Below are 60,948 nucleotides of genomic sequence, written 5' to 3'. Positions count from 1 at the left end.
GGCCACCATCTTCCCCTGACCTCAACCCTATAGAGAACCTTTGGAGGATCATCAAACAAAAGATCTATGAGGGTGGGAGGCAGTTCACATCAAAACAGCAGCTGTGGGAGGCTATTCTGACTTCATGTAAAGAAATACAAGCAGAAACTCTCCATAAACTCACAAGTTCAATGGATGCAAGAATTGTGAAGGTGATATCAATGAAGGGCTCCTATGTTAACATGTAACTTGGCCTGTTAGGATGTTTTGGAGTTAAATCGCTTTTTTGTTCAGTGAATGTGACCTCCTAATGCTGCAAATTCCACAAATGAGCATTTTCAGTTCTTTAAAACATATCAAATGTTTAGAAATACTACTGTGCCTAATAATTTGGAACAGTGCATTTTGAGTTTTTATTCATTTTGGAGATTATACTGTTATCATTGGAGGTTTCTTCAATAAAATTTGATGTATACTCTAACGGGTGATGACTTTTATTAGACTGACTGTCATTTGCACCAACCATTTAGGAAAATCCGAGAAAAATGTCATTTGCATAATAATTTGGAACATAGTGTATAAAATAAATCCACTGGAAAATCCACATTGAAACCCGCTTGTTTTCATTGTGAATGTTTGTGTGAATTTTACATTCTGCATAATAATAAAGTCCGCTTAGAAAGTCTGCAGCATTTCTGCAACAAATTGTGCTTGCTGTGGATTTGCAAATAAAAACAAGAACTCCTATCTGTAGACAGATGAGGAACTATGCTGACATAAATTGTGCAATTTGAAAAAATTAAGTTCAACTAATGGTCAAAGGAAACCAACCCATCAAACATATGAGGCCTGAATACCAAATCACCCCAAAAATCAAAGTTTAATATGTGAAATCACAGCCGGATCCAACTCATGATGTGACTCAGTAGTGTACAGGTCCTTCTCAAAAAATTAGCATATAGTGTTAAATTTCATTATTTACCATAATGTAATGATTACAATTAAACTTTCATATATTATAGATTCATTATCCACCAACTGAAATTTGTCAGGTCTTTTATTGTTTTAATACTGATGATTTTGGCATACAACTCCTGATAACCCAAAAAACCTGTCTCAATAAATTAGCATATTTCACCCGTCCAATCAAATAAAAGTGTTTTTTAATAACAAACAAAAAAACCATCAAATAATAATGTTCAGTTATGCACTCAATACTTGGTCGGGAATCCTTTGGCAGAAATGACTGCTTCAATGCGGCGTGGCATGGAGGCAATCAGCCTGTGACACTGCTGAGATGTTATGGAGGCCCAGGATGCTTCAATAGCGGCCTTAAGCTCATCCAGAGTGTTGGGTCTTGCGTCTCTCAACTTTCTCTTCACAATATCCCACAGATTCTCTATGGGGTTCAGGTCAGGAGAGTTGGCAGGCCAATTGAGCACAGTAATACCATGGTCAGTAAACCATTTACCAGTGGTTTTGGCACTGTGAGCGGGTGCCAGGTCGTGCTGAAAAATGAAATCTTCATCTCCATAAAGCATTTCAGCCGATGGAAGCATGAAGTGCTCCAAAATCTCCTGATAGCTAGCTGCATTGACCCTGCCCTTGATGAAACACAGTGGACCAACACCAGCAGCTGACATGGCACCCTACACCATCACTGACTGTGGGTACTTGACACTGGACTTCAGGCATTTTGGCATTTCCTTCTCCCCAGTCTTCCTCCAGACTCTGGCACCTTGATTTCCGAATGACATGCAAAATTTGCTTTCATCAGAAAAAAGTACTTGGGACCACTTAGCAACAGTCCAGTGCTGCTTCTCTGTAGCCCAGGTCAGGCGCTTCTGCCGCTGTTTATGGTTCAAAAGTGGCTTTACCTGGGGAATGCGGCACCTGTAGCCCATTTCCTGCACACCAGACTCAGTCCACTGCTTCCTCAGGTTCCCCAAGGTCTGGAATCGGTCCTTCTCCACAATCTTCCTCAGGGTCCGGTCACCTCTTCTCGTTGTACAGCGTTTTCTGCCACATTGTTTCCTTCCAACAGACTTACCATTGAGGTGCCTTGATACAGCACTCTGGGAACAGCCTATTTGTTGAGAAATTTCTTTCTGGGTCTTACCCTCTTGCTTGAGGGTGTCAATGATGGCCTTCTTGACATCTGTCAGGTCACTAGTCTTACCCATGATGGGGGTTTTGAGTAATGAACCAGGCAGGGAGTTTTTAAAAGCCTCAGGTATCTTTTGCATGTGTTTAGAGTTAATTAGTTGATTCAGAAGATTAGGGTAATAGGTCGTTTAGAGAACCTTTTCTTGATATGCTAATTTATTGAGACAGGTTTTTTGGGTTATCAGGAGTTGTAGGCCAAAATCATCAGTATTAAAACAATAAAAGACCTGACAAATTTCAGTTGGTGGATAATGAATCTATAATATATGAAAGTTTAATTGTAATCATTACATTATGGTAAATAATGAAATTTAACACTATATGCTAATTTTTTGAGAAGGACCTGTATATGGCGCCCATGTGCCTATATGCACACCGAACAAGGTCTGAGCATGTTCCTGATGAGATGTAGGATAGTGTCCTGTGAGATCTTCTAGATCTGGATCAGGACATCGATGAGCTCCTGGAGAATCTCTGGTGCTTCTTGGTGGCATAGGATGCACTGGTACATAATTGGATCCAGGACTGTGGTACGTGAGAGCCAGTCAGTGGCATCAATGCCTTCTTTATCCAGGTACAGCCTGTACTCTGGCCACATCAGCCTGGTCATCGTCCTACACCAGAAGGAACCCAGGAACACTGCACCAGTGAAGGTCTGCCAATGGCTGAGGATTTCATCCTGTTACCTAACAGCAGTCATGGTGTTATTAGCTGTCATGTGAGCTTGTCCGACCCTTCTTGGACTTGCTTCCCTAGACCATTAATGCCTATTGCTAAACCAGTCATATACTTAAGGATGTTGAAAGGAACATGTCGCTCACAATGAAGTCTCCAGACCCTCACCTGTCATATGTGCTCAGTGAACCTTCTCTCACCTGTGGACCTCCACATTCTGGTGTTAGGCGATATATACCACTCATGCTGCACAGTGCTGGGCTGTGGGCAAATAATAATAATTTTTATTTATATAGCGCCAACATATTCCGCAGCACTTTACAATAAAGCGGGGACATGTACAAACAATAAATTCGGTACGAGTTAAGACAATTTAGACAGTGACATTAGGAGTGAGGTCCCTGCTCGCAAGCTTACAATCTACAAGGAAATGGGGGGGGGACACAATAGGTGAAAAGTGCTCGTTATTTCAGGTCTGGCAATTATAATAAATAGGGATTTTCATATAAAGCTGCATGCTCCGGTCATCAGCCCGTGTGTTTAACTGCAATAGTCAAGTATCAAGTGCAGTTATCATGTGCATGGAGGGTGTGGAGACAGATGGATAGTAGGGTGCAGATTCAGAGTAATATTTGGAAGGAGGGAACAGGGCAAAGTTAGTTTACTGAGTAGTTGGTGTGGTAGGCTTGTTTGAAGAGATGGGTTTTCAAAGCGCGCTTGAATAGGTCGGGGCTAGGTATCCGTCTGATCGTCTGGGGAAGTGCATTCCAGAGAGCTGGGGCAGCACGAGAGAAGTCTTGGAGACGGAGGTGTGAGGTTCGGATTACAGGGGATGTTAGTCTTAGGTCATTTGTAGAACGGAGGGCACGTGTAGGGCGATAGACAGAGATGAGAGAGGAGATATAAGACGGTGCAGAACTGTGGAGTGCTTTGTGGGTGAGAGAGATGAGTTTATACTGGACCCTGTAGCGAATGGGTAGCCAGTGTAATGACTGGCACAAGATGGAGGCATCGGTGAAGCGACTGGACAGAAATATGACTCTGGCTGCAGCATTCAAGAGCAAAGGTCCCACTACATGAACTCAAGCCCTCATGACATCTTGGAGTCTTTTTCTGACAGTTTGTTCGGGAATCTGCACACCAGATTCCCGTTGGCGGTGATTTTGTAGGGCTCTGGCAGTGCTCCTCCAGGCTTCTACCTGACTGATGCACTTCTAGAGCCCGGACTGGCTCTCCTCGTGGGACGGCTGTCCCGCTCTGCTCCATACGCTCAAAACTGTGTTGAGAGACCCCATAAACACACTAGCATCATCAGGTCTCATAGATTTATGGAAAAAGCTCCCATCACCAGCTCACTAGTGGCCAGTTTTTGCTCTTATATTATTAGTACTACCTTATGGTGTTACCAAGGGGTTAGTGCTCTCCGGAGTCAGTGCCTTCAGGCTGCTCTGCAGGATTTCCCTTGTAGAGAGCATCAAAATTAGCACAAAAAAACGACCAAATCTCTACAGACAAGTGAAAAGGAAGTAAAAGACATATAATTCAGGGGGGAAGAGAGAACAATGGCCCGCGGACAGCGCCTCACACTGGACGTGGTTACAGAGCAACATCTAGCAGAGCTGACTACAAGCATGGGTGCACAGGTGTAGTCCCAGGGCCACACCTCCAGCGAGGCATGGTGGAAGAGTTCAGCTCTGAAGCCGGCATTCTTCGGAAAGCAGCTCTGTGCTATAAGGGCAGTGACGCGTGGCCAGAACGACATGGCAATACTGTACTGCACTGGTGAGGACAGACCACGAGTGCGCGCAGCTCTGCAGCCTGACACAGTGCTGGGGTCATCCAGGCTGCAGCATGTCACCGAGTGACTGACGGGTAACCACAGGGGGCGCCGCCGCTCTCAGCTCCGCTCCCCACACAGCAGCTGCAGCAACTCCCGCGAGAACTGAGCGGCCGCTTCCATACAAGGACATATGTCAGCCAATGTCTCATGACGTCATCCCGCCTGGAATGCGTTCCACCCTTCACCAAGGACTGTACCAAGTGCGGTACCGGCCACACTCCTCATTCTCTTATTATTTAGCCCAGAGTTTCTATACATTACGAGCAGCCATTTATAGGTCAGTGTAAATAATAACAGTTTGAAGAAGCCTGAAGATTGTGTAAGCTAAGCACTTAGTCTGAGTGTCCCCCCCCCCTGTTTTTAGTGGTGCGGTCCATCCGCTCCCTGTAGCGAATGCGGAAGTGAGTGGCGGAGGCGGAGTTGTGTGCGGGTGTTGGTCGGAGGGTGAGGTGATTCTGTCTGTGTGAGTGGCTCCCGCTTGTCTCCGGTCTTCTCTGCTTAGTGTGCGGTAAGTGGGTAACACTGGGGTCGGTGTGCGGAGCGGCAGCCGCCATGTCCGGGCTCAGCGGCGTCCTCACACACAGAGCCGGGCACCGCTGCACTGGGCACGGGGGTAGCAGCGTTGTGCTCGGCCCTCGCCCCCTGGAGGCCGGTGTCAGGCACAGCAAGTCACTGCTGCTGTCAGTCATCTCCCGCTCTGTCACACCTGCAACTGCATGTCTGCCCTGCTGGGAGTTGTGGTTCTCCCATCTGACAGCCCCGAGCAATGTGTGTGTATTGTGCTCGCCCTGTACAGGGCCTGGTGGTGTCCTACATGAGGGGAGGACATATGATGCAGATATTCTGGCCCATTGTATCTGGTGACCCGGAGTCTGACCCCACTGATCGGTCTGATACTGATGACCTGTCTGATGGACACTCGCCTCATCAGGGATCATACTGTCATCGTCTGGGCAGGAGTCTCCGGTATTCCTGAGCATGTGGGTCACTCTGGACCACTGTGACGGCCGATATGTGATAGTTTGTGCCTGTGTAACAATCTTGTTATCCAATTGTCCAGCCAGGAGCGGCCGCAGAGACCCCAGAGCTAGAACAGTATGTGGACCCTTTGTAGTCCAATAACTCATGTCCCCCTTATCCTTGGCAGCACCAATATTCTGCCCCCGAGTGTTGGACCACTGATGTGTATGGTCGTCTATAGTGGTAATCTCTCCGCAGCCCGTCATCCTGCAGGCAGTCTTGTGTCCGTCGGATTGATACGATGTTGCCACATAACTGTGCTGCTGAGATGTTACATAAAGGCATGTTCTCCAGGAAGCCTCAGATCTTTCTTCAGTCTTTTGTGAGAGTAGATTCTTTATCTAGAGGGTGCACCCATGTTGGAGCCGCTTCCTTCCTCTTTGTTTTCCTGTTTCTGACCGATAATGTCTGAGATATTGATGACGCGTCCTATAAAGAGATGGGAAATGTTGGGGTCTGAGTTAGGACTTCAGTAAAGCCTCATTCAGAAGTGCCACAATGTGTTGCCATATGTCACGGCTTCTTTGCATATAATCTTACATTTTCCATTTAATACATCTCATATTACTGAAATTGTTCTAATGGTCTTGGAAGTTTTTTGGGGGGCTACTAATGTCTATTATGGTGACTTTTATTAACATTACAGAGTCTGACAGAGACCTATCAACATGTTTAGATAATGAGGAATTCTCAAAAGCCAACTAAATGAATGCAGATGTTCCCGCTGGAGAGGGTTGCACAATCCTTGTCCCAGTCTATGGCTGCGTATATTACTGCTACACCCCGCTGATGTCCTGGAGACTTGGTGGCCATTACTAGTCCTGCCGTGTGGTGACATCTGTCAGGGGGTGTCTGTGGGACACTCCATACTACGGGTTGGATTCATACAGACATGTCTTCTCTTCATTCTTTTGTTATGGTTGGATGCTGCATTACCAGTTGGAGAGATAGTTAAGAATCTGTGGCGTCCTGTTCCTTCCTGCCCTGAGAAACAGCAGCTGGGAAATCCTCCCGATGCTGCATGTGTGTGAACATGTGCTTTAACAGTTTCTCCAGAAATAATTTACAAATTTTGCAGAGTGAAGAGTTTTATTATTAATACTGTGTAAACCCTATTCAGCCATGCCTGGATCAATCGTCACTTTTTTTTCTTTTTTTCTCTATAGGGTTGAAACTCCTGAGTTGACTAGGGTGGCAGTTATAGCAGCTGATTGTGGTCCATAAACGAGAAATGATTAATCAGCAGTTGTTTATATAGATTTAGGCCATGTGCACACGTTCAGGATTTTTAGCTTTTTTTCGCGTTTTTTCGCTATAAAAACGTGATAAAAACGCAAAAAAAACGCTAACATATGCCTCCTACTATTTACAGTGTATTCCGCATTTTTTGTGCAAATGTTGCGATTTTTTTTCCGCAAAAAAATCGCATCGCGGAAAAAAAAGCAATATGTTCATTAAAAATGCGGAATTGCGGGGATTCCCCACACCTAGGAGTCCATTGATCTGCTTACTTCCCGCACGGGGCTGTGCACACCATGCGGGAAGTAAGCAGATTATGTGCGGTTGGTACCCAGGGTGGAGGAGAGGAGACTCTCCTCCACGCACTGGGCACCATATAATTGGCCAAAAATAAAAGAATTAAAATAAAAAATAGTCATATACTCACCTTCGATGTCCCCCGCAGTGTTCCCGCCTCACCGCTGCATGCTGCCGCTTCGGTTCTCATAGCTGGTGTATGGTGAAGGACCTGTGATGACGTCACTGTCTTGTGATTGGTCGTGACCGCTCACGTGACCGCGACGTCATGGAAGGTCCTGCGCGCACACACCAGCTATGGGAAGATGAACGGACGCCGCTGAGGAGATCGTCTGGGTGAGTATAAGCATTTTTTTATTTTTTTTTATTTTTAAACATTCTATCTTTTACTATTGATGCTGCATAGGCTGCATCTATAGTAAAAAGTTGGTCACACTTGTCAAACAGTATGTTTGACAAGTGTGACCAACCTGTCAGTCAGTTTTCCAAGCGATGCTACAGATCGCTTGGAAAACTTTAGCATTCTGCAAGCTAATTACGCTTGCAGAATGCTAAAAAAAAAAACACGGAAAAAAACGCAAAAAAAAATGCGGATTTCTTTCAGAAAATTTCCGGTTTTCTTCAGGAAATTTCTGCAATAAATCCGGACGTGTGCACATACCCTTAGGCAGGTTGACCGCTCATCTATGTGCACCGAATGATCGTTAAAGGGATTGCAGTTCTAGGATGTTTTAAGGGAAGCATAGAGTCTAGATCCCGTGAAGTAATTATCCCCTCTACTCCTCCTTGGTCAGGCCTCATCTGGAATACTGTGTCCAGTTCTAGGCACAACATTTTAAAAAAGACGTTTAAAAACTGGAGCAAGTTCAGAGAAGAGCTACCATGATAGTGAGCGGACTGCAAACTATGACCTACAAGGAACGGTTAAAGGATATGGGAATGTTTAGCTTGCAAAAATAGCAGGCTCAGTGGAGACTTAATAGCTGTCTACAAATATCTGAAGGGATGTAACAGTGTAGAGGGATCATCCTTAGGGCTGTCCCACACGTCCAGATAATTCCGGTACCGGAATAAATCGGTACCGGAGTTATCCGTGTCCGTGTGCCTGGGAACTCACGTAGGCCATACGTGCGGCACACGTGTGCTGCCCGTATGGCGAGTGGGTACCACACGGAGCGTGTGGTACCCACGCGTGTGGTACCCTGCATCGTGCTGAAGTGCGATTCATATGTTCCCTGCAGCAGCGTTTGCTGCAGAGAAAATATGAATAATAGTGTTTAAAGTAAAGATCTATGTGTCCGCCGCCCCCCCACCCCCTGTGCGCCCCCCCGCTGTTCAGAAAATACTTACCCGCCTCCCTCGCTGCTTCCTGGTCTGGCCGCGGCTTCTAGTGTATGCGGTCACGTGGGGCCGATCATTTACAGTCATGAATGTGGCTCCACCTCCCATAGGGGCGGAGCCGACTATTCATGATTGTAAATGAGCGGCCCCACGTGACCGCATACAGTAGGAGGCGCGGGGCAGAGAGGAAGGAGTGACAGCCAACGTGGGAGCGGGTGAGTATTTTCTGAACAGCGGGGGGGCGCACAGGGGGCGGGAGGGCGGCGGACACATAGATCTTTATTTTAAACACTATTATTCATATTTTCTCTGGAGCAAACGCTGCTGCAGGGAACATATGAATCGCGGCTTCAGCACCATGTGGGGGGGACAGCGCTTAATGTAGCGCTGTCTCCTGCACGCACACGGACCCCAGACGGAGACCGTCCGTGTGAGGTGCGTGTTTTACACGGACCCATTGACTTTAATGGGTCCGTGTAATACGTGCACTCCCACGAACACTGACATGTCTCCGTGTTTGGCACACGGAGACACGGTCCGCAAAAAATCAATGACATCTGAACAGATGCATTGATTTTTATGGGTCTACGTGTGTCAGTGTCTCCGGTACGTGAGGAAACTGTCACCTCACGTACCGGAGCCACTGACTTGTGAAACCGGCCTTAGTCTCATTTCCCCATGGAAACACAAGAAGCAATGGAATGAAACTGAAAGGGGGAAGATACAGATTAGATATTAGAAACATCTTTTTGACAGTTAAGGAGATCAATGAGTGGAGCAGGCTGCCACGAGAGGTGGTGAGTTCTTCTCCTTCAGTGGAAGTCTTCAAACAGAGGCTGTACTTGAAAAAACAGCCGCACTCAAGATATGGATTTTCAAATGCATAATATAGGTGAAATTTATTGAAAACACCATAGTGATAATAAAGTGTCGAGGTAAGGATCCGACCCCGTGATGGGTCTTTATCAAACCTCACTGAAAAAAACCATAAACATACAATATATTAGAACCCAAAAAACAGGGAGGATAGTTATACAGAAAATATAAATAATGTGCTAAAAATTATATCAGTGATAGAGTGGGCTTTTAACCCCCGGAGCTTTTTTCGTTTTTCACTCCCCTTCTTTCCAGAGCCATAACTTTTTTTATTTTTCTGTTAGTATGGCCATGTGGCCATACTCACATGGGCTCTGTAAGTGGTTAAGGAGTAAGGCCTCTTTCACATTTCCGTCTGTACGGGGCCATCGCAAATCGTCGGCCCGACGTACCGACGAATGTTGTGCAAATAGTGCACAACGTGGGCAGCGGATGCAGTTTTCAGACGCATCCGCTGCCCATTATGAGTTCCGGGGAGAAGGGGAGTTCTGGCCGCGCATGCGTGGTCAGAAATGGCGGTTCCGACGGACGAAAAAAACGTTAAATTTAACGTTTTTTTTTCATCACGACGGACCTCAAAAACACGACGCATCCGTTGCACGACGGATGCAACGTGTAGCCATACGTCGCAATACGTCGCTAATGCAAGTCTATGGAGAAAAAACGCATCCTGCGGGCAACTTTGCAGGATGCGTTTTTTCTCCAAAACGATGCATTGCGACGGTGGCTAAACGACGGAAGTGTGAAAGAGGCCTTAACTACAAAGTTGACTGTTGTTACAAGCACTTTGCAATATTACCCATTCTTGAACTTGAGACCACCCCTTTAATATGATCACTCTGTGCTCAAAGAATATCGTTGTTTTTGGCAGCACATCCTACTTACACAGAGCAATGTACTGCTGAGTGATTAAGGTTAAATTAATTTCTTCTTATGAAAGAGCACTTTGCTCTTTTCATTAATTTGTAGCAGTAAACCAAACCTCCGTCTCCTCAATTTCTCTAACCAAACAGCACTGGTCACTACTGAGCATGTACATAAAGTGCAGCACAGATGTATCTCAACCAAAAGCCAAGACCCTTAGATTAGGAATATTTCAGAACTTTCCCAAATTCTTACGAAAATATGTACAACACATACGGCATTGAACTACTGTACCCAATTTATTATACACTGCTCAAAAAGTAAAGGGAACACTTAGGGTATGTGCACACGTTCAGGTTTTTTCGCTTTTTTTCAAGTTTTTTGCGATAAAAACGCTATAAAAACAAATTAAAAATGCATACATTATGCATCCTATCATTTAAAATGCATTCTGCATGTTTTGTGCACATGATGCGTTTTTTTCCGCGAAAAAAACACATCACGGTAAAAAAAAGCAGCATGTTCATTAATTTTGCAGATTTTCTGCGTTTTTCCCACTATTCTATGCATTCGGAAAAAACGCATGAAAAACGCGAAAAAAACGCATGCGGGTTTCTGGCAGAAATGTCCGGTTTTTGTCAGGAAAATTTCTGCAAGAAATCCTGACGTGTGCACATACCCTGAAACAACAGAATATAACATCAAGTAAATCAAACTTCTGTGAATCAAACTGTCAATTTAAGAAGCAACACTGTTTGACAATCAATTTCACATGCTGTTGTGCCAATGGAATAGACAACAGATGGAAATTATTGTCAATTATCAAGACACACTAAATAAAAGAGTGGTTCTGCAGGTGGGGACCACAGACCACATCTCGGTACCAATGCATCATGGCTGATGTTTTGGTCACTTTGGAATGTTGGTTGCGCTTTCACACTCGTGGTAGCATGAAACGGACTCTACAACCCACACGAGTGGCTCAGGTAGTGTAGCTCATCCAGGATGGCACATCAATGCGAGCTGTGGCAAGGTGGTTTGCTGTGTCTGTCAGCGTAGTGTCCAGAGGCTGGAGGCGCTACCAGGAGACAGGCCAGTACACCAGGAGACATGGAGGGGGGCTCTAGGAGGGCAACAACCCAGCAGCAGGACCGCTACCTCAGCCTTTGTGCAAGGAGGAACAGGAGGAGCACTGCCAGAGCCCTGCAAAATGACCTTCAGCATGTCTGCACAAACCGTTAGAAACAGACTCCATGAGGATGGTCTGAGTGCCTGACGTCCACAGATGGGGGTTGTGCTCACAGCCCAACATCGTGCAGGACGATTGGCATTTGCCACAGAACCTTAGGATTGGCAAATTTGCCACTGGCGCCCTGTGCTCTTCACAGATGAAAGCAGGTTCACACTGAGCACGCGTGACAGACGTGACAGTCTGGAGACGCTGTGGAGAGCAATCTGCTGCCTGCAACATCCTTCAGCTTGACCGGTTTGGCAGTGGGTCAGTAATGGTGTGGGGTGGCATTTCTTTGGAGGGCCGCACACAGCCCTCCATGTGCTCGCCAGAGGTAACCTGACTGCCATTAGGTACCGAGATGAGATCCTCAGACACCTTGTGAGACCATATGCTGGTGCGGTTGGCCCTGGGTTCCTCCTAATGCATGACAATGCCAGACCTCATGTGGCTGGAGTGTGTCAGCAGTTCCTGCAAGATGAAGGCATTGAAGCTATGGACTGGCCCGCCCGTTCCCCAGACCTGAATCCGATTGAACACATCTGGGACATCAGATGGGACATCAGACTGTCCAGGAGTTGGTGGATGCTTTAGTCCAGGTCTGTTAGGAGATTAGAAGATCCCTCAGGAGACTATCTGCCGCCTCGTCAGGAGCATGCCCAGGTGTTGTAGGGAGGTCATACAGGCACGTGGAGGCCGCACACACTACTGAGCATCATTTCCTTGTCTTGAGGCATTTCCACTGAAGTTGGATCAGCCTGTAACTTCATTTTCCACTTTGATTTTGAGTATCATTCCAACTCCAGACCTCCATTGGATATTAGTTGTGATTTACGTTGATCATATTTAGGTTTTACTGTTCTCAACACATTCCACTATGTAATGAATAAAGATTTACAACTGGAATATTTCATTCAGTGATATATAGGATGTGGGATTTTAGTGTTCCCTTAATTTTTTTGAGCAGTGTATATTTTAGGAATTGAAATCGGCCCATTTTACACTCACTCCGACTCCACAGCCCTGATTGGTGAACGGTCGACTAATCCCGACTATCGGGAGACCAGCTTGTCTTGGAGTACTTGTGCCCAATTATTAGCAAAGGTAAATGCTTCTTTACACAGTTACACCTTAAGGTACCTTCACACGAAGCGACGCTGCAGCGATAGCGACAACGATGCCGATCGCTGCAGCGTCGCTGTTTGATCGCTGGGGAGCTGTCACACAAACCGCTCTCCAGCGACCAACGATGCCGAGGTCCCCGGGTAACCAGGGTAAACATCGGGTTGCTAAGCGCAGGGCCGCGCTTAGTAACCCGATGTTTACCCTGGTTACCAGCGTAAAAGTAAAAAAAACAAACAGTACATGCTCACCTGCGCGTCCCACAGCGTCTGCTTCCTGACACTGACTGAGCTCCGGCCCTAACAGCACAGCGGTGACGTCACCGCTGTGCTTTCACTTTCACTTTAGGGCCGGCGCTCAGTAAGTGTCAGGAAGCAGACGCTGGGGGACGCGCAGGTGAGCATGTACTGTTTGTTTTTTTTACTTTTACGCTGGTAACCAGGGTAAACATCGGGTTGCTAAGCGCGGCCCTGCGCTTGGTAACCCGATGTTTACCCTGGTTACCAGTGTAAAACATTGCTGGTATCGTTGCTTTTGCTTTTAAACACAACGATACACAGCGATCGGACGACCAAATAAAGTTCTGGACTTTATTCAGCGACCAGCGACATCACAGCAGGATCCTGATCGCTGCTGCGTGTCAAACTAAACGATATCGCTAGCCAGGACGCTGCAACGTCACGGATCGCTAGCGATGTCGTTTCGTGTGAAGGTACCTTTACACTGCAGTAATGTGTACCTGCAGGATTGCACTGAGCAATCACAGAAGATCAAAGACTGATGAGATTAGGATATTGCATTAGGTTTAATAGGACGGATACATGGATGTATTAAAACAATTTGTGTGTGAACGGTTCCAATAACCTGATCAGTGTGCCGTCATGACTAAAAATGGCCAGCACATGGATTAGAAAATAGCTATGATGAAAGATTTGTGTATGATGAAAACCTAGGGAAATAACTGACGATGCTGACAGCTGCTGTTACTTTACAAAAGAGGAAAGAATTGAGGCCCAGCAAAGAGAGAATTGCAGTTATCAAGATGTTACAGCACAAAGTCCAGCATGGCTTCTAGCACCAGGAAATAAAGTGACAGAAGGGACTACCAATAAGGCTATGTGCACACGTAGGTTCGGGTACCTGCGGGTTCTCCCGCAGCGGATTTGATAAATCTGCAGGGCAAAACCGCTGCGGTTATCCCTGCAGATTTATCACGTTTTGTCTTGCGGTTTCCGCTGTGGGCTTTGGTTTTACTATTGATGCTGCATATGCAGCATCAATAGTAATGTAAAAAAAATGGTTATACTCACCCCCTCTGACGTCCCGATCTCCTCGGCGCTGCACGAGGCGGTCCGTTTCCAAAGAGGCTGTGCGAGAAGGACCTTCGTGACGTCACGGTCATGTGACCGCGGCGTCATCACGGTCATGTGACCGCGACGTCACCGCAGGTCCTGCTCGCACAGCAAACCTGAGACCGGACGGCCGCGTGCAGCGCTGAGAGGTGAGTATAGCATTATTTTTTATTTTAATTCTTTTTTTTTTTTTTTTTACCACAAATATGGTTACCAGGGCCTGGAGGAGAGTTTCCTCTCCTCCACCCCGGGTAGCAACCGCACATTATCCGCTTACTTCCCGCATCGTGGGCACAGCCCCATGCGGGAAGTAAGCGGATCAATGCATTTCTATGTGTGCAGAATCGCTGCGATTCTGCACAAAGAAGTGACATGCTGCGGGTTGTAAACCGCTGCGTTTCTGCGTGGTTTTTCCCGCAGCATGTGCACAGCGGTTTGCGGTTTCCATAGGGTTTACATGTAAATGTAAACGCTATGGAAACTGTTGCGGACCCGCAGCATCAAAATCGCCGCAGATCCGCAGGAAAACACGCAAAGTGTGAACATGGCCTAAGAGATATCGAGATGTGGGGACGGATGTAGTGACCAGAACAGACACTAGAGGGAGTCCTAGAGTACCAATGCCTGTTATCCGCATTTATTGTTGGAGCTTCTTTCCTAAAACTTTCTATGTATGCAGATACAGTGAGACGTTCCAGTCATAGAGTCCTCATTCTCCGCTCTGCATGATATATTTATGTAGGAGAACCTGAATTGGGGTATGTGCAGACAATCAGTACACGCTGCGTACCTGTGTAGCGTCCAACCCGCAGCGGACAGATGTTACAGCACAGTGGATGGGATTTCAAGAAATCCCATGTCCACTATGCATCCAGAAACGCTTGCAGCTTCCCTGCGGAGACAGACATGTGGTGCTTCTCTCCAGACCGCAGCATGCCAAGTTCTCTTGTGGAGATGCACGGTTCAGTGAACACATGCGGATTCACCTGCGTTCAATAGAAGACTGTGCTTTGCACATAGTGAACTTGTGCTGCGTCCAATGCGCTGCCAGTGCTGGATCGTCGGCATATGCCATTGGGCTTCCTACTAGATAAAGGATACGTTACCTGTATAAAAAAGGAATTAAACTTGTTTTGGTAATATACCATCTGGAAGAAAGCATTACACCTGCAGGAACTTTTCGCACCCTATGCTAAAGCCATAATCCTCAATGTGGCGTTGTTCCTCCTGTGCAGCTATAAGTGTCCATTCTTCCGGGAAGGCTTTCTATAAGACTTGAGTGCCTGTGGGGAGTTTTGTCCAATCATCCAGAGAGGATTTATCGGGTCTGACAGGGATGTTTCAGGAGAGGGCCGGCCTCAGGATTCCGTGCAGTCAGTGACGTACACACCAAACTCTCCCAACCATTCCTTTATGGGCCGTGCTTTGTGCAATGGGGCACAGTAATGTTTGTATGTAAAAAAGACCCTCCCAAAACTGTTCTTAGGAACTACAATACTCCAAAATGTGATGTTCTGAAGCATTAAAGCTCCACTCCAGCTGTTTTTCATTCTTTATTTTACTACTGGAGTGGTGCTACATATCCAAGTTCCCGGGCCTTAGTATTCTACTTACCAGCGGTCGTTTTCTGTTATCGGCACCACGCCAGTCGTCTCTTGCAGGTTGTGACCTGAAAAACAACCTCCTATCGTTAACTTTTCAGTTGTCACAATACTGTCAGGCAAGTAATGTGCTCCTGGCATTCACCAAACCCAGGCTCAACCATCAGACTGTCAGAGAAATGTGCTTAGTCACTCCACAGAACTTTCTACTGCTCCGGTGACTGTGTGCCTTACACCACTCCATCTGACGCTTGGCATTGTGCTTGGTGATGTAAGGCTTGTATGTAGCTGACTATAACCTATGCCATGAAGCTCCCGCTGCTGTTTTGGGCTGATGCTAAGGTCAGATGAGGTTTAGACTCTGCAGTTATGGAGTCAGCAGAGCGTTGGTGAATTTTATGTAGCTCAATAGCTCTATGTGGCTTACTTACTTGCTGTGGTTCTTGAACACTTTCACTTTTCAATAATGCCGTTCACAGTGAATCGTGGAGTATTTAGGAGGGAGGAAATTCCATGACATCACTGTTTACAATGGTGGCTTCCTATTACAGGACCGTGCTTCAATTCAGAGAGCTCTTTAGAACAACATTCTCTTACAAGTGTTTGTAAAGGCCACCTGCTTGGCAAGTATAAAAATGCTCAAGGGGTAAAATGTCAGAAGCTGGGTGTGTTTTTACGTTGTAAACTTCCTGTACTGAGATTTGATTGATATGAGTTAAATTGGTTCTTAATGAGCTCCAATCAAAGCTAGTGATGGTCCAGGGGGTTCACAAGGGCAATTCAGACAATCATATGCTGCCCCTTCTGTCATTAATGGTGGCAGCACATATCCAGCTACACAAGCGGATTGTAATGTGGTCATGAGACACCCAGCATGCTTGTCTGCTGATCGCTGGGCAGTGATTGGGAACAAGTGTCTCCATGTAAAGGAGCCTTAATTAGACAAGAGGTGGAGACGTGCTGCCTGCCAGAGGATTCACCCAGATCCCACAGTGATATCATACAGTATATCAAGCTGGCCTGTATTTGGGGGTTGTGTTACATGGCAGGTATGTGACCTTTATGAGCTGGATGACGGTGGCACCACAAAGCCTATTAGAGGGTATCTGCCGTCAGTGCCGGGCATTGTCCTGCGGAGATAAGTCAGGTAACGCCGACTCTATATTAGGGGCGCTGGTATCAGTAATTCTAGTGTAGATGTGTGTATTGAGATTATTTTTATGTTTGTCCAGTTCACTTGTAGGGGCTCCTAAGGATTTGAGTTGTTTTTGTATTGCTGTTGTGGCAGTATTACTATGATAGGTTAGTCATTAGGCTCATACAGTTTGGTAGTTTTGATTCAAAGGAGGTGTAACGCCCTCCCTTATAGACATATATAAAAGTAGGGCACAGAATTGTGCAGTCAGCCATTATATTATTCTCCATGGTAATTTACCACACTTCCTACCCATTGTGGAGATCTCCTCCTGTTGTCAGGGACTGGAAGCTATTTATTACTTTGGGATTTCAAATTTACCAGCCTAAATATTTGTGCCGCCATGTTTCTGTACTGTGCATTATATCACGCTGCTGCTGTGTAGGTAAGTAGGTCTGGGCTGGGGGTCCGTATCTGGGTGTATACACATTCCTCAGCTTGTTTGCAGCCTAGATCACTGTACATGGGCGACATCCTATCCACATCTTGGATAAGGAGCAGATAACGCTCCGAGTATAAAGCGTCCCTTTATATGACTGATGTTAACGGCAGCAGTAGGACCCCACCTCCTATTACGGCTCTGTCTGGGGTCCGATACATGTCAGTTTTTAGACCTGAAGAAAATGCAGCATACATAACTTTTTCTTCTTCTCTACAAAATTACCATGTAATGAAACCAGCTGGAGCCCATAATAATCTGCTTCCTTTAGCATCAGTTACTGTTTTGGGTCCGAATTCCATTTCTCTTTTCCTAAATTGGATCAGACACGTTATACTGCAACCTGCAAATGTAGAGTTGTCATTCACTGACCGCAATGTGTTTTGGAAATTGTATATTATGATTGTGGACCTGATATCTGTGTGGTGATGGCGGTGGGGGTTGTTGTATTGTGGGGACTGTGCTTTGATAATTTCCAAATAGACGTGTTGAAAATATGAGGACTATGCACCCACTGCTGACATGAAATCTTGAATTTAACAACTGGCATCACCCTGGTATTCCTGTCTAATTGTCAGACTGCATATTATACTCTTATTTTACCTTTGTTGGACCAGGCAGTGAGAACTCACGACACCATAGGTGAACTCAGTCTGGTGTTTTTAATTTGCTAGGCCCCTTACCACCTTGGTCCTGAGAAGTGTCCAAGCTTCTTCGTAACCTTCTGACAAGATGTTCCTTGTTGTCCTTCCTCAGTAGCAGTTCTGTAGTATTATTCCTCCTCTTTTTCCCTTTAGACTAACACCACCGCCAAGATGTCAAGCAAAAGGGCAAAGACAAAAACCACCAAGAAGCGCCCCCAGCGCGCAACATCCAATGTATTTGCTATGTTTGACCAGTCCCAAATCCAAGAATTTAAAGAAGCCTTCAATATGATTGATCAGAATCGGGATGGCTTTATTGATAAGGAAGATCTGCACGATATGCTTGCTTCCCTTGGTAAGTAATATCCCTCAGCATATAGCTCCACTTCTCCCATCCAATGAGGGAAGGATGGGATGGAGGAAGTTCGGAATTACATTTCCCAATAAATTAAAGGTTATTTTTGTTACAGGTAAGTTAGTATTAAGACCTTCAGCACCTGTAACCATCAGTGGTGCCTACATTCTGGTGATAGTCTGTGCATTGCAGACCTAGCAAATACTTGACAATTAAAGGCTGCATTCACAAATTGCAGCTGCACGGCGAAAAATACTGCAGCTTTCCTACAATTTTGGAAAAATTCTCTAAATTCTGTTTTTTACTGAAATGGTGTAACTGATGGTCCAGGGAGTAGTCGGTACCATTTTTTTTTTTTCTTTTTTTTTTTAAGGTTGTACCTGATTTATTTTAGTGTTTAACCTGCTATGTTACAGGAAAATGCATTCTCAAATTGCAATTTTGTTAAAAAATTAACTATTGTGCTTCTGCCGCTTATCACTTTGCCAGGACTTGCAAGCAACCTAGTGGTCAGCGGTAAGTGCGGAAGACAAATCAGAGGATTACCTATTCTGTTCTCTTCCTCCACCCGGTCCCTATTCTATATTTTCATTATGTTTAATGTATCCTGGGTGATGTCAGGTGCAGGCATTAGAAAGGCGAATGAGCGGAACGCTAGCCAATGAGCCCCTCTAGTACCGTAATTTTCAGGAGAAGGCGCCAATTGGTACCCGTTGGCCGATCTGTGGAGAGCACAGGCCACACGTCAGGGACTACTTGCCCCAAGCTGATTCATCTGACTGACTGCAGATTTGATTTTGCTAGCCATTCAGATAACCCTGAAGGCAAGAGTCATGTGGAATTTATTATTGCATTTGAGTTAATTCAATTTGCTTCTAAAATAGTCCTCTTGAATTCATTTTAGGTTTGGGCAGGGGAAGGAAGGCGCTCGGGAAGGAAATTCTTATCTGCACCAATATATATTTTTACTTTTTTAGTTTGATGCAAAATATAAATGTAAAGCAATCCAGCCAAGAGGTGGCACAGTAACGCGAAAAGTGTTTGGCAAGGTGAATTTATCACCCAGCAAGCGACACTGGGGAATTTGGTGCAATTTCTACCGGTCTGCTTTAGTTTCACGCTGTCTAAATTTAGGACAAGTTTAAAGGAAACCTGCCAAGTCCCCCATGCCCTCCAAACCACCAGCATTTGTCTATTCCTTCACAGGCACCCTGCCTAACAAGCCTTTATAGAGTTTGACACATTAACAGATGTATTTTTTACAGTTCCATGTGGGCGTGATTACATTATTTGCAACACCCAGCGTCCTCGCCAGCTGTCTGTAAATCTTGCGCATGTGCGTGACTTTTTTTCCCATGGGACATGGTGACATTTTGTACACCCGGCAGTGCGCCTCTGAAGCCCGGTGTATGGAATGGTGTAATAAGCTGTGGGCACGCACGTGCGCGAGATTAGCAGAGAGCTGGCCAATAAGGGTTTTGATGATATACTGAATAGGGTGACTAGTCTAAGGAAACACACGCCCCATCGACTCGTCAAAAAGTTACTGTAATTTGCATATTAACAACCTACTGTAAAAAGTTTTTTTAAATCTCAATGTGTCAGACACTATAAAGGGCTATTTAGGCAGGGTGTTTATAAAGGAATAGAGAAATGCTGGGGATTTTAAGGGATGGGGGACCTGTCTGGGTCCCTTTAGTAAATCTGCCCCGCTGTTTGCACTGCAGTAAATAGACCCGGTTTGTCCAGCTTTCAGTTTTTCTTATCTCGGATGTTGTAAAGAGCTTGAGAAATCTGGTAAACAAGGGTTGCGCACAATAAGTGCAAGGAGATTGTAGCATCTAGGTGAGCTTAGTACGGGCTGTAAATCTGAATTAACATACATAGTTTAGGATGAACAGCCTTCTGAGAAGAAAAAAAACCTCTGGAAATTGACAACATACAATGATTTCTATTTTAAGGTAAGAATCCAACAGATGAATATTTGGAAGCCATGATGAACGAGGCACCTGGACCCATTAACTTCACCATGTTTCTTACCATGTTTGGGGAGAAGCTGAATGGCACAGATCCAGAAGATGTGATCAGAAACGCATTTGCCTGCTTTGATGAAGAAGGGAACGGTATGTAACTGGTTCAATGGCATCAGGTTGTGTAAGACACTAAAAAAACAAGCTTGTTGAGCAGACTGAAGTTGGACAGTTCCCCGTCCTAGAGACAGACTGTGGTTCTGGGCGGCCTGTGGGCAGGTCTCTTCTTGGTTTCTCTGGCCTAGAGCAGGAAGAGATGACTCTGCCTACAGTCCCGCCTCAGAGCATGAGCATCTCATTAACTAAAAACTTATAACACTGATTACACCAGAACCACAAGACGGATTTCCTCACCCCGGTATCATTTTAATCATTTTACCTGCCAAGCTTGACAATGCCTGTAGTTTACTTAGCAAAATCCTACTAACAGGTTCACTTTAAACTAGAGTTATGTCACACAAAATAGTTAACTGTTCATTTCCCACATATCTACTTTACATCTGCATTATTTTTTAAACATTTTTTTGTTAGGAAGATAGTTAAGTTTATCAGCAATTTCTAATTTTTCCAACCAGATTTACAAAACCAATTTTTTTAGGGGTCACATCACATTTGAAGTGACATTGAGGGGCCTATATGACAGAAAATACCCAAAGGTGACACCATTCTAAAATCTGTACCCCTCAGTGCTCAAAACCACATTCAAGAAGTTTATTAACCCTTCAGGTGCTTCACAGGAATTAAATCAATATGGAAGGATAAAACGGAAAATTTATTTTTTCCCCCACAAAAATGTTACTTTACAACAAATTTTGTTTTTTCAATGGTAACACCAGAAAATGGACCCTAAAATTTGTTGTGCAATTTCTCCTGAATATGCCGATACCCCATTTGTGGTGGAAATCTACTGTTTGGGTGCACGGCAGGGCTCGGAGGCATAGGAGTGCAATTTGACTTTTGATCGCAAAATTGGCTGGAATAGATAGTGGACGCCATGTTGCGTTTGCAGAGCTGCTGATGTGCCTAAATAGTGGAAATCCACACAATCGGCCCATTTTGGGAACTGTACCTCTCAAGGAATTTATCTAGAGGTTTGGTGAGAATCTTGATTCACAGAATTTTATTACGTTGCGCTGTAAAAATAACTTTTCCTACAAAAATATTGCTTTAGCCCCCAAGGATAATGAGAAAATTGACCATACAATTTGTTGCTTAATTACTCCTGACTACACAAATACCCCATATGTACCCCAAACTGTTTGGGCGCGCGATTTGGAAGGGAAGAGATGCAATTTTTGCCGAAATAAGTTGAGGACGCAATGTCACATTTGAAGAGCCTTTGACATTCCAAAACGTCAGAAACCCCCCAAAAGTAACCCCATTTTGGAAGTACACCTCTCTATGAATTAATCTAGGGGTGTAGTGAGCATTTTAACTCTCAGGGCTCGGTAAATGGAATTTTCCACTAAAATGTTACTTTGCTCCAAGTTTGTAATTTCCAAAAGGGGTGGTGGTAGAAAATGAAGAGTATAATTACTCAGTTTCTCCTGAGTATGCCAATACCTCATAAGTGATCAAAAATTTAGTTTTTGAGGCACAGTGCAAAGCTCAGAAGGGAAGGAGCGCCATATTGTAGTGCAGATTTTCCTGTTGTGGTTTGAGGGTGCCATGTCATATTGGCAGAGACCCTGAGGTGCCAGAACAGCAGAACCCTCCCCTCCCACCATAAGTGACACTATTTTACAAACTACACACCTCATTTAATTCACCTAAGGGTGCAGTGATCATATTGACATTACAGGTGTCGCCATTAAGCTGTGAAAAAAAATAATTACATTTTTATAACACAAAAAACTATTTAAACCCAGATTTTACATTTTCATAATGAGAAATGGGTAAAAATGACACCAAAATTTGTCACATTTCTTGTGAACATGGAAATACCGCACTGAGGCTGTACAGTACTGCTTAGCCATATGGCAAGACTCTTGAAGGATGGATGGAGAACTATTTAACTTTTGGAGAACATATTTTCATAGAATAGTTTGCAGACTCCATATACAGAGCCCCCAAGTGCCAGAAGAGCAAAATCTCCCCTCAAGTGACCCCATTTTGGAAATTCCACCCCTGCGGAAATTTATCTACAGGTGTCATGATGATTTTAACTCCATGAGTGCTTTCCAAAAACAAGCAGCATGTTACTCATTTATATCATTTTTTAATATTTTGCTGCTTTTACACAATTAACTTTTAAGCTATGTGCACACGTTGCGGATTAGCCTTAGGAATTTCTGTTGTGGATTGTGCCTCTCCTGGCAGAAAACGCAGCTGCGGATTTTGTGCGGATCCGCAGCGATTTTTGTGCATTTTTGCTGCGTTTTCTTTTTGCGGATTTACTGCGTTTTTACCCCTGTGGATTTCTATAATGGAATGGGTACAAAAACGCTGCAGATTCGCAAAAAAGTGACATGCTACTTCTTTTAAACCGCAGCGGATTTTCCGCAAAGTGTTTACAGCTTTTTTTTTTTCTCATTGATTTACATTGTAAATCCGCAGAGAATCCGCAACGTGCGCACATAGCCTAATAGAAAAAAGAATTATTTTTGCATAGCTATATTGTGAGAGATACAGCTTATATATTTCTCCGCTGTATGGCAGCTTGTTTTTTGTGGGACAATATGGCATTTTCAACTATACCATTTTTATTTACGTTTTGTGTTTTTGATCGCATTTTATTCCACTTTTTGTTCAGCAATAAGAGAAAGCATCGTTTTTTTGCCACATTTTTTATTTTTTACTGTGTTCACTGAAGGGGTTAACTAGTGCATCCATTTTATACAGGGCTATGGAATCGGTAAGCCAAACCTCCGACTCATCATACATGCCTCACTACTGAGCATGTACAGAAAGTGCAACACAGATTCATCTCAACTAAAAGCCCAGATCCTCATATCAGGAACAGAACAGACATTTATAGCACATGTCAGAACTTTACCAAATTATGAAAAAATATTCAGCATTGAACTACTGTATCCAAATGATTTTGGAGTCAGTCTGTCCATTTTAAACTGACTCCACCAAAATGGAGACCGACTTCCAACTTCAATTCCACAGCCCTGGTTTTAAAGATCGGGTATTTCCAGACGCAGTGATACCATATATGTGTTCTTTTTTTTTTGTTTGTTTGTTTATCTTTGTTTTTTGGTATATATGTGAATTTATTGGGGCAATATATTTTACATTTTTTATTTATTTAATTTGTGATGTATTGTTCTTTTTAATAAGTTTAACATTTTTTTACATAGTTTCTGTATGTCAACTTTTATTTTTCTGATCGCTGGTATAAAGCAAGGCATGAGAATTTTCAGTTTACACTGACACAAGGCCTCTTAGACCTCAGCCAGTAGCAGGGTGTAATCGGCCACCGTTGCTGGCAAACCTATAGGTCATCACTTGACCTCTGGCTGCCATGATAACCCTCTGCTCACTGTGATCAAGTCACAAGGGGGCGCTGGGGGGATGACAGAAGGAGCCCACTTCCTCTCAAACTTCTAAATGCCGTGGATACTATGTGGCATCTAGACGATAATATGGGGTCAACATCAGGTTCTGAGTGAAACGTCAGCGCTACCCAAAGCCCAGCAAGCACCAACATTTATTTACCATCTGTGATTGTGAGGGGGTTTATCTAGAGAGATGCAGTTCTTGCTGCGTGGCACGGTGGCTCATGACCCTGTACAGTGCAAACGTCTTAGGCTACTTTCACACTAGCGTCGTGCACTGCACGTCGCTATGCGTCGTTTTGTAGAAAAAACGCATCCTGCAAAAGTGCTTGCAGGATGCGTTTTTTTCTCCGTAGACTAGCATGTGCGACGCATTGCCACACGTCGCAACCGTCGTGCGACGGTTGCGTTGTGTTGCGTCGGACCGTCGCCACCAAAAAACGTTGCATGTAACGCTTTTTGGTGCGTCGTGTCCAGCATTTCCGACCGCGCATGCGCGGCCGGAACTCCGCCCCCGCCTCCCCGCACCTCACAATGGGGCAGCGGATGCGTTGAATAACAGCATCCGCTGCCCCCGTTGTGCGGCGCATTCACTGCTAGCGTCGGTGCGTCGCAACGACGCAATTCGTCGTGCGTCGTACGACGCTAGTGTAAAAGTAGCCTTACTCTTTTATATGGGAGCTTTGCTCAGTAGTCGATGGGCTTGATACAGGCCTCTGCAACTCTATCGTCCAGCGTGCACTTGCACCTTAAAGGGAATCATCAGGTTTTTGCTCTGTAATCTGAAGACGTAGGGGTTAAAACACAGATTTCATCTATGCCTCTTATCAAGCTCCAGGTTCTTTTTGCTTACAATGATTGTTTTATCACCAGGAGCTTATCATTGCTGTGACTAGCTGGTCCTGTGAGCCCTGGTCCCTCACACCCCCCTCTTGTTATAGGCAGCTCACTATGTACATTGTATATACAGAGTCTGAGGTGGGTGGGATTAGCTTCCTCAGCTCTGCTGCATTGCTTAATCTATAGGCTCTGACTGTGAGAACTGCTGCACGCAGTAATCTACATGATAGATCGTTGGATTCGGCTTCTTTTTGCCTACATCAGGCTGCTCTCAGACGACGTAGCATAAACCTGTTGACAGATTCCCTTTAACACACCCAATGTGAAATGACCTGAAGAATATGCCTGGGGAAGACCATAAATTCCATTCTTTACACCCTTCCGACATCCGTTGTACACTACATGTACAGCGCATGTTAAGTGTGAGTGTATGAAGTGGTCTCCGAAGCTGAGCATGCAAAAACTGACCGATGCCAGGTGTATTATATAACCATTATCTGTCCGAAGCTGTAAAAATGTGGTGATGACCTGTCCGAAGCTGTAAAAATGTGGCGATGACCTTCATGGCAGCTGTGGACGTACAGAAATGGCTGCCACATTGGTACTACTGTGAAGCGTTGTTGCATCATAGACAACCATGGTTTTAGATCTATACCGCAGTACAATATATGTAGATCAAGAGCTCAGATGATCGCAGGCTCAAGTTCCCTAAAAAAAAAAAAAAACCCTCCTATGGGTATGTCGATGGAAAAATAAAAGTTATGACTCTTGGAAGAAAGGGAGGAAAACTGGCTGCGGTAGAAAGGGGTTAAAGCGAACCTGTCAGCAGTTTTGGCCTCTATAAGATGCGGCCACTGCCTTTCAGGGCTTATCTACAGCGTTCTTTGTTGCTGCAGATAAGCCCCCTGTCCCACCTGAAAGATAGGAAAAATAAGTTTTATTATACTCACCTGGGGGGGCGGTCCAGTCTGATGGGTGCCGCAGGTCCGGGGCCTCCTATCTTCTTGCGATGCTGTCCTCCTGCTTGCTTCATCGCTCCCCGCCATCGCGCTCATGCACAGGCGTACTTATGTGCCCTGTTGAGGGCAGAGCAAAGTACTGCAGGGTGCTGGGAAAGGTCAGAGAGACCCATCTCCTGCGCTTTGCAGTACTTTGCTCTGCCCTCAACAGGGCACATAAGTACGCCTGTGCATGAGCGCGATGGCGGGGAGCGATGAAGCAAGCAGGAGGATGGGAGGCGCCGGACCTGTAACACCCATCAGACAAAAACTGCTGACAGGTTCGCTTTAAAGAGACCTTGCAACAAATTTGTGCTGGTTTTTATATCTAATGTGGCCATGTTACCGACAGCTGTTGTATAGAGTTGCTCTCTGCAAGCTGTCTCATTAGTTGGTGTACTGGCACCTCTGCATGACAAGGCAGGAGGAGGCCGGATGGTGCTGCTGCACAGTGTCACTGATCAGTCACAGCCTGCAGTGCGGCATGAGGCCATGCAATGTGTGTAGCAATGATTGGATTTGCCAAAAAGAAAAATCTAATCTATAAACTTCCAAACTGAGCACTAGATTGTATGTTGCATACAAAGTAACAATTCTATTCAGCTGGGCTTACACATAGATTTCTGACCGATCTTAGTGTCAGGAATGAACAGGCAGTAATTACCCTGTGTGACAGGCCTTTAGCTTACAATCAACGTTTTTTGCCGACGACGTGTCGCCAAATTTCGACGCATACGTCGTAAAACGTACACGACGTATGCCAATCCGTCGCAATACGTCGCCAATACAAGTCTATGGGGAAAAAACGCATCCAGCAAAAACTTTTGCTGGATGCGTTTTTTCTGAAAAAAGACGAATTGAGACGTAATGCAGTTAACGCTAGTGTGAAAGTAGCCTTATACACACAGGGTTCAGGCCAATCCTACAGATACTAGAATACTTTACAGTTACACACACTTCTCATTTGGAAACCATTCTCATTTTCCCTTCTTCTGATCAGCCTAACATAAAGTCTCTTGTCTTCCCTATAAGGTGTTGTTTACACATTGCATTTTTTTAGCAGTTTTTTTCTGCATGTTTTTCAAAGGAAAAACAAAATTGCTGCAAAATTACACACAACACAAATTCTCCAACATCAAAAACTCACCAAAAGCTCATCAAGACATTTCAAGTAACAGATCTTGGGATAATTTTAAATTCCGAATTTGGATGTTAAAAAAAAAAAAAAAAAAAGTCTTGTCCCTGTGCTGAGATAATCTTATAAATGTGCCCCTACTGTGTAATGGCTGTGTCTGACCATGAAGAGATGCTCCAGTTCATAGTCCGCACATACCACACCACCGGGGCAAGAGAGAAAGCAGAAGTCTCTCCTTACGGATGAAACGGCACAGGCTTGCAGCTCCTGCTTTCTGAGAGAACACAGTTGCCTGCCTAAAGTAACAGAAGAGAGGGTTTCTACTTCATCTCCAGCCCACTGAGCTCCTCATAAATCAAGTCAGTGGTGTAGGAGCTCCAGGGGACCCTGCTGAACTTGTGCCACTGACTTGATTTATGAAGAACCATCAGGGCTGATGATGTGGTAGAAACACTTTTGTGATAAAATGGACAGAGAAATATGTTACCTCAAAGTAGCAGGTGCGAGCCCGTGTTGTATCATCTGTATACTCACTTATCACAAGGTAGCCGGGAATTGTGGTATGTGCTGACTATGACCTGGAGCAGCTCTGCAAAGTCGGACACCACAAATAACAAAACATAGCAGGAGCACATTTTATAGGATTCTCAGCACAGGAGCTTTTTTTTTTTTAACACGTGCAATTGTGGAAGTTATTATTTCAAGATCTATTGATTAAAATGAACTCTGTTCTTGGGACAATCACTTTAATTTTCCCTGTACCTTGACTGGGCATCAGCAAATGCTAATGAGGTTGAAAGTTAAGTGCTGTATCTTCATACCAGGACTATGGATGTTTAATACATCCGCTGGTTATCAGTACCACACTTATCCCTTTATTTTAAATTAAATCTCCGCAAACCTGGGTGGATTATAACCTCTTGGAATTGAGATTTGGGCTGTTTTTTTCCATGTTGAAAGTTATATTCACTTGTGAAATTTGGTGCAAAAGTTTCTATAATTGTTTTATCTATCAGAATGGGCTGAGCAAAAAATTGCCTGTTTGTGTGCCGAAGCAACCCGATGTCTTGGATGGATGGAATAATTCTGATTATAGAGAAGTCTTATACTTTGTTTCATGTTTGTCTGCAGGTCATATACAAGAAGAATATCTGAGAGAGCTGCTGACCACGATGGGAGACCGATTCACAGATGAGGAGGTGGACGAGCTGTTCAGAGAAGCACCGATTGACAAGAAGGGCAATTTTAATTACATTGAGTTTACACGCATCCTGAAACATGGCGCTAAGGACAAGGATGACTAAATCTTGGCCTTCATCTCCACTTTTCTCTAGCTTTCTGCCCTGAGTTCCTTCTGGTAGATCTGTGCATGCATGTAGCTCTGTAAACCTTCTTTGTGTATTTATGGATTTATTCCAAGCCAGTATGGCGTACGCACATCTATAAGCAAACTGGAAACAGGAGATGTAACTGTAACATTTTACTAGGAATTATAAAGAATTGCTGCACAGCAGACCAAAAGATTATGTTTTTGACTCGAGCTGGATTTTTTGCAATTTTGTAATAAAAAAAAATTTAAAAATAAAATAAAATGGAAAGAACTGTCACATTTTATCTTGGTGTGGTTTGGCAGACTGGAAACAAATATTGCTCAAAGTGGCTATGGTTCAAGTGAAAATGTCACTGTGCCTCTTCACTTCCAATATGCTAAAACCATACGCCTTGTTTCTCCTGCTAAAGGTCACGCCATCCTCTCTGGCAGCTGCCTGCACTGCATTGTTCCTTCATCTTCTGGATATTCTATTTCTGAGACTCTGTTACACTAAGTATTGAGGAAGATGTACAGGGGTGCTCCTTTAGGTGTTAGCAAGGAGCATACACCATCAGCATGTATAAAAGGGCCAACAAATACTTATTTTCAGATCCGTTTCAATATTCCAAAATTTTTATAAAATAAAAGTGTTTTTATCAGATTTTGTTTGAGTTGTAATGTCTGTGACTACTACTAACCAATGCAACTAAGAAACGAGTAAAACTAGATAACTGTAAAAAAAATATATATATCTATGGATAAAAACCATCAGACTAAGGCCTCATCCCGATTTTCTCGAACGAGTACTATCACAGTTGTCATGGACCGGACTTGTACCTGTGATAGTCTATAGGGCCATTCACATGTGTGATTTTTGGCAGCGCGGTCTGCAGAAAATCACAGAGAAATGTAAGATTTTTTTATCCGCAGGTCAGATCATAATCTGCAATGCAAGTTGATGTAAAAATGGAAATGGTGTGATGTTCAGACTTAGGAGAATATGGAGAAACATTTTTTTTTTCCCTCCCCTGCCATGTAAGAGAAAAACGGAACAAATGGACCACTCTGTTCAAACTGATCAAGTTCTGATAAAAAAAAGTCAATTTTTTTCGTACTCTGAAAAATTGGTTATCTCAATGAGGCCGAATTCACACATCCGCGTGCTGTTTTCTTGGACAGCACATGGATCCATAGATCATTGATCCTTACATTCATACATCACAAATCCACGTATTCGAGTTCTTGAGGCTTAGAAGATGTCCAATTTTCATCCTTTGTTGTGGCTCAAACTTTGCCATTAAGCGTGGATCCATATAAAATGGATGACTCATAGAAAGCAGACTTTGTACTTCAGTTTTTTATTCATGTTCCATAACTGATCCACTGCTAGAAGTCAATGAATAAGTAAAAGTTCAGAAAGTCTATCTCCTTCAGTTTTTAGAAATGGTTGAGAAAAAAAACAGGCAATATTGTAAGATATGAGAGAAAAATGGATTGTTTTACACAGATGTTAAAAGGGACACTGCGTGAATGTATCCTAACTCCTGAATTTTAGGTACAGTCAAATAATTGAGAAATCGTGTCCAGATCCATTCATTCCAGCATATATGAAATGTACATGTACAGAACTTTTTGGTTTTTTTTTTCTCCTTCCTCAAATGCAGTGGTCACTAGGAATAGCCTTGTTTCAATTTTCTTTTTTGTTTTTTCTTCTTGAAAGCAGAAAAACTCAGCGTGTACACAAAAGAAGCCCACAAAAACATAAAGGCCGTGATTCATCAAAGCAATGTTTCCAGAATTCTTGTGTAAACTGCTTTGAAAAGTCACAATATTTTGGCGCAAACGAGTTGCTTAAGAATTTTGTGACACTTGGCATTTTCATGGCCATTTTTCCCAGCTTTGCCGAAATGGGTGGAATGGGGGCGCGATGCTGCAGATCATATAATTCATGACTAACAGTGGAGTTCCATACTCCAGTCACACGTGGAGGTGCACTCCACTCATCAGAAGCTCCTGATTCATAAGGAGGCATTCACCTCGTGAGTTGGGAATGTCTGACTCCATCATGCCTCCTCATCAAGATCGGTTAGAATATTACCAGTCTGGATGAATCGCAGCCAAAATATGTGTATATTTTTTGTTTTACTTTACAAGCCAAAAATGGCAAAATAAAACCATTTTGTAAGTTTTAACCTGTGGAATTACTGATGAGAATTCTCTAGAGCAGAGGTGTCAAACTGCATTCCTCGAGGGCCGCCAACAGGTCATGTTTTCAGGATTTCCTTGTATTGCACAGGTGATAATTTAATCACCTGCACAGAATGGTTCCAGCACCTTGTGGAATGCTAAGGAAATCCTGAAAACATGACCTGTTGGCGGCCCTCGAGGAATGCAGTTTGACACCTCTGGTCTAGAGGACCTGTCTGTAAATACTGTACTTGCATTGCCCTTTCTGTTTTGTTCCTTTCCTCCTGGAAATCCACAAATAAATGTACAACTTTGTGTTACTATGTTCCTTGTCTGTGGGAAGTGTCTCTACATTATCTGTCCAGTCCCCAGATCAGGTGCCCACAATTGGGTTGCGGTATTGTGCTGCCTCCATAGTGCCCTCTACCACGCACACACTAGAATCAGTTTCTAATTAATATAAAATGACCGTGTCGTTGTGTAGGCGTTCTTGCTCTACTTTAGGCGGAATGTAGTAATCTTTCTTTATCCTGGAAAGCTGTCTTGTTACATTGAGTGGACAGCTGCATCTATTTGGATCCCTAATCTATGCACAATGGCTCCTCAGAAGTATGTGAGTTATTTATCCCTCTCACTCATGGCAAAGGAATTGCTGTATTATCCAAGACAGATGCAGTAGAAAAACAGAAGTACTGATGACAGGAGCCACCAGAAGTAATTCTGTAACTAGGACACAGTGCAGCGCCTCTGAGAACGGAATATAGGTGCAGTACAGAACTGGAGCTCTTCTGTGTATGGTCTTATGGGGCTGATGCTTTATGGTCACACATGGGACTGATGCAGCAGAAAGCATTTACATACAGCGAAGGATTATATGGGACAAGCATTAACAAACTAAGGATGATGGAAAGGTAGTGATGTCCCAATAGAAGTGCAGAACTACTTCATCAAATTAATGCTGCAATATCAATGTGTCATTGCTTTTAAAGGGAACATGTGACCGTGAAAATGCAGACCCCATGGTATAGAGCGGGAGGAGCTGAGCAGATGGAGCTATAGTGTTGTGAGTAAAGATTCCGCAGATCCTGTGTTTATCATGTAAGCCTCTGCTCTTTCTGGGATTTTCAGTCCAGTGATCAGTGACTGACAGCTGTCTTTGTATGCCCACTTATGTAAGGGAAGCTGTCAGTCATGGATGGCAGAGGCCTAAATGAGTAGAACACCAGCTATACTGGATCTTTTCTCACAAAACCGTACATCCAACTACTCTCTCCTTCTACAATGGTGCCTGCAGCTTGGACTGAATCTTCATGGTGTCAAGTTCCTTTTAATATAAAGCAGAACTCTTCTTGTTTTTACCTGTAAGGCTATGTTCCCACCATGAGTTTTTGATGCAGAGTTTCTGCACTGAATTGTAAAGTGTGTTACGTGTGGTTTTTCATTGCGCTTTTTTAACTTTTTTTGTCTGTTTGCTATGTCGTCATGCTTTAAATTAGGGTACTGTCACACAGTGGCATTTTTATCGCTACGACGGCACGATTCGTGACGTTCTAGCGATATCGTTACGATCTCGCAGTGTCTGACACGCTACTGCGATCAGGCACCCAGCTGAGAATCGTACGTCGTAGCAGATCGTTTGAAACTTTCTTTCGTCGCTGGATCTCCCGCTGTCATCGCTGGATCGTTGTGTGTGACAGCGATCCAGCGATGCGTTCGCTTGTAACCAGGGTAAACATCGGGTAACTAAGCGCAGGGCCGCGCTTAGTAACCCGATGTTTACCGTGGTTACCAGCGTAAAAGTAAAAAAAAACAAACAGTACATACTCACCATCTGATGTCCGTCAGGTCCCTTGCCGTCTGCTTTCCGCTCTGACTGTCTGCCGGCCGGAAAGTGAGAGCAGATCACAGCGGTGACGTCGCCGCTGCGCTCTGCTCTCACTGTACGGCCGGATCTTAGTCAGAGCAGGAAGCAGACGGCAAGGGACCTGACGGACATCAGATGGTGAGTATGTACTGTTTGGTTTTTTTTACTTTTACGCTGGTAACCACGGTAAACATCGGGTTACTAAGCGCGGCCCTGCGCTTAGTAACCCGATGTTTACCCTGGTTACCTGGGGACTTCGGCATCGCTCCAGCGCCGTGATTGCAACGTGTGACCGCAGTCTACGACGCTGGAGCGATAATCATACGACGCTGCGACGTCACGAATCGTGCCGTCGTAGCGATGTAAATGGTACTGTGTGACGGTACCCTAAGGCTGCTGTATTTTGTTTTTGATCCTTCCTGGTATTTTGCTTTGACAAAACTTTGATATACTTGGCTTTGGATTACATGCGTTTTTGATTAGTTTCCACAGTGGAAATGCACTGAAAACGCATATGCGTCTTTTACCTGCATGTTTTCCGCATCTAATGTAAGTCTGAGGAAAATCCGCACAGAAAACTGTGTACCTGCAAGAGAAATTGGCATGCTGTGGATTTGAAAAACTCAGGTCCGTTTAGGCCTGTCCCACACGTCCAGATAATTCCGGTACCGGAAAAATCGGTACCGGAGTTGTCCGTGAGCTCACGTGGCACATCAGTGTGGCACACATGCGGCAGCCGTGTGCGAACTGGGTACCACACGGACCGTGCAGGAGACAGCGCTACAGTAAGCGCTGTCCCCGCAGCGTCTGGTGCTGAAGCCGCCATTCATTCCACCACCCCCAGCAGCGTTCGCTGGAGAGAAGGAATGAAAAATCATTGTTTTTTTATTTTTTTGCGGTTGAAATAAAGTACCCTGTAACCAACCCCCTACCACCCCCTGTGCGCCCGTCCACTGGAAATAAAATACTCACCCAGCTCCCTCGATGCGTCCTCTCAGCGCCGCAGCTACTCCTGTATGAGCGGTCACGTGCTGCTGCTCATTACAGTGATGAATATGCGGCTCCACCCCTATGGGAGGTGGAGCCGCATATTCATCACTAATGAGCGGCACCACATGACCGCTCATACAGGAGAAGCTGCGGCGCTGAGAGGACGCATCGAGGGAGCTGGGTGAGTATTTTATTTCCAGCGGGCGCACAGGGGGTGGGAGGGGGTTGGTTACAGGGTACTTTATTTCAACCTCAAAACCATAAAAAAAATGATTTTTCATTCCTTCTCTCCAGCGAACGCTGCTGGAGAGAAGAAATGAATGGCGGCTTCAGCACCACAAGCTGGGGGGACAGCGCTTACTGTAGCGCTGTCTCCTGCACAGCACACGGACAGTATCCGTGTGCGGTACGTGTTTTACATGGACCCATTGACTTTAATGGGTCCGTGTGATCCGTTCGCTCCCACGAACACTGACATGTCTCCGTGTTTTTCAAACGGACACACGGTCCGTGAAAACACGCTGAAATGTGCAGAGACACATTGATTTTAATGTGTCTACGTGAGTCAGTGTCTCCGGTACGTGAGAAAACTGTCACCACACGTACCGGAGCCACTGACGTGTGAAACCGGCCTTATGTTGAGTTTTTTTTTGTTTTTTTTTTGTTTTTTAAAGCACAGTGGTCAGGAGATATCTATACATCCTATCCACTTTGCTGGAACTGTAAGGCGTTGAGTTTTTGATGCAGCAAAATACGCACTAAAAGCTCATTGTGGGCACAGGGTGTGGGCACGTAACCACAGGGTATGGGTACACAACTGCTTTTTCAGATGGGTGAACCCACTGAGTTTTTCTGGAGGAAGGTGCTTCAGGAAATGTCAGTGGTTTTGATTTTTTTCCCACTTGTTTTTTGAAATTTGAAACTTTTAAAACCTGTTAACACCAGAACAGATCTCAAGGGGTTAAACACAGTAAAAGTAATCTTTTTTCAGAGATTCTTTTGTGACACCGTTGTATTTTCTCTCTTTGTTAGTTTGTGAACTCGAGATGACTGGTGGCAGTAACTACACAGAAGGCTAGAATATATATTATTCCATGGTATATTTGAGATTTGTATCTTTTGAACTGAATAGAAACCCAGAACAGTTTGCTTCTTATTGGATGTGGCATTTCTTCAAGGAACATTTTATTTTGTAAGGTGACGCATGACAGAGGCTGGCTACACACAGAGATATACAATGTGGTAGTAAGGAAATGCTAATGTGCTTTTTCCTCTGTTAATGTGACCTCCACCTGTGTCCAGGGGCCACACACTGAGAAGCTGGGGGCTCATGGTAGAGAAACTCATTGCTGCCATCCCCCTGAACCAGAGGAGTGAGTGCAGTCATTAGAGGACAGCTGAATCCTATCTGACTGATGGTCAGTGCTGGACAAACACATGTGAGCGCCCTCTAGTGGTTTCCTCAGAGAATTGGTGAGAAGCTGCTTGCAGTACCCCGCAGTGACCACTTGGCTGTGTACTAAACTATGGTGTTCTCCTTCATACAGTTTCCACATCATCTTAGGTTGATGATTTGAACATTAAAGCAACTCATCTGCATCGACCATTTAGGAAGATCAGAGAATAATAATTTGTATCTCTGTAGTGTCTGTCTCCTTTGACGCTTCAGTATATTGATAAGCTTCAGAGGAGGACCAAGATGGCAGTAACGGGGGGGGGGGGGGGCTTAGAGTAGGCCCTGGGAGCCATAGTAACCCATTGGTGCCCTGCAATCATGTCATAGGACGCAGATGGAAGTCGGTTAACATGTCGGAGGCTGACAGTGGCGTTTAAATAGGTAACGGCCATAGCTGGAGCAAGGCCACAGTTAAAAGAAAGATGTTGACTATTATAGCCGGTATCTGTCACATGTGGAAAATGTGCACCACCCGAGACCTCTCCAGGTGCAGTCTCCTCCAAGATCATGTACATGATAGCGTATTACTGGGCTAAGGTACATATTTTTACATATGGAAGCATAGGTATAGCTGCTTCTCCCACTAGAAAAAAAAATATATTTTTTATATAGATTCAATGAGCAGGTCATGAGAAATCTAGCATAGCCTGATTTGCATATGACTATCAGTGCACTGGGGGTGTCGATGCGTCTTGGGGGTGTGAATGCACTGTGGGGGTGTCGAGACATTAGGGGGTGGTAGTGCACTGGGAGGGTGTCCATTCACATGGAAGATGCAGTCTAATTGCATGGGCAGGCCCCCGCTGTCCCCAGTGCCCCTCCAGCCTGTTTTGCATATGACTTATTAGCTAGATTTCTTATGAAGATAACATTTTTATTAGAGAATAAGCGCCAGTACTTGTTGCTTGTGTATAAATGTGCTGACAGGTTCAAACAGGTGTGAATTATCTTCCATTTCATAAATTGCACATTTCGTAGAAGCAGTCTAGTTTAAAGGGAACCTGTCGGCAGGTTTGGCTGAAATAAGATATGGCCACCGCCTTTCAGGACTTATATACAGTATTCTATAATGCTGTATATCTGCCCCCAACACCACCTGGAAGAACTGAAAAATAACTTATGCTCACCTGCAGGGCGGTCCAGTCCAAGGGGTGTCGCTGGTCTTGGTCCATCTCCTCCCTTCTTCATGCTTTATGTGGATAATGCAGGGTCACGTCATCCACAAGGTCTCCTCGGCATCGCACTCCACCGCTGGGCCTCTGACATTTCCCGGCGCCTGCACACTGCAGTACTATGCTCTGCCCTCAACAGAGAAGAGAAGTACGTCTGCGCAGGAGCGCGATGCCGAGGAGACCTTATGGATGACGCGACCCTGCATCATCCACACAAAGCAAGAAGAAGGGAGGAGCCGGACCCAGACCAGCGACACCCCTTGGACTGGACCGCCCCGCAGGTGAGCATAATAAGTTATTTTTCAGTTCTTCCAGGTGGTGTTGTGGGCAGATATACAGCATTCTATAATGCTGTATATAAGTCCTGAAAGGCGGTGGCCGTTATATCGACCAAACGTGTTGACAGGTTCCCGTTAAATCCATGGTCACTTTAAATCTGTTCTTTCATTTTCATATCATAGTTTTGTAATTGGAAGTTATTTACCTGAGAATATTAGGGATCTTTATAAAATGCTGCATTACAACCTAGTAGAATTGCAGCATCTGGCCGTGCAGACAGACAGATGTGCGGACAGACAGATGTGAGTCACCGCCTATGTCAGCACATTGCTTTGGGCTAACGATGGGAGAAACAAGACTAATGTGCTCGCTACAGATCAGGGCTGAAGTGTAGGATATGTCAGTCGTGCGCAGTAACTCTAGGATCTGACAATACAGAAGAAATAATACCTGTACTTATCTACAGTGTTCTCTGTAAGCAGCCATGCACAGCAGGCGAGATGTCTGCAAGTATGGAGGAGGACTGGATTTCACTACTTAGTCTCAACTATTTCCCGTTCTGAGAACCTTCATAAATATGTGCATCCAGTCTAGGCACTGCTCTGTGGCTAAACAGCCTAAACTGCAGACTGAAGTACTAAAGACTAGCAGACATGAAGGTTTGTGCTGCTGCTACTGAAAATGGTGACTAAAGCCTCGTACACATGTCAGGTTTTTTTACGTACAAGAAAAAGTGAAACCGTTTCATCAGCAACTTTAGGTCAGACTTTCATTAGAGTTTTGTTAAGGTTTGGTCTGAGCTCGGTCCGAGATTCATCAGCTTTTCTCATACAGCACACAGAAGGCATCTGTGTGCTGTCTGATTTGTTTCACAGAGCCATAGACTGGCATTGCAGATTTTGATCCGAAAGTCAGATCAATATTAGACACGTATCTGCGATTAAAGTGACTTCAGACCTTCGTGCAAAACCCCTTTTTAACGGAAATCTGTCAGTAGGATCTACCCTCCTAAGCCATCTATATGGGCACGTAGCTAGGTTATAAGAAGCTGAATAAATTGTACCTTGATATCTGCGATCTGTTGTTTTATTCCAGAGAAATTATGTTTTTCTTACAAGTAAATATGCTGTTTTAGGCTGTGGACACTGATCTGCATGAGAATCTGCCTCCAGGCATTATTTTTAATAAAAGGGGAGTTACCAGTGTGAGACATGTAACTAACAGAACAGTGGAACTGAACTTTGTCCCATAACAAACATGTTAGAAGCTGCAGCTCTCACAGCTCTGCTGTATTTCAATACTCTCGGCCTGTGAGCTGGAAGCTGAGTGGAACCTTCAGATATGTCAGGTATAATTACATGCAGCTCTGCAGTGAGATCAGGAGAGCAGAGAGCGACCATCACACATCACACTGGTAATAACCCCTCTTTATTTAAAATAAGCTCTGGAGACAGATTCTCTTGCGGATCAGTGTCCGGCCCATAGCCTGGGACAGCTCATTTACATAAAAGAAAAATGTGGATTTTTTTTCTGGAATAAGACATTGGATCGCAGATATCAAGATATCATTTTATTCAACTTCCTATAACCTACAGTCATCTTGACTGAAAAAACACAGAAATGTAGTAATTTTTTCACATTTAATAAAAAAGAAAAACTGCAATATCACACGGTCATAAGTATTCAGACCCTTTGCTCAGTATTGAGTAGAAGCATCCTTTGAGCTAGTACAGCCACGAGTCTTCTTGGGAATGACGGAACAAGTTTTTCACACATGGATTTAGGGATCCTCTGCCATTCTTCCTTTGCAGATCCTCTCCAGTTCCGTCAGGTTGAATGGTGAACGTTGGTGGACAGCCATTTTCAGATCTCTCCAGAGATGCTCGATTGGGTTTAGGTCAGGGCTCTGGCTGGGCCAGTCAAGAATGGTCACAGTTGTTCTGAAGCCACTCCTTTGTTATTTTAGCTGTGTGCTTAAGGTCATTGTCTTGTTGGAAGATCAACCTTCAGCCAAGTCTGAGGTCCAGAGCACTCTGGAAGAGATTTTCATGCAGGATATCTTTGTACTTGGCTGAATTCATGTTTCCTTCAATGACAACCAGTCATCCTGTCCCTGCAGCTGAAAAACACCCCCATAGCATGATGCCACCACCACCATGTTTCACTGTTGGGATTGTATTGGGCAGGTGATGAGCAGTGCCTGGTTTTCTCCACACATACCGCTTAGAATTATCACCAAAAAGGTCTATCTTCATCTCATCAGACTCATCAGACCGGAGAATCTTATTTCTCACAGCCTGGGAGTCCTTCATGTGTTTTGTATCTCTTTGTGGGCTTTCATATGTCTTACACTGAGGAGAGGCTTCTGTCAGGCTACTCTGCCATAAAGGCCCGACTGGTGGAAGACTGCAGTGATAGTTGATTTTGTTTGACTTTCTCCCATCTCCCTACTGCATCTCTTGAGCTCAGCCACAGTGATCTTGGGGCTCTTCTTTACCTCTCTCACCAAGGCTCTTCTCCCACGATTGCTCAGTTTGGCTGGACGGCCAGATCTAGGAAGACTTCTGGTGGTCCCAAACTTCTTCCATTTAAGGATTATGGAGGCCACTCTGCTCTTGTGAACCTTGAGTACTGCAGAAATTTTGTTGTAACCTTGGCCAGATCTGTGCCTTGCCACAATTCTGTCTCTGAGCTCCTTGGCCAGTTCCTTTGACCTCATGATTCTCATTTGGTCTTACATGCACTGTGAGCTGTGAGATCTTATATAGACAGGTGTGCCTTTCCAAATCAAGTCCTATCAGCTTAATTAAACACAGCTGGACTCCAATGAAGGAGTAGAACCATCTCAAGGAGGATCACAAGGAAAGGACAGCATGTGACTTAAATATGAGTGTTTGAGCAAAGGGTATGAATACTTATGACCATGTGATATTTCAGTTTTTCTTTTTTATTAAATTAGCAAAAATTTCTACATTTCTGTTTTTTTTTTTTCAGTCAAGATGGGGTGCAGAGTGTACATTAATGAGAAAAAAATGACCTTTTTTTGAATTTACCAAATGGTTGCAATTTCTGTACCCACTGTATATGGCCATATAGACTGCTTAGGAGGGTTGATCCTACTGACAGATTCTCTTTAAAGTCCATTTACACTGCACAATAATTGTGAACAAGCGTTAATAGGAACGACCCAACGAGCGAACAAATGCTAGGTCATCAGATGAAATTATCTTTTTGTTATTTCAGCGCTTGAGTGGTGATAATAATGTAAGTTGCCTGACCCTAGTATTATACTTACCAGCCACCGTCCTCTGTTATCGGCACCGCTGCGGTCATGACCAGTGTTTGCTGGGCGATCTTGAAGTCCCATCTCAATGAGTTACTTACATTGTTGGCTTATGACTAGTGTTGAGCGATACCGTCCGATACTTGAAAGTATCGGTATCGGAAAGTATCGGCCGATACCGGCAAAGTATCGGATCCAATCCGATACCGATACCCGATACCAATACAAGTCAATGGGACTCATGTATCGGACGGTATTCCTGATGGTTCCCAGGGTCTGAAGGAGAGGAAACTCTCCTTCAGGCCCTGGGAACCATATTAATGTGTAAAAGAAAGAATTAAAATAAAAAATATTGCTATACTCACCTCTCCGAGGGAACCGGCAGCGTTGTTTGCTTAAAATTCGCGCTTTTCTTTCCTTACGTGAAGTCCCGGCTTTGTGATTGGTTGCGTCGCAGTCACATGGGCGACGCAACCAATCACAGCAAGCCGTGACGTAATTTCAGGCCCTTAAGGATTTTAAAATTACGTCCCGGCTTTGTGATTGGTTGCGTCGCAGTCACATGGGCGACGCAACCAATCACAAGCCGTGACGTCACGGGAGGCTGGACACGCGCTGGACGAAGCTGCTTTTCAGCAGCGATGCGCGTGGGATCTTTCCACACCCCACATTTTGGCCCTGACACATCTGGGTGTTTTGTGGACTATTTTCCCTGCTGCCTTCACTTTTCAGCATTGCACAGCGTTTCCTGCTCTCTCTGTGGTCCACTTTTTCTTTTTTTTTTTTTTTTTTTTTTTTTCCAGATACATGACTGGGCTCCAGGTTGCATTTATTGCCTGTTTTACCTGAGCTTCTCTCCACTCTCTGTGGTTCCCAGGTTTTATTGCAGGCTGGTACTTTGCGAAATTTAACTCATTTGCAGCATTCCTTTCACCCATTCAGGGCCACTAGCATATTGTATATGTGTACACGCTATATGCCCTTTACATGTGCTTTCATTTAGGACACATATAGGGACGCCTATAATGGGTGTGTACTTTTTAGAGGGCTTGGTCCGTGCATTTCTGTTATAAACATTTATGTTGGCATACCTCATATTGTATCTCTTGTGAACTAGGTGTTTATCAGCACAGTGTATTTAGCGTGTTTTTTGCAGATTTCGCATTTCCTGCATAGGCTGTTATATTGGGGTGTTGTGTACTTTGTTACACGTTTTTTAATTGATTTTATATTTGTATGGTGTTTTTGCTTGTAATAAAATTTATTCTATATTTTGCTAGATATTTTGTAGTAGGTGTGCACGTTCTTTTTGGCTCTTTCTCTTCTTTGATCATATTTGCTGTTTCCATGCCTAATGTAGCACCCTGTTACTTCATTATATACTTGCCTATATACTAGTGGTGCACCCGCCATTATTCTTATTTTCAGGCCCATGTGACTGCGACGCAACCAATCACAAGCCGGGACTTCACGTAAAGGAAAGAAAAGCGCGAATTTTAAACAAAGAACGCTGCCGCTTCCCTCGGTAAGGTGCAGGCTGCGTCGGAGAGGTGAGTATAGCAATATTTTTTATTTTAATTCTCTCTTTTACACATTTTTACATTAATGTTGTTTCGATACCGATACCACAAAAGTATCGGATCTCGGTATCGGAATTCCGATACCCGCAAGTATCGGCCGATACTTGCGGTATCGGAATGCTCAACACTACTTATGACCATTACCACTGACTCTGGTCAGTCAGAAGTTGGGGTCACAATATGACGGCGTGGGACCAAAGCAGCTCCGACAACAGCTGAAGACAGCAGCTAATAACTACAATACGAATGTCAGGGAAATTACATGATTAGCACCACTCCAGCACTGACATAAAAAAACCCTGCTAGAGTGTTGCTTTAAATGCTGCAAAATCGACTGGTGTAAATGCACCTTATAATATCAGGAGGACTGATATTATGTCTGAATTGCCCATGTAAGTGCTTATTATTTCTTCCCCAAATGATAAGATTTTAAAATTAGAATCATATAACCATAGATAATGTGTTCAGGTGTAGAGCAGATTCAATGGAAAGCTTTGGCCTTTTAACCACAAAGAAGTTCAGTCTACAAGCTAGTCTTACCGCAGCCTCCAGCTGACACTTGCATGCACCAAGCAATACTGCAAGGTCCTTTTCCACCAGAAAGTGGTCCAATACAATCCGAAGCGAGACTTTTTATTGTTTATTTGGAAAAAAACAACAACTAAGTAATGGACATACAGATATTGAATGTGAAGAAATCAGGGGAAAAAAATCTTTGTGTAAAAGCTTTTTAATCCCTCTGAAAGATAGAAAAGCATATTGGCACTTCTGTATTACAATTGTGTTACTCCCAGCAAAGGGCTCACGGCCGAGTGTTGGCTGATGCGTTATCGGCCCAAGGTTATACTATGGAGCTGTGCAGATTTGCGATTGTTTTCTCATGCTAATTCAGCATGCTGTGAGTGCATCCGAGAATCCGATCACAAGCACCCATAAAAGTCTATGGGTGTCCTCCGAGTACAGTCCGATGTATGTGCACAGAGGACAATGGAGAAGATGGAGAAATGAAGTTCTTCATCTGCTCCTGTGATACGATTCTGTCATGGAAGAGAATCGGATCCCACTCAGATGACACTCGGATCAAACTCTGGCAGAGTCATTAGTATAATGGGCCTGATTCCCTTACATGAGAGAATATACGCAGGGTGAGTGAACCCAAATATTCAGAAGGTTGTCATCAGACATGGTGGCGCTCTGCAATGTAGAGATACCTACAAAATATTATGTCTGGATTGGATAGCTATAAAAATTGTTTCCCTCACCACTGACAACATAATCCCCTTTATTCCAAAAGGATAGATATTGGTGACAGGATATGTAACCAGAGGCTTATGGCTACACGGTTCTTCCAGGCCAAGTATATGCGTTTTTTTAACAGGAAACACTCTCAAACTGTGGCATAGGAATCTGATGGTTTCTTCAGCCCTTGTTCCATGGCTTGGATGGATCGAGCATAATGAAAGTACACAGAAGCTGAAAGTCGAGCTGCACCATGTAATTAAGTCATATGTCTATGTGCAGACCTATAGTTATGGGAGTGGTGCCTGCTGTTTGCCCCAGGTGTAAACGGCATGTCCCGTCACTGATGTTACCATGCGTCCCAACATTTCTTCTATCTAGTCTTTATTTTATTCTGTTTTCACAGGCAGTGACAACAAGCAAATATAACAATACCGGTTTATGTAATGCAAAGACAAAAGAAGGTTGGCACAGGCAGAAATCACTGGAAATACTCACTTTTTTTCTAAGAAATGTCTGGTCAGAACTTCCGAGTTCTGGGAACCCACCATGCTTGTCACAACCCAGCATGGCCACACTTAGCGTCAGACTGCGAGATCTCAGAGGTTATCGCGAGATCGCACTGTTCTGACTAAACGCGTGCTGTTTGCACTTTAATCAAGTTACACATTGGCGGCATTATTCAGGAGTTACCGGCAGTTACTGTTGTTTTAATGCGCACAGCACTATTGCAGTCAGAATAATGATATTTTGGGATACTGTGCATGAACTCGCAGCCTTATTGCAAATGTAATGGTCAGGCTGGGTTCCCAAAACCCAGAAATTGGGCCCCAACTTGCTAGAAAATTGGATTCTTTAGAAGCCGTTTTTTTTTTCTCTAATTTTAATTAAGCATATTTAGAAAACTGTTTAGTATCTGACTAGCTATTATTTATGTTACTTGCGTATACTGCGCCATTAATTCGACAGTACTTCATAGACAACATTATCATCACTGTCCCCATTGGGGCTCACAATCTACATTCCCTATCAGTTTTGTTTTTGGAGTGCTGGAGGAAACCGGAGAACCCGGAGGAAACCCACGCCAACACGGGGAGAACATACAACTCCTTGCAGATGTTATCCCTGATGGGATTTAAACCCAGGACCCCGCTGCTGCAAGGTTGCAGTGCTAACCACTGAGCCACCATTCTGGCTTATTATCTTCTTATATAAAATAGGCAGCCACATCCTATGATAGGTACTGTTTAAGGTTTCCATACACTATCCCCTCTGACTCCTGCATGCAGGTGACATTTTTTTTGTAGGGAGCTACTTCCAGACACCTTTGTTCCTATATCTCCTGCAAAGACAAAGGATCGGGCAAGTTGAAATTCAGCATGGCTCATCCTTTTTTTTTTCCTGCCATTCTGGTGAACTCCATAAAAATTAGATTGTCAAACAAAACTGTTGAAATGTTTGGTCAACTTTTTGCAAAATATATATGGGAACCTCAAGTGCCTCAGATATAAACATGAACATTAGATGCCTGGTATGGGCTGTCAACTGGTATCTCACAGGGTGTTCTTTGGGATTTTCACAATAATTGTTACTATTATGCTATATATATTATGTATGATATAATCATTACAGGAAAATAATAGATACGATTAGAACAATTCTCATTTTCCTTTCCAATAGGACAATGCTCATACTGTGTCCTTCAATGATGAAAGATGGGCTTTCAAGCTGCTGTAAATTGAGGTTTCATGTTACATGTCAGCTCTTCTCACCTAAGGCCATAGTCTTCTGGAATTCTGGAGACTAATTCCATTGTTTACTGCTCGCACAGGGTTGGCTGCTGATGACAGCAAAGCCTGTTCTGCTGTTTGACTATTTGGCAATGTGCATTTAGGTGTCATTAGGCGCTGAGTCACTGTCTCTGAATGTCTGATTTGTAATCCTTGTCAGAAGAGCTTCAAGGCTTCTAAAACAAACTATCTGGGAATTGTTATACAAAACAGTATTCTCGACAGTGATCTGTTTTAGCAAAGGTGAAGAGTGGATCTTCCTCCTAACTGAACCTCTCTGTAGAGAAAAGAAAACTTAGTATCAATCAATCAATCAATCAATCAGAAATTGACATGGATCTTCCCTTCCTCTAAAAATAATAGAATCTGTGACTGCTTGGGTTTGTATTGTATGGTAATATACATTGAATGTTCTAGTGGGAACACTGTAGTGATCTTCCCTATGATGCCAAAGAGTACCCACCATTAAAAGTGTCATGTACGCTATAAACAGCATGCAAAGCTATGCTTCCCAAAACTACCATCCACAGTGCCCTCAAAACAGCCCAAGCTATTGCGCCTCTAAATACAGTTGTGCTCAAAAGTTTACATACCCCGGCAGAATTTTTGCTTTCTTGGCCTTTTTTCAGAGAATATGAATGATAACACCAAAACTTTTTCTCCACTCATGGTTAGTGGTTGGGTGAAGCCATTTATTGTCAAACTACTGTGTTTTCTCTTTTTCTTATCTCGTTCTACCAGCCTACTCAGGCTCTCTGCTAATGATCTTAGGGTACCGTCTCACATTGGCACTTTGATCGCTACGACGGTACGATCCGTGACGTTCCAGCGATATACATACGATATCGCTGTGTCTGACACGCAGCAGCGACCAGGGACCCTGCTGAGAATCGTACGTCGTAGCAGATCGTTTGAAACTTTCTTTCGTCGCTGGATCTCCCGCTGTCATCACTGGATCGTTGTGTGTGACACCGATCCAGCGATGCGTTCGCTTGTAACCAGGGTAAACATCGGGTTACTAAGTGCAGGGCCACACTTAGTAACCCGATGTTTACCCTGGTTACCATCGTAAATGTAAAAAAACCAAACAGTACATACTTACATTCCGGTGTCCGTCAGGTCCCTGGCCGTCTGCTTCCCGCACTGACTGTGAGCGCCGGCCGTAAAGTGAAAGCAGGGCACAGCGGTGACGTCACCGCTCTGCTTTGGCCGGCGCTTACACAGGATGCAGGAGGAGTGCAGGGAAGCGGACGCAGGCACCGGAATGTGAGTATGTGTTTTTTTTATTTTACGTTTACACTGGTAACCAGGGTAAACATCGGGTTACTAAGTGCGGCCCTGCGCTTAGTAACCCGATGTTTACCCTGGTTACCCGGGGACTTCGGCATCGTTGGTCGCTGGAGAGCTGTCTGTGTGACAGCTCCCCAGCGACCACACAACGACTTACCAACGATCACGGCCAGGTCGTATCGCTGGTCGTGATCGTTGGTAAATCGTTTTGTGTAACGGTACCCTAAGACTTTCGATCCTGTCTCCAAGATTTTTCTTGTGTTGCACCCATTCTCTGGAATGCACTACCCCAGACAATCCGGTTAATTCCAAGTGTCTGCAGTTTAAAGTGTGTCCTACGAATACATGTTTCAAGGCAGGCATAGCACATCACATGACTAATATCCTTTTTATCAGTCCATTCCTCTATTTTTCCTCAGAACTTGATCCCTTCCTTTTATCAGTTTTCCCCATGTTCCAGGCACTCAGTAGTACTTTGCATCTATACATATACAGGTACTGGATAGATTTACATGAATACCTTTATTATAAAATATGGCTGGGCCATATCGTACAAGTACATTTTACCTTAAGTATCGCCCCTATTTCCTTACATATTGTAAGTCCGCAGCAGTGCCCTCATTCATTGTCAAACTATGTTACTCTGAAATGTCTGAGATTATTTGCATCTATTTAATAAGTTGGCGCTATATGAATTATTATTATTATTGTTGTTTGGCAGTACCTCTATGCATGTACACATGGGATGTGCTGCCAGCAATAAAGTAAACTAATAGTGCTACATGTAAAATGCAAAATAAACATTATAGGTCCAGTGATAATAAGGAGTCACAACCTTTTTTACACAAAGAATTTCGGTTCTCAAGTTCTCGTCTCCTCTTTCTGTTCTCCATGCTTAGTGTGGCACACACAGACACACAATGCAAACATTGAGTCAACTTCTCTCCTTTTTTTTTTCTGGTTTCATATTGCCCACACCTGGTACTTGCCACAGGTGAGTTTGAACAAGCACCACAGCTATTTTGTCCAGCCCAATTTATGGGGTCTTGTGTGAAAAGATGTCCAATTTGCCCTTTTTTCCCTTTTTTTTGTGATGTTCCAATACACACAAAGGAAATAAACGTGTGTATAACAAAACATGTGTAATTGAAATTATTTTATGGGAGAAATACTTCACTTTCTGGAACAAATTCAAGGGTGCCAACACCTTCCGCCATGACTGTATATCCATATTTATTTATAGAATTTAACAAGTAGCATCTAAAATTTTGAAAAAGACTACGTAAGATGAAGGACAGAATATTCACTATAGTTTGCTGCAGAAGGCCGATATTCTTGAATTACACAACTGATATCCCTTCTAAATTTATTCAACAAAAAGGTAATAGAAAAAAGAATGATATTGGGGCAATTCAGGGCTGATGAAACTACAAAGACTATGGACACAGGTGACTTATGTGTTTCTGTATCTACATCTCTACTGAATCACAGTGACGAGGAACACACAGTTGTGATTTCTGTACATCAGCGGCAGCTCATCCTCAGTAGAAGATTTAAGGCCAAATGTGAAATCAGGATGAATTACCGTATTTTCCGGCGTATAAGACGACTGGGCGTATAAGACAACCCCCCAACTTTTCCAGTTAAAATATAAAATCTTCTTAAAAGTCGGGGGTCTTCTTATACACCGTATGTCGTCTTATAGGGCCGGTGACTAATGTGCCTTTTGGGAGGGAGTGGCCCCGATGACGAAGAGGGGGCGTCTCACAGGAAAGTGTGAGTGGAGTATCCCCCCATTGCCTCATTGTAGCTGCAGCGTGGGGTCTCTGTGCTGGGAGCCGCGGCAGCTGCTCCTCTTTGTGCCGCGTGGGTGCTATGCTGTGGGGCGGCGGCTCCTCTTCATGCAGCATCGGGGCTCTGTGCTGTGGGGCGGCGTATCTTTGTGCAGAGTCAGTCGGGCTCCTCTGGCATTTCTTCAAAGCCCGGAGGCCCAGGCAGCTCCATTGCTGCGATGCGGTGGCCTCCGGGAAAATGGCCGCTGGGGGTGGCGCATGCTCAGATTCAGATCTCGTCCCGAGATCTCGGGAGACGAGATCTGAATCTGAGCATGCACCGCCCCCAGCGGCCATTTTCCCGGAGGCCACCGCATCGCAGCAATGGAGCTGCCGGGGCCTCCGGGCTTTGAGGAAATGCCGGAGGAGCCCCGACTGACTCTGCACGAAGATATGCCGCCGCCGCCCCACAGCACAGAGCCCCGACGCTGCACGAAGAGGAGCTGCGCCCCACAGCACCCACGTGGCACAAAGAAGAGCAGCTGCCGCGGCTCCCAGCACAGAGACCCCACGCTGCAGCTACAATGAGGTAATGGGGGATACTCCACTCACACTTTCCTATGAGACGCCCCCTCTTCGTCATCGGGACCACTCCCCCCACCCACCATATACACATTGGTGTCTGCACCTGGCGTACAAGACGATTCCCGGCGTATAAGACAACCCCCGACTTTTAAGAAGATTTTCAGGGGTTAAAAAGATCTATTTTTTAGCACAGGTACAAAAAAATGGCCAACTTCAGCATAATGTAAAAGAAAAGTGGACACTGTGGTTCCATCATTTCAGTAATTGGTGGAAAAATATTTGTGTTTATTGCATTTATATATTGATTACAATATTGATATATTTCCATTCCCATGTCTGGTGCTATACTGAGAACGGCTTTGCATGGGACACCTGGTTAACTGATCTCATGTCGCTGGAACTTTGGCTTTATACACATCCTAACCTGGTATTTTCATGAGATGTAACATCAACTTTTCAAACCGAAATCTAATCTAATGGGTCCATCTGGTTGTGTAGGAAACACTTTAATTACATCAAAACCACAAAACCGACACTGACTGCAGGTTCCAGTGCATTCAACCTACGGTAAAGCTTTCATTGAATTCTATAAGTGGTGTGAGTGCCTAATTGACAGAAAATAAGTGATGTTAGTGTAGATGAAGCAGAATAATATTTTGATATGTCACATCTATCCATGTTACTCTCCAGTCCATGGCTCTAAAGCTGGCTGACAATTTTGTTTGCTGTATAGACCAAAACAGGTAGGCCAAGCTGAAAATGTCAAGCTTGTCTTACCTGATTGTGAAAACATGTCGTGTAAAGGATCAGCCAGGGAAGGCTACAGTCACTCCTCATTATGCCCCTTCTGTCAGACATATACAGTTCTGTAAAAATAGTTAATGCAATGTAAGATTCGAAAGCTGCCGCTCCTCTTTTTTGAGAAGACCACCCTCCGAGTCCTACTGGCTGTTGTCTCAGAGAAGTTTCACTGTGTGTATTAAACAGCGGAACAAGACAGAAATGGTTGTGAAGAATAAGTATTTTCTGTAAAGGAAACCTGTCACCAGGTTTGCCCGACATAAGATATGGCCACCGCCTTTCAGGGCTGATATACAGCATTCTATAATGCTGTGTATCTGCCCCCAACCCAACCTGTAACAGAAGAAAAATAACTTTTATTATACTCGCCTTCTGGGCTGTTTGGTCCAAGGGGTGTCGCTCTTCTTGGTCCGGCGTCTCCCATCTTCTTATGATCGCCGCCCTCCTTCTTGCTTTGTGTGGATGACGCATTGCTGCATCATCCACACAGTCTCCTCGGCACTCTACTCCTGCACAGGCGGAATGATCTGCCCTGTAGAGGACAGAGAAAAGTACTGCAGTGCTCAGGTGCAGAGGCTCTTTGACCCTTTCCGGCACCTGAGCACTGCAGTACTTTGCTCTTCCCTCAAAATGGCAGATAAGTACACCTGTGCAGAAGCGCGGTGCCGAGGAAACAATTCATCCACACGAAGCAAGCAGGAGGACAGCTATCATAAGAAGATGGGAGGCACCAGACAAAGAGCGACACCCCTTGGACCGGACCGCCCCGCAGGTGAGTATAATAAAAGTTATTTTTCTTCTGTTACAGGTCAGGTTGGGGGCAGATATACAGCATTATAGAATATTGTAGATAAGCCCTGAAAGGTGATGGCTGTAACTCATATTGGCCAAAACTGATGACCGGTTTTCTTTAAGTACATTCAAATCCTTCATTTAATATAATAATATTGTTTAATACATTTTACCTGTTATACTTCTGGACTATCCCTTTCTTTACATTGGGGATGCTCATGAGAGTTCATGCTCATTCATTCAGTCTTCATTCACAGTATGCCATTCAATACAGCAAAAATTTAAGGGCCTGGTACATCAAGACCGGCGTTGTACAGTCCGGTGCTGATGAGAAGAGGGACTGAAGTCGGACGCTCCTGATTAATGAAGAGGTTTATCAGACGAGTGGCGTACCCTCTGTGTGCACCTCACCACAAATCCTACTCCAGTCCCCACTAGAGTAAGATTTGTGGCATAGCAAAAAGAAAGCAGAGGTTGCAACACCCATTGCAATGCCATCCCATTTGTCGGAGCTGGGTGAAAATGGCATGAGAATACCAGAAGTTGCAGAATTTTAGGTCAGCCGCCAGTTGCACCAAAATAATGGAACTTTTCAAAGCTTTTTATGCCAGAATATTGACGTAAAGGATTTGATGTATCAAGCCCTATATGTTTACCAGCACAGATTTCCGTGACATATTTTCAGTTCTACCATGTAATATTTGTCTTTTTGAGAAGACCACCCTCCTACTGGCTGCTGTCTTACTGTGTAATAAGCAGCAGAACAAGACAGAGATGGTTGTGAAGAATAAGTATTTTCTTTAAATAAGTTCAAATCCTTAATATAATATAGTATTGTCTAATACATGTCTACACTATAACTTACTTTGCATGCATCAGAGTTAATGCTCATTCATACTTATCAATTATGTCCATAAAGGATATATGTTTACATCTGAAATCAAACGACACAAATATGTAATTCGATAAATTGGATCCTTTCTTTAAAAAAATTATATATGTGTATATATCAAGAGACATATAACAACAAACAAGAAAGTGTGCCATTTTTACAAGGCATGTAGACACAATGATTTATAATTACATTATTACAGTATTGCACTGCAGTAAACATGATGCCATTTTACCACTAGGGGGAAGCAGAGCAGGGCTTTACTGTAGGAATCTGTTCTTCATCGTGGAACAGATTTACAATGACTAGTTCACAAATCAAGATTTCAAGTACAGATGTTTGTAAAAAAGAAAAACATTTTTTTTTGCTCCGTTACTAGAACTTGGTTTTGTTGTCAGAACTTGGTTTTGTTTTGTACAAGGCACAAAAATAATAAATACATAAGGAAATGCATTGAATAAAGATTATATATATATATATATATATATATATATATATATATATAATGCTTACTAATTCTTACCAGATTTTGGTAATTATGGAGGTACAACTTCCGAAGGAGGAACCCTCCCAACCGGTTCCATAATCACACACACTTGGGGGCACACTTATAGTGGGGAGGATGTGGCCATTTGGCGTCGAGTCGTTTGCTGCCCCTAGATTTGACCTTAGTAAAAGGTTCTGTGTGAGGTGTCAGATGTAGAAGTCATGTGCTAATTGTGTCCCTGAAACCAGGATGACGGAGACATTTACACATCACACAGATTAAATTTATCACACATATGGGAGTCAATGGAAGATATGGGTATTTAGAAATAAATATTTCTATACAAGAAATCAATATTGCATTGCAGCTTCACTTCTACATTTTATACAAAATCATCAGAACTGGAGAGACCATTTTTGCAAATTTGCAAGAAACTTTCAAAAATCTATTTTACTTGAGGTTGATTCAGTTTTTAAGATCCTTTGAGGGGCCAATATACAGTATATTAGAGGTCATACACAAATCAACCCATTTTAAAAAGCGCACCCCTTGTAGTATTCAAAATAGTATTTAGGAAGCCTGTTAACTCTTCATTTACTTCACATGAATTAAAGTGAAAAGAAAAAAATGAAAAATTCATTTTTTTGCAGTATTATTATTATTATTATTACCGGTAGGTCCTACATTTTTAATTTTCACAAGGAGTAATTGAGGCAAAACAGCCCACAATGTTACCAAACTTGAGAATACCCTTTATGTGGTAGAATTTTCCCCTTTTGGCGCAAGGTATGGCACAGAAGAGAAGGATCGCCGTTTACTGTTTGGAGTGGAAGTTTTGCGAGATTGGTTTTCATATGCTGTATCGCAATTGTAGAGCCCCTGAGGTAGTAGTATTGAGGAAATATTCCCGTCTACATTTTTTTAAAAATCAGCATTTCAGAGATTTCTTTACCATTGGCTCATGGAAATAATTATTTTTGTCACAATAATAAGGCAGATTTAGCTCTATTTTTTTTTTATTTATTTTTGAGTGCTTTTGTTCCCTATTAACATTATAGTGTGATAAAAATTAGATGTACGGCCTATGACTGCCAAAATTAGCCAGGAGACCCTGTTCCAAAACCTGTGGGATACAGGGCATGTCCACCATATGTGAAGATGTGTGAAAGTATAATTACAGTCTTGGAAACAAAGGTCTGATACACCATGATAGAGTCTATTGAGCCTGGCAGGGACCTTATAAACAAGAATGATTTGTAAAGTTTTTGTCAATGACAGCTATTCTTACTTTACAAAGTGCAGGGATGGTGCCAGCGCTCAGGAAACATGGTGGAGTTAAGATCTGCTTCCCACTGAAACATGAAAGGGAATTAATTTTCATCTTTTCATTTCAAATTTTTAGACAATCTTTTTTTGGCTTTCGTAACATTTTTTCTTTACCTTGCTGGTGTGATCACACATCTCTCTTATTGCTTCAGCCCTCCTCCACCACCATCCTGCTTCACATTGGCTGAAAGGTTTGGTAAGTCAATTTGATGTATCTCAGACTGATTTAACAGCTATGGAGGAGATCCTGGGTTCATATTGCAGCTAAGGTTTTATGCATCAAAATGAGTCCAAAATAACCGTTGTAGTGATGATGTGAGCAGGTTGCGGGATGCAGTAACGGAAAGGAGGCAGAGCAAGGGTTAAAATTAACTTTACTATAACAGGGGTATACTCCAGGCAGGGAGGAAAGAATGTAGAGGCAGGTAGTACTAACACTTTCAATATCCGAACCAAGGGGATGAGGGCAAAGGATATAACCAATGTTCAATAATGGTAAACTTATCAGTCCTCCGACAGCTTCAGATTGGAGAGTCTCAGATGCGCACGGTGGTGCCGACACGGTCAGCACATGATGGATACGATGCAGGCCTGCAGGCGTCGATGTACCACTTCCTGGCAGGGACGATGAGTCCTCGATGTCTGTCTCGGGGTCTGGAGTAGCAGTGAGCAGAGCAGTCACTCGCACTGCCAGGGCTTGACAGGGCGAGTAAGGATAAAGTTCATGACAAGTCACCTGGTTTCTCGTAGGTGCCATGCGCACGCTATACACTGGCCCGTAACGTTGAATAACTGGAGCAGTGGGGGCCAACGGGCGGAAAACGGTTCCCTGGTCACAGGATTTGTAGGGAGCAGCTGCGACAATGTAGCGTGGTTGTGCGCTGTCACGGTGCTTAAAGGACGGAGTACCAAAATTCCCCTGCTGCACGCTGCATCTTCCCGCCAAGTTTGCTCCCCGTTTTGCACACTCAGCCCTTTTTATCCTAGCTCCGCCCCCTGCTGTCCAGTGCAAAGGTCGGTCCAGGTCTCTAAACGGTCTACTAGACAACAAAGGTGACAGTTCCGGCCCTGGCGTGAAAAAGGTACTCCCAGTGCGGTCTCTCTTCTTACAGTGACACGGCCCGAGACATTATGGGTTAAAGTGAGTGTTGCTCTATCTTTAAGCCCTAATACCCTGGGTTAGGGCATGACTACAGTGGCAGATTTTGTCTTAGGCTCTGTATCTATGATCCAGATATAGCCATTAGTAGTGAGGATGTATCTCATAAGTCCTTAGCTACTTAGTTGTCACTTTGCAAGATATAGAAGATATGTCCTTGGCAGGGGAAGGGGTTAAAAACTAAAAATGCCCCCTCTGCCATAAAAGTAATTTTGCCCTACAGAGAGCGCTCTGTGAATAGTAATAATGCTCTTATAATGTTCTCTTAAAAATAATTATGCTCATTCAATGCACTCTTAAAATGATGTCTCTTCAAAAGTTATAATGCCCCTGTAGTGCCCTTTCAAAACATACTAATGCTCAATTACTTCCCTCTTAAAAGTAATTATACCCCCTGATTGCACAACACAGAAAAAAACAACTTATACTCCCCTAACTGGGATAATCTAATGTGCGCAGCAGCAGGGATGCTGATGACTTGAGTTCGGCCTCAGCATCTTGTTGGCCTAAAGTAGACTGTGGCCTAAACAACGGGGAATATTAAGGCATAGAGCCAGTAGCAGCCTGCTCTGCCATCAATATCAGCGCCCTGTGGATGCTAATGAATTTGGGAGTGGCACTCATTTAGGGAACTGACGCACGGTGGATCCCATGACGCCAGTGGGCCCAAGGTGGCCGCCTACCTTGTAACCTTACTAGTTACAGTATTGCATCATGCAACCATAACCTTGTCGTACTGTATACAACTGGCAGTATATTACCGCATATACAAGCTTCCATATACAGTGCCTACAAGTAGTATTCAACCCCCTGCAGATTTAGCAGGTTTACACATTTGGAATTAACTTGGCATTGTGACATTTGGACTGTAGATCAGCCTGGAAGTGTGAAATGCACTGCAGCAAAAAAGAATGTTATTTCTTTGTTTATTTTTTTTTTTAAATTGTGAAAAGTCTTTTCAGAGGGTCATTTATTATTCAACCCCTCAACCCACCAGAATTCTGTTTGGTTCCCCTAAAGTATTAAGAAGTAGTTCAGGCACAAAGAACAATGAGCTTCACATGTTGGGATTAATTATCTCTTTTTCCAGCCTTTTCTAACTATTTAAGACCCTCCAAAAACTTGTGAACAGCACTCAAACATGGTCAACATGGGAAAGACAAAGGAGCATTCCAAGGCCATCAGAGACAAGATCGTGGAGGGTCACATGGCTGGCAAGGGGTACAAAACCCTTTCCAAGGAGTTGGGCCTACCTGTCTCCACTGTTGGGAGCATCATCCGGAAGTGGAAGGCTTATGGAACTACTGTTAGCCTTCCACGGCCTGGACAGCCTTTTAAAGTTTCCTCCCGTGCCGAGGCCAGGCTTGTCCGAAGAGTCAAGGCTAACCCAAGGACAACAAGTAAGGAGCTCCGGGAAGATCTGATGGCAGTGGGGACATTGGTTTCAGTCAATACCATAAGTAACGTACTCCACCGCAATGGTCTCCGTTCCAGACGAGCCCGTAAGGTACCTTTACTTTCAAAGCGTCATGTCAAGGCTTGTCTACAGTTTGCTCATGATCACTTGGAGGACTTGGAGACTGACTGGTTCAAGGTTCTCTGTTCTGATGAGACCAAGATCGAGATCTTTGGTGCCAACCACACACGTGACGTTTGGAGACTGGATGGCACTGCATATGACCCCAAGAATACCATCCCTACAGTCAAGCATGGTGGTGGCAGCATCATGCTGTGGGGCTGTTTCTCAGCCAAGGGGCCTGGCCATCTGGTCTGCATCCATGGGAAGATGGATAGCACGGCCTACCTGGAGATTTTGGCCAAGAACCTCCGCTCCTCCATCAAGGATCTTAAGATGGGTCGTCATTTCATCTTCCAACAAGACAACGACCCAAAGCACACAGCCAAGAAAACCAAGGCCTGGTTCAAGAGACAAAAAATCAAGGTGTTGCAGTGGCCTAGTCAGTCTCCTGACCTTAACCCAATTGAAAACTTGTGGAAGGAGCTCAAGATTAAAGTCCACATGAGACACCCAAAGAACCTAGATAACTTGGAGAAGATCTGCATGGAGGAGTGGGCCAAGATAACTCCAGAGACCTGTGCCGGCCTGATCAGGTCTTATAAAAGACGATTATTAGCTGTAATTGCAAACAAAGGTTATTCCACAAAATATTAAACCTAGGGGTTGAATAATAATTGACCCACACTTTTATGTTTAAAATTTATAAAAATTTAACTGAGCAACAAAACTTTTTGGTTTGTAAGATTTATGCATCTGTTAATAAATCCTGCTCTTGTTTGAAGTTTGAAGGCTCTAACTTATTTGCATCTTATTAAACCTGCTAAATCTGCAGGGGGTTGAATACTACTTTTAGGCACTGTACCTTAAAACTTGGCTAAAAGCCCAGGTATCTTCTAGCCTTGACCAATGTGCCAGTATTATAAATACTATGGTCAGTATATGAAAACAAACAATATGTTCTCTCATTGCCCATAATGGGGGTTTTATACAGTCCCAAGTTACATAATTTGGATGTGAATATATGGGCTTATACATTTGGCTGTATTGCAAATCTATTATTATTTAATTGTTCTGCTTTGCTTATTTAGGACTATCGTATTCCACAGTGCTTTACATACATTACACAGGTCAACAAAAAAAATTTTTTTTTCTGGTGTCCAAAATATTTTAATGAATTTGGGGTATTTTTGGGGTGCTGATTCTGAATATGTCATCAGTTTTGCCAGATTGGCTCAAGTTTTTGACATTTTTGGTATCTTATTTATAGCACTTGTTGGTAAATGCGACGCATCATCTCATTAATTTCTTTGGATTAGTACTTGAACTGAGCAGTTCTCAATATAGTTTTGTGTTAATTAGTGTTCTAAAAGTTTGTTCATAGCTTGATTTTTGCACTAACTTTATGTTGTTGTCTGTTTTCCAGTGAAAAGCATGAACTCATCAAGAAGAAGTTGTCTTAACGATCCAGACTCATTCTGTTACATTTGTGGTGAATACACACTGCCAAAACATAGAAGAAACATAACAGACTTCGTAAAAAAAGTGTATTTTGCCTATTTTGGGGTTATGCTTGGGGACCAAGACAAGTTTTGGGCACCACACATAGTGTGCAAAGCATGTATCGAATTATTACGAAAATGGAGCAAAGGACAAAGAAAAAGCTTCAAATTTGGTGTTCCAATGGTGTGGAGAGAGCCAAAAAATCATCATGATGACTGTTATTTCTGTGCAGTGCAAGTGCAAGGATTCAATAAGCATAAGAAACGAAAATGGGAGTAACATGGAATCTGCAAGAAGGCCTGTCCCTCATTGTGAAGATGTGCCTGTACCTGTGTTTACCATAAATAACAGTCATCATGATGATTTTTTGGCTCTCTCCACACCATTGGAACACCAAATTTGAAGCTTTTTCTTTGTCCTTTGCTCCATTTTCGTAATAATTCGATACATGCTTTGCACACTATGTGTGGTGCCCAAAACTTGTCTTGGTCCCCAAGCATAACCCCAAAATAGGCAAAATACACTTTTTTTTTACGAAGTCTGTTATGTTTCTTCTATGTTTTGGCAGTGTGTATTCACCACAAATGTAACAGAATGAGTCTGGATCGTTAAGACAACTTCTTCTTGATGAGTTCATGCTTTTCACTGGAAAACAGACAACAACATAAAGTTAGTGCAAAAATCAAGCTATGAACAAACTTTTAGAACACTAATTAACACAAAACTATATTGAGAACTGCTCAGTTCAAGTACTAATCCAAAGAAATTAATGAGATGATGCGTCGCATTTACCAACAAGTGCTATAAATAAGATACCAAAAATCTCAAAAACTTGAGCCAATCTGGCAAAACTGATGACATATTCAGAATCAGCACCCCAAAAATACCCTAAATTCGATGAAATATCTTTGGCACCAAAAATGCTGTTGACCAGTGTTATCGGCACTGTCCCCATTGGGGCTCACAATCTAAATTCCCTATCAGTATGTCTTTGAAGTGTGGGAGGATACCGGAAAACCCGGCGGAAACCCATGCACACACAGGGAGAACATACAAACGCCTTGCAGATGATGTCCTTGGTGGGATTGGAATCTGAGACCCCAGCGTTTAAAGAAACAGTGCTAACCACTGAGCCACCGTGCTGCAAAAAACTATTTTTTACAGATCCCAAACCTGTTATGGCCAATACTATTTCCATGTTAATTATGAAGATATTCTCTCAATATGCCGAGTGCCTTTGAGTCTGCGATGCATACAATGGGGTTGACTCATCAAAACAGTTTGTGCTAGAAATCTTGAGTAAAACTATCTGAAATGTTGCTACATTTTTATGCAACTCATGCTTGCGCAAATTTGTGCAAATTGTGGGATTTTTATGCCAGCTCTGCCAACTTCATCTTACTACTGCACACCCTCAATCAACACTAGCATAAAAAAATACAGTTTTGATTCACTGGACCCATTGTGTATAAAATGCCAACATATGAGGCACTACATTTTAAAAACAATCAGAACAATTGTATCTTCATCTGACCTTTAATTTTGACATTTTAGGCCCCATGGGGCATCACAGTAGCTCAGTGTCTTGAAATGCTGATTTTATGTACCAATCTAACCTGGGAACATCTGTATGTATTTTGTATGTTCTCAGAGTACTTAATTTGATTTCCTCTAATTTAGTTAATTTGGCTTCTGAAAACCACAAAGGTATACACTGCACTAATGAATATAATGGTGCTTAATAATCAACATATTGATGTCGGATAGATTCATATGTCTAAAGGTACCGTCACATTAAGCGACGCTGCAGCGATAGCGACAACGATGCCGATCGCTGCAGCGTCGCTGTTTGATCGCTGGAGAGCTGTCACACAGACCGCTCTCCAGCGACCAACGATGCCGAGGTCCCCGGGTAACCAGGGTAAACATCGGGTTGCTAAGCGCAGGGCTGCGCTTAGTAACCCGATGTTTACCCTGGTTACCAGCGTAAAAGTAAAAAAAACAAACAGTACATACTCACCCAGCGTCATACCTCCCCCAGCTTCTGCTTCCTGACACTGACTGAGCTCCGGCCCTAACAGCACAGAGGCTTTCACTTTCACTTTAGGGCCGGCGCTCAGTCAGTGTCAGGAAGCAGACGCTGGGGGAGGTATGACGCTGGGTGAGTATGTACTGTTTGTTTTTTTTACTTTTACGCTGGTAACCAGGGTAAACATCGGGTTACTAAGCGCAGCCCTGCGCTTGGTAACCCGATGTTTATCCTGGTTACCAGTGTAAAACATCGCTGGTATCGTTGCTTTTGGTGTCAAACACAACGATACACGGCGATCGGACGACCAAATAAAGTTCTGGACTTTATTCAGCGACCAGCGACATCACAGCAGGATCCTGATCGCTGCTGCGTGTCAAATTAAACGATATCGCTAGCGAGGACGCTGCAACGTCACGGATCGCTAGCGATATCGTTTAGTGTGACGGTACCTTAATAGTGGGTATAGGCAAAACAGTATTTGTATAAACTGTGGCAAACTTTAATAAGTTTGCACAGGCAATTATAGACATTTCAATGTACTGTAATTCAGGATATGCTTTAATACTTGAAATATATACATTTGCCTATTTTCTATGTCTTTTAAAGGGAATCAATTTAGAAATGTGTTGAATGTGATGTGAACATTTATAGACACAGCTGTTAAAGGGAATCTGTCAGTAGGATCATGGACATGTAGGTCATAAGAAGCTGAATAAAATTATATCTTGATATCTGTGATCCAATGTTTTATTCCTGAGGAATCCAAGATTTTCTTATATGTAAATGAGGTGATAAAATCTATGGGAAGGACATAGATATCTCTGAGATTATAACTCCAGAGCTTATTTAAATGAAAGGAGTTGTTACCAGTGTGAGATATGTAGGTCAGGAGAGAAGACTGTCAGTCATTACATGTCTCACAGTGGTAACACCTCCTTTCAGTTAACCAAAACTTCTGGAGGCAGATTCTCATGGAGATCTATGTCCAGCCCATCGATATTAACAGCTAATGTCAGTGGCATGTAAAAATGTGGGCACCCCTGGTCAAAATTGCTGGTATTTTGAGCAGTTCAGAAAGTTGAAGATGAAATTATCTCTAAAAGGGCTAAAATAAAGAAGACACATTTACTTTGTATTTTAGGCAAAAAAAATGATCATTTTTACATTTTAAAATGTACAAAAAGGTAAATGGGAAGATGCAAAAGTTTGGTCAGTAACTAGTGGTACCCCTTTTTGAAAGTATCACAGCTTGCAAATTCTTTTTGTAGCCAGCCAAGACTCTTTCAATTCTTGTGTGAGGGATTTTCATCCTGTCACAGGGTCCTTCTTCGATATCACACAATCAACACAGCAAGAGAATAGTGAACCATTCCAGAACCTTTATTTAGGCAAAAACACGAAAGGTCCATATAATCCACCACACTGAGGATACAATAGTCCAGAACACGAATGCAGTTCATTAACAGGATAAAAGTCCAACAATCCAGCAGAGAGGATAGCATAGTCCATATCATCTTTCTCTCTGATATCCTCTTCACATCATTCCACACCAGACTGATCTGTGTCTCACCTCTCTGATATTTACAAGTCCCTCTCCTCATTCACAGGTCAGGAGGGGGAAGGTCTCAGGGGCTCACTGTTTCAACAAGCTAGGTCAACATGTCATTAGCATTTTAGCAAACAACATTATTCACTGACCCTGTGGAGAGATAACAATACAGAACTGTGGGGAGAATATCAGATGGCAAATAACAACTCATCCTACAAAGAGAACACCATGAAAATAAGTAAAATAGAAATATACACAAAAATGATACCCACATAGCATATCACACCATCACACATCCATTCTTCCTTTGAAAATTTTTCCAGTTCTGTGAGATTCCTGGGTCGTCTTACATGCGTTACTATTTTGAGGTCTAGCCACAGATTTTCAATGATGTTGAAATCAGGGGACTGTGAGGGCCATTGTAAAACCAAACCTTCAGCTTGTACTTTTTGAGGTAGTCTATAGGGAATTTGACATGTGTTTAGGATTATTATCCATTTGTAGAAGTCATACTCTTTTCAACGTCAGCTTTTTTTACAGATGGTGTAATGTTTGAATCAAGAATTTGTTGACATTTCATTGAATCCAGTCTTCCATCTATCAGTGAAATGTTCCCCGTACATTTGGCTGTAACACAACCCCAAACCATGATGGATCCACCCCCATTCTTAATGGTTGGTGAGATGTTCTTTTCCTGACATTCTGTGCCCTTTTTTTGCACACATACCTTTGATCATTGTGGGCAACGAGTCCTATTTTAACCTCATCAGTCCACAGGACTTATTTCCAAAATGCATCAGGATTGTTTAGATGTTCTTTTTCATACTTCTGACACTAAATTTTATGTTGAGGATGCAGGAGAGGTTTTCTTCTGATGACTCTTCTTAAAGGCCATATTTGTGCAGGTGTCTCTGAAAAGTAGAACAATATTCCACAACTCCAGAATCTGCTAAATCTTTCTGAAGGTCTTTTGCAGTCAAGTAGGGGTACCGATTTGCCTCCCTAACAATCTTACGAGCAGCTCTTACTGAAAGATTGCTTGTTCTTCTAGACTTTATCTTGACCTCCACTGTTCCTTTTAACTGCCATTTCTTCATTACATTTCGAACTGAGGAAAGGGCAACTTAAAAACTCTTTGCTATCTTCTTATAGCCTTCTCCTAATTTGCTGTCCTCCACCATTTTCATTTTCATTTTCAGAGTCCTAGGCAGCTGCTTAGAAGAACCCATGGCTGCTGTTTTTTGGCATAAAGTTAAAGGAGGCTGGGTTTTTGTAAAATTGGGAAATTTGCATCACTTGGCTTTTCCTAATGATGAAAGCGATCAAGCCATAACCTTAACAGGCTAATTA

The 60,948-nt window shown here is 43.5% G+C and overlaps 1 protein-coding gene across 1 annotated transcript; it reads left to right on the top strand.

Annotated features, from left to right (window-relative positions):
* Nucleotides 1-5,024: 5,024 nt before the first annotated feature.
* Nucleotides 5,025-28,715, top strand: LOC143782624 (myosin regulatory light chain 2, smooth muscle minor isoform). Its single transcript, XM_077270303.1, has 4 exons — nt 5,025-5,168; nt 18,035-18,236; nt 20,198-20,359; nt 27,874-28,715. Exons 2-4 carry the CDS (start codon nt 18,053-18,055, stop codon nt 28,044-28,046), a joined length of 519 nt encoding a protein of 172 aa, XP_077126418.1. The 5' UTR covers nt 5,025-5,168; nt 18,035-18,052; the 3' UTR covers nt 28,047-28,715.
* The last annotated feature ends 32,233 nt before the right edge of the window (nt 28,716-60,948 follow it).

Source organism: Ranitomeya variabilis, chromosome 6 (assembly GCF_051348905.1).
Source record: "Ranitomeya variabilis isolate aRanVar5 chromosome 6, aRanVar5.hap1, whole genome shotgun sequence".
NCBI classification, from domain to species: Eukaryota; Metazoa; Chordata; class Amphibia; order Anura; family Dendrobatidae; genus Ranitomeya; species Ranitomeya variabilis.
This window is presented reverse-complemented; position numbering and strand designations above follow the sequence as displayed.

Excerpts from the sequence above, each read along its gene's own strand:
- LOC143782624 (XM_077270303.1), top strand. The coding sequence starts at position 18,053 with ATGTCAAGCAAAAGGGCAAAGACAAAAACCACCAAGAAGCGCCCCCAG. Across the intron at positions 18,237-20,197 it reads CGATATGCTTGCTTCCCTTG|GTAAGAATCCAACAGATGAA; the intron begins GTAAGTAATATC and ends TTCTATTTTAAG. Across the intron at positions 20,360-27,873 it reads CTTTGATGAAGAAGGGAACG|GTCATATACAAGAAGAATAT; the intron begins GTATGTAACTGG and ends GTTTGTCTGCAG.